The 72,089-nt window shown below is 44.7% G+C and overlaps 2 protein-coding genes across 3 annotated transcripts; one reads left to right on the forward strand and one right to left on the reverse strand.

The window, feature by feature from the left end:
• Positions 1 to 2,762: 2,762 nt before the first annotated feature.
• On the reverse strand, positions 2,763 to 37,602 carry mrps11 (mitochondrial ribosomal protein S11). Of its 2 annotated transcripts, XR_008726134.1 has the most exons (7): positions 37,467 to 37,602; positions 31,843 to 31,971; positions 28,686 to 28,784; positions 23,957 to 24,086; positions 15,960 to 16,025; positions 3,059 to 3,397; positions 2,763 to 2,881 (listed from the first exon to the last, which is right to left on the reverse strand). XR_008726134.1 is itself a non-coding variant. In XM_055661547.1 (6 exons), the coding sequence occupies exons 1-6, from the start codon at positions 37,574 to 37,576 to the stop codon at positions 3,290 to 3,292; spliced, it is 642 nt and encodes a 213-aa protein (XP_055517522.1). In that variant the 5' UTR covers positions 37,577 to 37,602; the 3' UTR covers positions 2,763 to 3,289. The 2 variants fall into 2 exon arrangements, 1 of the variants encoding a protein (XP_055517522.1); XM_055661547.1 differs by having other exon boundaries at positions 2,763 to 3,397.
• A 448-nt stretch (positions 37,603 to 38,050) lies between these two features.
• Positions 38,051 to 54,543, forward strand: mrpl46 (mitochondrial ribosomal protein L46). The gene is made up of 4 exons (XM_055661546.1): positions 38,051 to 38,350; positions 51,454 to 51,652; positions 53,690 to 53,863; positions 54,227 to 54,543. Exons 1-4 carry the CDS (start codon positions 38,066 to 38,068, stop codon positions 54,487 to 54,489), a joined length of 921 nt encoding a protein of 306 aa, XP_055517521.1. The 5' UTR covers positions 38,051 to 38,065; the 3' UTR covers positions 54,490 to 54,543.
• Positions 54,544 to 72,089: the final 17,546 nt, after the last annotated feature.

Consider the following 72,089-nt stretch of genomic DNA (forward strand, 5'->3'; position numbering starts at 1 on the left):
ATCGATGACCCCATGGACGTCCCTGGCCAGGACCGGCCCCAAAAGCAGTGGACAACCCTCAACTGCTTGAGGACGGGCGTCGGGCGCTATGGAGTAGCGATGAAGAGGTGGGGCCTCGTGGACAGTGAGCGCCTCCTGCGAGTGTGGGGACCCAACACAGACAGTGGAGCACATGGTCACCAGTTGCCCCAAACACCGGCCACCGAATGGTGAACGAGGTCTGATTGACCTGGACGATGACACGTTGGCCTGCCTCGCCTGAACGGAGCTGCAGGTCGAAAAGACACATGACAGAAGAAGAAGAAGAGAATGCAACTTTCTGGTCACATGTACCTCGATACAGTCAAATGCTTTGTGTTGCATGCAGCCCGGTAAAATCATGTAGCAGACCTCACCTAGGCAGTACACAAGTGTCGCCGTGCTCTGGTGATGACAAAGTTAGCAAAGTTCACCGAACAGTCCCATCTACCGCTTCCTGCCGCACGTTGCAGCAGGCGGAGCTCCCTTTGTTCTCAGCGTCCTTCCTCAGCTCTCCCTCACTCTCCGATGGCCCACCTCGCTCACTGACGGTCCCCACGCTATCCGATGGAAAACTTTGCAAGATTTGCTGCTATACAAAATCACGAGAGGAATAGATCAGGGAGACGCAGTCTCTTGCCCAGAGTTGGGGAATTGAGAACCAGAGGACATAGGTTTAAGGTGCGGGGGGGAAAGATTTAATAGGAACCTGGGGGGGTTACTGTTTCACACAAAGGGTGGTGGGTGTATTGAACGAGCTGCCGGAGGAGGTAGTTGAGGCAGGTACTATCGCAACTTTTATGAAACAATAAGACAGGTGCCTGGATAGGATAGGTTTAGAGGGATATGGACCATATAGGCTGATGGGACCAGTGCAGATGGGACATGATAGCCGGTGTGGGCAAGTTGGGCCAAACAGCCTGTTTCCACACTGTGAGACTCCATGACAAGGAACTGCAGATGCTGGAACCTTGAGAAAAACACAAAGTGCTGGAGGAACCCAGCAGGTCAGGCAGCATCTCTGGAAGATATGAATAGACGCTTCACACCTTCTTCAGACTGATTGTAGTGGGGGGAGGGGAGTTAGAAAAGAGAGGTGGTAGCAGAACAGGGTCGTGTAAGGGCTGGTTCATCATGTTTTCCGCTTGCCTCTCACATAACCCTGTGTGCCTTGCACCAATTCCAGAAGCATGTTCAAATATATTTGACTGCTGATTTTCCCATTTCCCACTTACTCGGGCCACTGCCAAGATTCGGAGGACTGACAGATGATTACTCAAATCATTCGTTACAGGAACACTGCAGGCAATAATGTAATTCTCTGGAGGGCCTACTAAAAAGATAGTTTTGATTAAACTGCTATTCTAGTCAAGTGTTCAGCATCTAAACCAAGTGGATATTTCTGGGATGTTATTAAAGCAATGGTTCGGATTCATTATCGTTCCCCACTGATACAGTCCCAGTAGGGTGCCGTCCTTAGTCCTTGTGCATCTCAATTAATGCGTGGCCAAGGTATGCAGCGTGGCAGCTGTGACTCCCTGCCATCAATACTCATGCAAGGTTACAAGTATGGAGCCTGCCTTTGTCTTCATTTCTAATATCATCCCGGCTAATCTGCAACTGAACAAGACGTGGAAAGTGGAGGAAGTCTTCATTAATATCGTTAATGTATTCATGAAGGTTGTGGGTCTCCTGTCACTGGGGTAGAATTAGTTGTTGCAGCCAGCAGCCCCCACCCTGCTGAGTGGGAAATCGAGCTTTAATTAATATTAACAGGATTTGATGAACAATAATCCATTCATACAACAACCCAAGTATCAGTGTAAATGCTTCAGCTCCGAGCTGAATTAGCTCATCATACGACTCAAACTGCACTGGGAACACGGCGAACATTAAAAGATTAGACCGGGAAACACGTCCAGGGTGGAGAGGAGACAAAACTTTCATCCTTTCTATTTTATCCTCTGCAGTTACAACACAAAATGCTGGAGTAACTCAGCGGGATAGGGCAGCATCTGCGGAGAAAAGGAACGGGTGACGTTTCGGGTTGAGATCCTTCTTCAGACCGGGAGTCAGGGGAGAGGGAGATGTAGAGGGGTGAGGTGTGAAAACATACATCAATAGGGATGGTGATCATGGATTTGTAGATTGGTTCATTGTTAGTTGTGGGGAAGGTGACAACGAGGCATACAATCAATAATATTTAATCAGGAGGACAATTAAACTAGTCGGAGAACTAGGGTGGGGAGAGCAAGGGTTACTTGAAGTTAGAGAAGTCATTTTGGATTGTAAGCTGCCCAACCGAAATATGAGGTGCTGTTCCCCCAATTTGCATTGTGCCTCACTCTGACAATGGAGGAGGCCCAGGGCAGAAAGGTCAGTGTGGGAATGGGAGGGGGAGTTAAAGTGTTTGTAGTTTTGCAAACCGTTGCAGTTACCAACTACACAACTTCAAAAATGCAGTGATGTTCAGAGTTTTAAGGAATAGGTGACGTCTCGGGCGAGACCCTTCTTCACACCAAGAAGAGGTCTCGATTTGAAAAGTGACCTCTCCCTTTTTTCCATAAATGCTGCCTGACCCGCTGAGTTACTTCAGCTTTTTGTGTCTGTCTTCGGTTTAAACCAGCACCTGCAGTTCCTCCTGACCCATTCAGAGTTTTAAGGTTTGGAATGAAAAAATAAACCATTACCACGAAAAAGTAATGGCTGCTTTTGAATGCAAAAAAAGTTGACATACAAGTTGGTATATTTTCACAATTTATTTGATGACACCTCTTACAATTGTCTGTGCTGTTGAGGAGTCTCAGTGCTTTGAAAATCAACACATTGTCCATCAGAAAATAGACACAAAAAGCTGGAGTAACTCAGCTTTTTAGACAACGTCTCAGGAGAAATTAATAGGTGAGGTTTCTGGTCGAGACCCTTCTTCAGATTGAGGGTTCGGGTTAGATTGAAGAAGGGTCTCGACCTGAAACGTCACCTATTCCTTTTCTTCAGATGCTGTCTGACCCGCTGAGTTACTCCAGCTTTTTGTGTTTACCTTCGGTTTAAAGCAGCATCCGCAGTTCCTTCCTACACATTGTCCATCAGACTCTACACACTGAATTAGAAGGTATGTTCTCATCATTTACCCACACAGTCTGATTTGGCTGTAACTTCCACTCGCTTCCCAGATACGCCTATCGTAATTAGAGTGCAAACATTTCAGCACAGCTCATGTTGCAGTGTGTTGGATACTGGCCATTCGGCATTCGGTGCACAGGACAAGGCTTCACATCCTGCGTGCTTTGCGCGGCCGGCAGCCATTGTGGGGGATTGGAGTGTTGTCCGTGATCGAAACCACCTGAAGGCCACCCATGCTTAGTCCTTTTATGGCAGACTGCAATGGAAAAACAACAGCTCATTGTTAATGTTCATACTCTTAAATGCACTTCAAGACCATTGAACAAGACAGTGGCGCAGCGGTAGAGTTGCTGCCTTACAGCGCCAGAGACCCGGGTTCCATCCAGCCTACGGGCGCTGTCTGTATGTTCTCCCTGTCACCTGCGTGAGTTTTCTCCGAGTGCTCTGGTTTCCTCTCACACTACAAAGACGTACATGTTTTTAGGTTCATTGGCTTGGTATAATTGGAAATTGTCCCTGGTGTGTCCGGGGATTGCTGATTGGTGCGGACTCGGTGGGCCAAAGGGCCTGTTTCCGCACTGTATCTCAATACCAAACAAAACTAAATTCATTTTGGACGGTGATAAAGACACTAATTGGACTTCGTCCTGTGGAGATGGGAAGTGAAAGAAACACCTGGAGTCATGTACATAGTGCGATCAGTGACCTCTTCCAGTAAATGCTTACAATTACACAATTAGTTTTGAAGCTCACCATAACTGGACATTTTACTTCTTGTCAGGGCTTGCTGGTGCATCTTCACATAAGATGAGGTACTCGAGGTCAACTGCTAACTGGAACTTAGAAAGGTACAGCACAGGAATGTCTGTGCCCAACATGATGTCAAGCTAAATTAATCTTGTCTGTCTGCACATGATCTATATCCCTCCATTCTATAATCTAAAATCCTCTTAAACTCCACTATGTATCTGGCTCCACCCCCACCCTGGCAGCGTGTTCCAAGCACCCAAAACCCAAGCCTTTAAACTTTGCCCCTCTTAACGCAAAGCTATGCCCTCTTGTCCCTGACATTTCCACTCTGACCATCCACTGATCTATGTCTGTCATCATTCTATGACCCCTCAGACACCGACAGTCGCCTCCACATCCTTCCTGTAATGGGGTGACGAGAACTGCACACAATACTCCACATGTGGCCAAACCAAAGTCTTATTGATCGACATTCACGGCTTTCTGACTCTTGTACTCAATGCCCTGACCAATGAAGGCATGTAGTCCATATACCTTCTTTACCAGTCTATCTACCTGAATCTACACTATCCACACCTGCCTGCGTTTAGCCCATATCCCTCTGAATCTTTCCTCTCCATGTACCTGTCCAATTGTCTTTTAAATGTTGTTATAGTGCCTGCCTCAACTACCTCCCCAGGCAGTTCACTCCATGCACTCAACACACTGTGCAAAAACGTTGCCAATCAGGTACAGGGGTACTTGTCCATGTTGACCAAGATACTCCATTTGATTTTGAATTTGAATTTGATTCCTTTATTGTCATTCAGACCTTTCGGTCTGAACGAAATTACGTTGCCTGCAGTCATACACAGTAACAATAAATAACAAAACATACAATAAACACAAATTAACATCCACCACAGTGAGTTCACCAAGCACATCCTCACTGTGATGGAGGCAAAAGTCTTAGTCTCTGTCTCTTCCCTCCTTGTTCTCCCTCTGCGCTGAGGCGATCGATCCAGGCCGAAGATGCCGCTCTCCAGTCCAGCGGACCTCCGTGGTGATGTCGCCGCTGCCGAAAGCCGGAACGCCGTCTCAGCTCCGAGTCAGCCCGCCACAGCCTCAGCTCCGAGTCCCGCTGCCCCAGCTCCGAGTCCTGCAGCCTCAGCTCCGGGCCGCTGCATCACAGCTCCGTGTCCTGCAGTCTCAGCACCGGGCCGCTGCCAAAAGCTGGAACGCCGCATCAGCGAGTCGGGCCACCGCTGCCTCGGCCCCGAAGATGGCCAGCCTCGCGTTGGTAAGTCCTGGCTGGCTCTGCCTCTGGAGCCTGGAGGTCGGTCGCAGGTTGGAGACCGCCAACTCCGCCATTAGGCCTCGGCACAGACGGAGGCAGGGAAGCGACACGAAAAAGTCGCGAGAACAGCGCCGCCACTTACCGAACCCATTTACGTTCGTCCCTCTCTCGCCTTAAACGTGTGCACTCTGGTAATGGATTTCTCTACTCGGAGAAAAAAACTCTGCATTCACTCTATCTATTCCCCTTGTGATTTTATACACCTCTATAAGGTCACCCCTCAGTCTCCTGCGTTCCAAGGATAAAGTGCTCTGATAGGTGTCTACAACTCAAGTCCTGCCAACGTCCTCATAAATCTTCTCTGCACTCTTTCCAGTTTCACAATAGCCTTCCTAGAGCAAGGAGACTAAAACTGAACACAATACTCCAAATGCGGACTCGCTAACGTACAAACTCCGCACTGACAGCACCCGTGGTTAGGATCAACCCCGGGTCTCTGGTGCTGTGAGGCAGCAGCTCTGCCCGCTGTACTGCCTGGTTCCTTGTTTCTATAGTCAATACCCTGACTGATGATGGCCATGTATGGAGGTTAAGTGAGCAGATGCATCATTGAATCATACCCAGGTTAGAAACCATGCTTCACAAAATTCTTGATCATGGGCCTGTATAAATGGGCCATGAATATCCCATCCACTTGTTCTCAAGTGGCATCTTTAGTGGTTTCCTCCTCGACTTTCCCCGCAGCTATCATTGGGCCTGATGCATCGGATTCTCTTCGGAAAAGATGGGCATTATAGATGCAAAGATTTATCAGTCACGAGGGATTCAATAGTGACAGAACAAGCAGCAGGAACATGAAGAATGCAACCTTACATCACATGTATAATGTCATGCGATGGGTGGTAAGGGTCTTTGATGATGGAGATGGCTCTGCTGATACATCTCTTCCTGTATATGTCCAGCAGGAAGGGGAGTGGAGCACCAATAATCCTGCTTGCGGTCTTCACTATCCTGTCTAGTTGGTGCTGATGTGGAAAGGGTCAGCAGCATGAAGTTCCTAGGACTACATCTGTCTGATGACCTGACGTCCACGGCCAACACCACAGCTCTGGTCAAGAGAGCCCAGCAGCGACTTCACCCTCTCCGAAGACTACGTAAAGCAGGCCTCCCCACTACACACCTACGGACCTTTTATAGGGGGACTGTCGAGAGCACACTGACCTACGGCATCACTTCCTGGTTCGGGAGCTGCAAGGCGTACGAACGGCACCAACTAGACAGGATAGTGAAGACCGCAAGCAGGATTATTGGTGCTCCACTCCCCTTCCTGCTGGACATATACAGGAAGAGATGTATCAGCAGAGCCATCTCCATCATCAAAGACCCTTACCACCCATCGCCTTACATTTTTTCCATCCTCCCATCTGGGAAGAGGTACAGGAGCATTAGCTGCAAAACCAGCAGGATGCTCCTCAGCTTCTTCCCACAGGCTATAAGACTGTTAAATGGACTTTGCCCCCTGCCAAGTATCGCGCACAAACCCCCACACTGCAGCAGAGCCACTGTTGTGCCGCTGCCGGTCGGAACGGCTGTTGAATGTTTAGTAGAGTGTTAAATTTGTTCATGATACATGTATTTTTTTTATTTTTTTTATTTCTATTTATTTTTCATGCACACTGAATGGACACTGGTTGAGCAACGTTTTTTTGTTTCCTCTGGGTATGCGAATACTCAGGAAATGACAATAAAGATATACAATACAATATACAATACAATAATATATACACACACACGGCATGGTGGCGTAGCGGTAAAGGTATCACAGCGACAGAGACCCGGGTTAGATTCTGACTACGGGTGCTGCCTGTACTGAGTTTGTACGTTCTCCCCATGACCGCACAGGTTTTCACCGAGATCTTTGGTTTCCTCCCACACTCCAAAGACGTACAGGTTTGAAGGTTAATTGGCTTGGTATAAATGTAAAATTGTCACTAGTCTGTGTAGGATAGTGTTAGTGTGCGGGATCGCTGGTCGGTACGGACCCGGTGGGCCGAAGGGCCTGTTTATGTACTGAATCTCTAAAACTAAAAACTAAAACAGACTCATGCCTACCTATCTTTTCCTTCTCGCCCCCAATGGAAATGCAGAGACAAGCTACTGAAATAAAGGGCCCTGGTTGCTCATTTATCAGTGCTGCAAGTATCCTTAATTTTATCATCTGTCAATTGGTTTCAGTGCATTCAAGAAACATGATACAGAGCTAAACGCACAGGGAATTTGAAAACACAAGAAGAAAAAGATTACAAAGGAAATTGGGATCAGGGTAAAAGGGCAGGTACATGGATAGTAAAGGTTTAGATGGACCAAATGCGGTCAGGTGGGACGAACTTAAATGGAGTATCTTGGTCAACATGGGCAAGTTGGGCCGAAGGGCCTGTTTTAGTGCTGTATGACTCTCTGACTAAAAGCGCAAGTTTAGTTTAGTTTATTGTAACGTGTACCGAGGTACAGTGAAAAGCCTTTGTTGCGTGCTATCCAGTCAGCAGAAAGACAACACATGATAACAACCGAGCCATTTACAGTGTTAATGTACACGATGAGGGAATAACGTTTAGTGCAAGGTAAAGCCAGCAAAGTCCGATCAAGGATAGTCCGAGGGTCACCAATGAGGTAGATAGTGGTTCAGCACAGCATATGCAGAAATATGGTAAATATGCAACAATACAGGCAACTTGCTAAATATCCTCTCACTGTAACAAAATTACCACAACTACAAATGTACAGATTGTGCTGTCTCCCATATATTAGCCTTTCAAACAAGTTTGAAAATAATAAGCACTTAGGGATTAAGGCCAAGAGGGAGAAACTATCAGCCTGGAGATAATTGAGTGAATGGACTAATGCCATCAGTAGATGCAGCATCAGGTCTGGTTTACTAAATAAGCATTCCTTAAGTTAATTTGCTAAGAACTAATCTCTGAGCAGACTGGGATATTATAATAAATAATGTTTGCATGCGGTGTTCTGAGAAGTCGTCTCTGGGGTTGTAAAACCTCAATATGTTTCCCCCCCAAGGTGCAGGGGGGACAGAGGAAGTCAGCTTGATGAGGCAAATGTATTTTCAGTTTCATATTTTCTTAATCTTTCACACCACACACAATATGTTAATGTATTTCAGATCACATTAACATAACTTGTAAAGTATAATGCAGTTAAATTGGTTAATCGCAAGATGGATTACACACGTTCACAGTCCAATTAGTATATTTTATTTGTATTATTTCCAGTGAAATGCTACTCCAATTTAGTTTAGAGATACAGCGCAGAAACAGGTCGTTTGGCCCACCGAGTCCGCCAGCGATCCCGCACACTAGCACTATCCTGCACACACTGGGGACAATTTACAATTTTACTAAGCCAATTAACCTACAAACCTGTACGTCTTTAGAGTGTGGGAGGAAAACGGAGCACCCAGAGAAAACCCACGCAGGTCATGAGGATAAGATACAAACTACATACATACAAGCATCTGTTGTCAGGATCGAACCTGGGTCTCTGGTGCTGTAAGGCGGCAACTCTAACGTTGTGCCACCCAATTGTATTATAGTGAATAGAAACGCGACCACACCACACTAAACTAATACTTGGCCTGGGTAATACTCTTATTTCACAGTTGCTTTTTTTGCATGGAGACACATCTTGTTGCGTAGAATGGTACAACACAGCAACAGGCCCTTTGGCCCACAATGTCTGTGCCGCACATGATGCTAAGTTACACGAATCTCCTCTGCCTGCACATGATCCAGATCCCTATAACCATATAACAATTACAGCACGGAAACAGGCCATCTCGGCCCTACAAGTCCGTGCCGAACAACGTTTTTTCCCTTAGTCCCTCTATTCCCTGAATATACATGAGCCTATCTAAAAACCTCTTCATCATGACAATTATATAATTTGCTATTGAGGGAGTGCAGCGTAGGTTTACAAGGTTAATTCATGGAATGGCAGGACTGTCATTTGCTGAGAGAATGGAGCAGCTGGGCATGTACACTCTGGAGTTTAGAAGGATGAGAGGGCATCTCATTGAAACATATAAGATTGTTAAGGGTTTGGACAAGCTAGAGGCAGGAAACATGTTCCCGATGTTGGGGGAGTCCAGAACCAGGGGCCACAGTTTAAGAATGAGGGAATGGCCATTTAGACTGGAGACGAAAAAACACTTTTTCTCAGAGGGTGGTGAGTGTGGAATTCTCTGCCTCAGAGGGCGGTGGAGGCGGGTTCTCTGGATGCTTTCAAGAGAGAACTAGATGGGGCTCTTAAAAATAGCGCATGGGGATATGGGAAGAAGGCAGGAACGGGGTACTGGTTGGGGATGATCAGCCATGATCACATTGAATGGCGGTGCTGGCTCGAAGGGCCGAATGGCCTACTCCTGCACCTATTGTCTATTATATTCCTCCACCACCACCCCTGGCAGCACATTCCAGCAACCAACACGCTGTATTAAAAGATTTGCCCTGCACTTCTCCTTTAAAGCTTTCCCTCTCACCTTAAAGCTATGCTTTCTGGTCTTTGACATTTCCACCATGGGAAAAAGATTCTGACTGTCTACCATATCTACGTCTGACATAACGTTATATACCTCTACATAACCTCCATCGTTTCAGAGAAAACAATCCATGTTTGTCCAACCTCTCCTTATAAGATAGAACCCTCCAATCCAGACTGTATTACAGGAAGAGCAGCTCTGGGCTTCCATCTACCTGACTGCAGACACTTGGCCTATCTTGACCATGCACTAAACATGATTCCCTTTATCTTGTATCTGTACACTGTGGGTGACTTGATTGCAATCATTTATAGTCTTTCCGCTGATTGGTTAGCACACAACAAAAGCAGTTCACTATACACTCACTTGGTACATGCAGGGCTGCCAACATTGGGTGAGAGTTGGCAGTGAGAAACTGCGAGAGACCAAGCCCGAGGGATGCACCGAGCCGCAGCCTGAAGGGCCTGTCCCACTTAGGCGATCTTTTGGGCGACTACAAGCGACACTGGCAGCCATTTTTGCTGTCGGAGGTTGTCGTGAGGAGTCGTATGTGAATGCTAGTAAAACTAGTCCCTGACAGTCGCCTAAAGAGTCGCCTCAGTGGCACAGGCCCATTAGTGTGTGGGACTAGCGTAGATCAGGGGAGCCGCGACCAGCTGCGTCACTCGTTGTCCAGCCCACTCTCCAAGCCACTGATAGACACAAAAAGCCAGAGTAACAGCCAATTTCCTCTCTGTGTCTGTGGACCGACCCCAAGCACCAGTGGCCCATTGATCTGCGGCGCTGCTCTATACGTGATCAGCTTTGTGAAAATCAGAGCCAGATGTCACCGTGTCCCAGCACTCAGCACCACACAGCCCTGCTAGCCGGAGATGGTTCAGTTTAAAGATACAGCGTGGAAACATGCCCTTTGGCCCACCGAGTCCGCACCGACCAGCGATCCCTGCACATTAACACTATCCTACACACACTAGGGACAATTTGCACTTATACCAAGCCAATTAACCAGACCTTCAGTCTGAAGAAGGGTCTCGACCCGAAACGTCACGCATTCCTTCCCTCCAGAGATGCTACCTGATCCGCTGAGTTACTCCAGCATTTTGTGTCTATCGGTTTAAACAAGCATCTGCAGTTCCTTCCTACACGTGTACCTGTCCGAATGCCATTTAAATGTCATTGTGGGAATTTCAAGTGTAGAATGAAGATAAGAGTGTTTAGTTGTTGCGTGTAGCGACATCAGAACAATGACATTCTCAGTTGCTGTACCTTAACAGGCCGGTTAAAGCAACAACACACAGATACATGTAAATAGATTGATTTAGTTTACTATTGCCACCTGTAGCGAGGTACAGGGAAAAGCTTCGTTGCGTGCTATCTGGTAAATGCAAGCAAGCCGCTCACAATGTACAGATAAAGGAGAACGGGCGCAACCATATAACAATTACAGCACGGAAACAGGCCATCTCGACCCTTCTAGTCCGTGCCGAACACGTATTCTCCCCTAGTCCCATATACCTGCGCTCAGACCATAACCCTCCATTCCTTTCTCGTCCATATAACTATCCAATTTATTTTTAAATGATAAAAACGAACCTGCCCCCACCACCTTCACTGGAAGCTCATTCCACACAGCCACCACTTTCTGAGTAAAGAAGTTCCCCCTCATGTTACCCCTAAACTTCTGTCCCTTAATTCTCAAGTCATGTCCCCTTGTTTGCATCTTCCCTCCTCTCAGTGGGAAAAGCTTATCCACGTCAACTCTGTCTATCCCTCTCATCATTTTAAAAACCTCTATCAAGTCCCCCCTTAACCTTCTGCGCTCCAAAGAATAAAGCCCTAACTTGTTCAACCTATCTCTGTAACTTAGTTGCTGAAACCCAGGCACCATTCTAGTAAATCTCCTCTGTACTCTCTCTATTTTGTTGACATCCTTCCTATAATTAGGCGACCAAAATTGTACCCCATACTCCAGAATTGGCCTCACCAATGCCTTGTACAATTTTAACATTACATCCCAACTTCTATACTCAATGCTCTGATTTATAAAGGCCAGCACACCAAAAGCTTTCTTTGCCACCCTATCTACATGAGATTCCACTTTCAGGGAACTGTGCAGTTATTCCCAGATCCCTCTGTTCACCTGCATTCTTCAATTCCCTACCATTTACCATGTACGTCCTATTTTGATTTGTCCTGCCAAGATGTAGCACCTCACACTTATCAGCATTAAACTCCATTTGCCATCTTTCAGTCCACTCTTCCAACTGGCATAAATCTCTCTGTAGACTTTGAAAATCTACTTCATTATCCACAACCCCTCCTATCTTAGTATCATCTGCATACTTACTAATCCAATTTACCACACCATCATCCAGATCATTGATGTAACATATATAATCAATAATACAATGGATTAATAATCAGTAATATTGGGTAATCATCCCGGCATATCAGCGGAGGCCCAAGTATTATCATTACAATTAATGCCCCACAGCGCCGGAGACCCGGGTTCGATCCTGGTCACGGATGCTGTCTGTGTGGAGTTTGCACGTTCTCCCTGTGAGTGTGGGTTTCCTCCGGGTGCTCCGGTTTCCTCCCACATCCCAAAGACGTGCGGGTTGTAGGCCCTCTGTAAATTGCCCCCTAGTGTGTAGGGAGTGGATGAAAAAGTGGGATAACAGAACCAGTGCGAACGGGTGATCGATGGTCAGCACGGACTCGAGGGGCCGAATGTCCTGTTTCCATGCTGTGTCTTTGAACTAATAATATTGAACAAATCAAGACTTACCTATCGGATTTGAACATGAACAATATTATCCCAAGGTTGCAGAGTATTTGAATGACATTTACTGCATAATCCCTGAGGTTATTATTAGTAAAGTGAAGGGCAAAGTTCATCTCTACCAGCTTCATTTTCCGGTTAATTTGTCGTTTATATTTACCATCTTGCCTTTGCTTATTTGTTCCCGCGATACAAAAAGCCAAGACTTACATTTAAAGAAGAACAAAATATCAATTTAAAGACCGATATCAACAAATTTCCCCGATTGAGTAGGAAAATCGATTTCTTTAACATCCCCTCTCTCTCCATCCCTCCCCCACTCGAGTGGTACTAGCTTCTAAGTCATCTTGTTGGGTCTCATTGTGTGAGAAGGAACTGCAGATGCTGGTTTAAATGCGAAGAGTTTAAACTAAATGCTGGAGTAACTCAGCGGGACAGGCAGCATCTCTGGAGAGAAGGAATGGGTGCTGTTTCGGGTCGAGACCCTTCTAAAGGTTTCGTGTCGAGATCCTTAGAAGGATCACGACCAGAAATGTCACCCATTCCTTCTCTCCAGAGACGCTGCCTGGTCCATGCCGATCACCTGGGCGAATTCGGCACAGAGACTCTAAAGACAGTGGCGCAACGCTTCCGACGCCCCGGGTCTCTTGCACCATGGCCGGAGCTGCAGCGAGCGACTCGCCAGCCCGGCAAACACTCGCCAACCCCAGCTCCCCGTCCGCATCCGCCCCCCGCCGCTGCTTCTGCTTCCATCGCTCCCTCAGCCCCGGCTCTCCAAACCCGTGGCCCATGCACTTGATATGAGTTTTTAAATTCTCGTTGATCACAGAATTTCTCACGACAGAGCGTGAGAAATTTGTGATCGGCGTGAGAGCGTGAGAATTTGTCGAAATGTCTGAGTCCCACGCTCCAAAGCGTGAGAGTTGGCAGCTCTGGTACATGTGACAATAAACAAAACTAAACTGGTCTAACTATTCTGGCAACGTTTCGGGTCGAAACCCTTCTTCAGTCTGAAGAAGGGTTTCGACTTCGATTTTCCAGCATCTGCAGTTCCTTCTTAAACATACTCCAAATGCGTTGTTTACCTAGAGCCGACATCCCTGTGGTCATTTAGTGATTCTGGAAATAAAGCAAACCAAATTAAGTCTAACTCTGGTTGTGGTAATATTTTGTCCGCAAGTTTTTTCAGTGTGCAGGAGCAGCAGTAAGATTACTGCACTAGAATTCAGAAAACTCAACTAAAGGTAAATGAATAAAAATACAGCTGGTTCACCAATGCCCTTATGGGGAGTGAATCTGAGGTTTAACTTGTCTGAGGACTTATCCCAACATAGATGGTTCTAAACTCTCAACTGGCCAACCAGATTATTTATTTCTGCTCCATCATCCTTTCTCATAGTTTCTTGGAACCTACATTATTGAAAGCCCAATAATAGCAGCCGGTGCCACAGTGGTGTCATCAGTCCTGATCTACTATCTACTTCATTGGTGACCTTCGAACTATCCTTGATCGGACTTTACTTTCCACTAAACGTTATCCCCTTATCATACATCTGGACACTGCAAATGGCTCAATTGTAATTACGTTTCGTCTTGCCGCTGGCTGGTTAGCCCGCAACAAAAGCTTTCCTCTGTACTTCGGTACATGTGATGATAAACTGAAACAAAGTTTAACATAAATAGACAGAAGAAACTGCAATCTCTGGAATCTTACATAGAGCACAAAGTGTTGGAGTAATTTAGCGGGTCAGGCAGCATCCCTGGAGGACATGGATAGGTTACATTTTGGGACCCTACTTCAGACTGCACCTTACTTTAGAAATATTTCACATAAAGCCACTTAAAGAGCTAGTAGCAACAGGGGGTTTAAAGTAGAAAGGCGACGGGAAATTCCAGTATCTGTGTCCTGGATGTTGAGGACTCGATGATGATAGTAAATGAAATCCAGCGTGTGCAAGAGGCCAGAATTGTACAGTGTTTTGGGAAACCAAATGTCAAAAAAAGTCTTTATTCATGGCTTGGTAAAATTGTAAATGGTAAATTGTCCCAAGTGTGTAGGATAGTGTTGAGTGTGTGCGGGGAATCGCAGGTCGGCATGGACTCAGTGGGCTGAAGGGGCTGTTTCCGCACTGTATCTCGTAACTAAACTAAAATTGTCGAAGGTTAATTGGTTTACATTGGTGAGAGTAAGTTACTGAATGCCTTAGGCAAAACTTCTCTGCTGAACAAAAGAAATCATGCACTTTGTTAAATCCATTTTTCTCCAACCCACCCTAGTTGAAAACAAACCCAACACAGTATTAAATATATTACATACATAGCGAACCGTGTAAAGAATTATGCATTATGTGGCTGCTTTATCCGTTTATGGTCAGCTCTGACATGTCCACTGATGTTTTCCCCATTCTTTATCAACTGTCACTGAGACTACAGAATCAGTCCTAGTGTTCAGCATTCTTCCGAGTTAATAAAAATGGATATTAAAACAATAAACATTCATTCAAGAAGATATTATTCAATTAACACACAACTGATTGTTGAGCAAATACGCGTGGATATGTCAAAAATGTGTTTGATAAATGAATAGAAGACACAAGTGCTTGAATAACTCAGTAGGTCAGGCAACATCAATGAAGAGCATGGATAGGTAATGTATTGGATCGGGACCCTCTTCAGACTGATTGTAGGGAGGGAAGAAAGCTGGGAGGGGGGGGGGGGGGGAGGATGGGGGGAGGACAAAGCCTCTGCATTTGATCATTTCTATCACTTTGGAACTGCTTCTAGAGATACAAAGGGATCGATAAACACAAAGGAATACAGGATGTTCCCAGATAATGAGCAGATTGCATTTTTACAGACGGCCATGTTGATTTTGTCTGTAAATTAGGGAAACACAAAAATCACTTGATATGGTAACCAAACCTCCAGAGCATTGTAGTGAGTGGCATCTAAAGCACACATGACTAACGAGAAAGAACAATTAATAAAAGTGGAGAGTGAGAGGAAACTGAGTTCTACCTTTGGTAGGAACAAACATATAGGTGGTGGAGAGGTAAAGTTGCAGCCTTACAGTGCCAGAGACCTGGGTTTGATACTGACTATGGGTGCTGTCCGTATGGACTGAATGTACATCCCCACTGTGACCACGTGGGTTTTCTCCGATTTCCTCCCACACTCCAAAGGCGAACAGGTTTGTAGTTTAATTGGCTTGGTAAAATTGTAAATTGTCCCCAGTGCGTGTTGGATAGTATTAGTGTGCAGCGATCGCTGGTTGGCATGGACTCGGTGGGCCAAAGGGACTGTTTCCATGCTGTATCTCTAAACTAAACTAATACGTTGGACTTTTGTATTTAGTAATATCACGGGAGATCGTTCATGTGTAGTGTGAGTGTTCGTTACCCTGGGAATAGCCTGTAACATAAGCCACTACAGCAGTGTGAAATCGATGTATAACTCACCATTCTGCCAGGTCCCAATCCCTTCACCATCACCCGGACAAAGGTTATTCCCCGATTTATTGCCTTCTGTCCACAAAACAAAAACATGCAAAATGTTATTTTAGATTTTATTTCTTTTGAAAGCAATAGTGTTTGTTCCCTTTTGTCTCCGCACTTCCTCACCATTGGTGCTATCTTTTTAAATCTTCTGATGCTATCAGTAATTATTCCACATTTGTTTTTGAAACGTTTTCCCTTTGATTTTGCCTCTTACAGTACTATTATTACTGCGTCTTCACTGCCTTGAAAACCCCACTACCGAGCTGCCATGGTAGTGTTCACAGGAGAATACGTCTTTGCAGTGTAAGCAGACTGACCCCATTGTTTCTGACGTTAACTAATTATATAAATGGAAACTTTCCAGTGTAACGATCATCTCTGACAAGGAGCTTTTGCATCATGGAAAAATTGACACCTTTGGAGGCTGCCATTCAAACCACAGTTCCCACGCCAGAAGGGAACTAGGATGCAACTTCTAAAAGGCCTACTTGAAGAAATGAGCAAGAACACAACCGTTCAGTCAGGAAAAAAAAAAAATCTTTTAATCTGAAAGAAAACCTGTGAGCAGAATATAAACTTGTAGCAAAGAGGTAGCTTCAGTGATTGTGGAGGCATTAGTGGTGATCTTTCAAGAATCACTAGGGTCAGGAATGGTCCCAGAGGACTGGAAGATTGTAAATGTTACCCCACTGTACAAGAAGGGAGCGGGGCAAAAGAGGGGGAACTATAGGCCGGTTAGCCTGACTTCAGTGGTTGGTAAGATTTTACAGTCCAATATTAAGGATGAGGTTTCCAAGTACTTAAAGCACATGATAAAATAGGCCAAAGTCAGCAAGGTTTTGTGACTAACTACTCAGCTAATAAATACAAAATGTAAGTAGTTATAGGTCATAATTTAATGAGTGCACCTTACTCATTTCTCATACAAAACTACTTCCTTAATTTTCCTCCCAAGCCAAGAAAACGTTGGTCCTTGGACCTCCCCATTATAAATGATGTATGTTTCTGTCTGGATCTCAGTGGTGAATGAGCCTGTATCAGACTGGTGAACACTCAGGGGACATTCACTGCAGTATTAATATAAGCATAAAACACAAATCTTTAAAGTCTTCCCCTTTCATGGGAGAAATTGATCAATCATTTTTGTTTCTAAGCACAAATGTTGGAGTAAATCAGCGGGCCAGGCAGCATTTCTAGGGTACATGAATATCTGACTTTTCGGGTTGAGACGCTTATACAGAATGAATGTAGTGGAGGGGGGGGAGGAGAGAAAGCTAGAAAAGAGGTGGGGGTAGGACAACGCCCGGCAAGTGATAGGTGGATACAGGCAAGGAGGATTTGATCGGCAGATGGGTGGAAAACTATGTCAGATAAGGAGAGGAGTGAAATGTGCAGAGGAAGGGATATACGTGGGAGAAGATGGGGGAGGGGAATAGAAAGGAATAAAGGACAGGACAGTGGGAGAAATGGTTGCATGTCTGGGTGGGGCACAGGGAAGGGGTGGGAAGGGCAGGAGAGGCGCGGGGGTGTGGGTTGCTACCTAATGCTTGGGCTATACCGCTGGACTATTAGCTGCCCAAGCTGAACATCGCAATAATGAACAAAATTATTGTACCATGACATTTAACACAGATGTGAAATCTGCAAAAGCACGTGCAGCTGCATGTGAATCAATATACCTAGGTAGACACAAAATGCTGGAGTAACTCAGCGGGCCAGGCAGCATCTCAGGAGAGAAGGAATGGGTGACGTTTCCGGTCGAGACCCTTCTTCTTTTCTTGACCCGAAACATCAACCATTCCTTCTCTCCTGAGATGCTGCCTGTCCCGCTGAGTTACTCCAGCATTTTGGGCCAATCTTCAATTTAAACCACCATCTGCCGTTCTTTCCTCCACAATCAATATCCCTACTTTGTCTAACATTCTTTTCTTCACTACGACTTCAGGTTTTTGGGGCAATAGCACCACCTATTGAAGCTGTTCTCTAACGTGCAAGATTGTCATGATGCTATTTCAAATTTCATGAACAATGCACAACAGCATTGCTTTCAATGTCTGTGTCCTTGCAAAACGATGTCTCTATTTAAGTGAGAACCAGCAGGGGCACATCCAGGATCCACTGTTCTACGCACAAAAAAAACAAAGTGCTGGAAGAACTCAACGGGTCAAATAGCATTTGTAGAGGAATGGACAGATGATATTTTAGGTCAGGGTAGAGGGGAGATATTTGGTGAAAAAAAAAGATGAGGGGAAAGGGCGAGGCAAGAGCTCAAAAATGATATGTGGATATGTAGTAAGGAACTGCAGATGCTTGATTACACCAAACATAGACACAAAATGCGGGAGTAACTCAGCGGCAGGCAGCCTCTCTGGCGAGAAGGAATGGGAGACTTCAGAACTGCGTGGGAAGGAATTGCAGATGCACCAAAGTCTGAAGAGAAGGTCTGAAGAAGGGTCTCAACCCGAAACAACAACTATTCCCTTTCTTCAGAGATGCTGCCTGACCCACTGAGTGACTGCAGCATTTTGTGTCTGTCTAAGTGATAGGCTGATCCAGGTAAGGAGAGGTTGGTTGTTGGGTTGGGGGAGAGAAGGCTTGGTTCTCCACTCTTCCACCTTCCGCAGGTTAGTGGCACTTCATAATTATGTTACAATCACCAACAGCAACTTTAAAATTGTTTTTTTTAAGCCGGATCGGCCAAGTTTATGAGTAAAATAGATTACAATGAGGTGAGGAAAAATGGACTGATTCTTATAAACTGAGTATAAGCAACGTTAAATTGCTGGAATATTACATTTGTGTAATCCCTGCAACAAATATTAAACGTGTGAGTGGAAAATGTGCAGCTGAGGATTAGCATGCAGTTGCAAGGATGATATGATTTCAGGAAAACAATTAAATAACAGGATATAGAAGCAAGGTTTTTCAGCTGGTCATCCTGGTACAATGAAGCCAATTGTTATTTTGAAGTAATCATCATGAACTTACCACAAATATGACTGCGGGTTGAAACAAAACCCATTTTTAAAAGGTGTTCTAATTAAATTAATTGTTTTGAGAGATGTTTAGAATTATATTTCAAGTTGCAGTGTAATCGGATGGTTAAGATAACTGCAAAATATCACATTACAGTGGAGTTTAATTCCTTCCCATCTGTCCATTTTCTACTTTTTATTTCTGGTTGTTTGGAATTGGGTTCAGATTTCCTTGCTGCTCCTCAACACAGATACATTCTGTAGGGTTAAGCTTGGAATAATTACTCAAAGTAGCCTCAACCTTGCAACGAGTTAGGGCTTTAGTTTAGATACAGCGTGGAAACAGGCCCTTCAGCCCACCGAATCCGCGCCAACAAGCGACAATCCTACACACTATCCTACACACTAGCGACAATTTACAATGTTTACCAAGTCAATAAACTTGCAAACCTGCACGTCTTTGGAGTGTGGGAGGAAACCGGAGCACCTGGCGAAAACCCACGCAGTCATGGGGTGAAGGTAACACTTTCTACGGAGAGTCACGATCAAACCCGGGTCTCTGGCGCTGAAAGGCAGCAACTGTACCGCTGCGCCACCGTGCCAGAATTGTGAGGTGCATATTCTAGGCATCAGTGCAAATTAAGCCACCTTACGTTTTAAAGAACCAGGCAAGCAAATACACTTCCCATCTCAACAGAAGTGCAAAGAACATCAGTCAAGGCTGACAAGGGTGGAGAATCTGACAGAAAAGGAATGGAGTGAAAGGAAAACTAATACAGGGCTAGAAAACAGAACCTTAGATACTAAATGGAGAGATAAGCCATCTGAACTGGCTTGATTGGTGGTGAATGAACAAGTGTTTTTCGCTATTGTAATTTTCGGACAGTTTCTCCAAAGAACAGCTGTGCATACAATGTTCAGGACCTGGGTCTAGGTGTGTCTTTGGACTGTGCGAGGAAACTGAAGATCTCAGAGAAAACCCACACGGTCACGGGGAGAATGTACAGACAGCACCCCTAGTCAGGATCGAACCCTGGTCTCCAGCGCTGCAAGGCAGCAACTCTACTGCTGCACCACCGTGCCTCCCTAGGTAAGGTAGACTGTCAGAACCTTTTATCCAGAATGGAAAAAAATAAATACTATAGGATATAGCTTTAAGGTGAGAGGGGCAAAGTTTAAAGGAGATGTGCAGGGCAGTTTTTCTTTAAAATAGTGGATGGTGGGTGCCAGGAACAAGCTGCCAGTTGGTGGTTGAAGCTGATAGGTGGCATGGATTATATGGTTGGTCCTAGCATCATGTTTGGCACAAACATTGTGAGCCAAAGTACGTGTTCTTGGTCTGGCATAGTAGTGGCACAGCCATGTTGTCCGTGTCAAGTTTGCATGGTTTACCTGTGACTGAGTGGGTTATCTCCAGGTGCTCCAGCTTTCTCCCACACCCCAAAGTTTTGTAGGGTTAATTGGATTCTGTAAATTGCCCTGAGTGTGTAGGGAGTGGATGCGGAAGTGGGATAACACAGAATTAGTGTGGGCCGAATGGCCAGTTTCCCTGCTGTATCTGGCAATCAATTCAATCCAATCAAAAGCATGTTAACAGATTGACTAGAGGGAAATTTTGCAGCCTTCTTTAAATGCAACAAAAGTTTAAAACAAATTAAAAAAAAACATCTCCCAAAGTCAATAATATTCCTCCAATAGAATTTTGATTATTGCTAATGACACAGTTTGAAATGGACCTATTTTAACTTACTTAATGAATGAATGTTTGTTCTCTGGGACAAAGCTAAAAAGACGCATGCTTCTGTTCCCACTATCTTTTGTTTATTCTGCAATAGCATTGCATTGTTCAACATCACCATGTCGAGAAAATCGAACCAAGTGATCTTTACGCTAAGACTCAAAATGCTGATGTAACACATCGACTGAATAGACAATAGGTGCAGGAGTCGGCCATTCGGCCCTTCAAGCCAACACCGCCATTCAATGTGATCATGGCTGATCATCCACAATCAGTACCCCGTTCCTGCCTTCTCCCCATATCCCAAGACTTTGCTATCTTCAAGAGCCCTATCTAGCTGTCTCTTGCAAGTATCCAGAGAACCGGCCTCCATCGCTCTCTGAGGCAGAGAATTCCACAGATTACCAACTCTTTGTGTGAAAAAGTGTTTCCTCATCTCCGTTCTAAATTGCTCACCTCTTATTCTTAAACTGTGCCCCCTGGTTCTGGACTCCCCCAACATTGGGAACATGTTTCCTGCCTCTAGCGTGTCCAAACCTTTAATGGCAGCATTAGTGGAGAACATGGACAGGTGACATGGGTAGGGACCCTTGTTCAGACCGATTGCAGGGGTAGGGGGAAAGAATGCTCGAAGAGTGTAGGGGCAGGACAAAGGAAAGCAGGTCAAAGGCAAAGGGGTTTACAAAGGCCAGGGATGAACGCGCGCAAGGTGTGAGGCAAGAGAGTTGCGATTGTGAAGCTAGAAGATTGATGAGTTGCAAATTGTTTAGTGGGACCGGAGGGGAGCGATAGGTGCAAAGTTATCCAGGGTTCTGGGGAGGAAAGGGGGGGGGTTTGTAGATGTTACCTAATGTTTCAGAATTCAATGTTCATAGCATTTGGTTGTTTGCTATCCAAGCAGAATATGAGGTGATTTTCCTCCAGTTTGGGTGTGACCTCATCCTGGCAATGGTAGAGGACCAGGACAGGAAGCTTAGTACGGGAAGGGGAGGTAAAATGATTAGCAACCGGGAGTTCCCGTAAGGGTGGGCAGAGTAAAACTGTTGCCGAATCTACACTTGGTCTCGCCGATGTACAGGAGGCCACATTAAGAACAGTGGATGCAGTCTACCTTTGGCCTACCCTCACCGGTAGTCACCTATGACCCGCCATGCTTTGTTCTTCCCCGCCACTCTTCTAGCTTTGTTTCCCACCCCCATGCCTGCAATCAGCCTGAAGATGGGTCCTGACCCGAAACATCACCTATCCATATTCTCCAGGAATATTTAGTTTAGTTTATTATCACGTGTATCGAAGTACAGTGAAAAGCTTTTTGTTGTGTGCCAGTCAGCGGAAAGACCAAACATGATTTCAATCGAGCCGTCTACAGTGTACAGATATAAGTCAAAGAGAATAATATTTAGTGCAGGATAAAAGTCCAGTAAAATCCAATTAAAGATGGTCAGAGGGTCTCCAAAGAGGTAGATGGTTGCTCAGCACCATCAAGATGCTGCTTGACCCGCTGAGTTACTCCAGCGTTTTGTGTCTTTCCTTGGTAAAGCAGCACCTGCAGTTCCTAGTTTCTATATCCCGATCTTCGTATGTTTGCACTTGGGCTACCCAAAGTTTTATACTGCCTACCCCTCATCCTAATATCTGCAGTTCAGCTCCATATTCTCAAAAAAATTGCTTAGATTATTGTATTAACATCAGCTCCATCAAACAGGACCCAGAAAACAGATTTGGTCTATCATGCTTTGAAAACAAATATGATAAATTGTGCAGCTCTCAGGTTTTCTGCTTCTTAAACACAGAAGTGAAAACATTAGCAATGTTTCTAATCAATAGTTTATTATTTCCCTCTGGACAAAACCAATGCTGCAAATGTATAATGCATGGATATGCTGGCAGATACCACTAATTATTGTTGAGATCCAACCTACCATCAATCAGGAAACTGAATGGGGATCATTGTTTGTCAGTCTGAAGAGGATACTGTGTAGAATATTTACAGAATCTCGCTGGGGAAAGGGCAAATGTTATTGAAGAATTTACATGTACATTAATTCTTAGATTGGAGCCACGACTAGCATCGAGTGCTTCCCAGTGAGGCAGAGAATGTGTTCAATCCACAGTAAACATTCCCTCGACAACATTCAATCAAGAACTCCCAGGATACAGCAACTATCTCTCCTACAATGACAATGAAGCAGAACCAGAAATAAAAAATCATACAGCAATCTGTGTGTCACTTGCACCACATTTTGAGATAGTTTAGTTCAGTTTAGTGATACAGCATGGAAAGAGGCCCTTCAGTCCACCGAATTTGATGCCATTCATCGTTAGCACTAGTTGTATGTTATTCCATTTTATCATAGACTTCCTACACACTGGAGGAATTTTTATTTTTTTTTAACAGAGGCAAATTAACCTATTAACCAGCAAATCTTCCGGTTTAGGTGCCACATTATTGTCAAGTGTACAGTGGAAAGTTTTATTTTGCATGAGATCCAAACAGATTGGATAATACCATAGATAAATACAATCAAGTCAATAGTACAATAGACAGAGTAAAGGGGAAGAGTGGAGAATATAGTTCTCAGCATTGTAGTGCATCAGTTCCATTGACAAAGTCCAACGTCCGCAATTGGGAAGAGGTGAATCAGACTTCCCAAAGCTGTTCCTTTGGAATGTGGGAGGAAACCGGAGCACCAGGAGGAAATCCACGCGGTCACAGGGCTGCCACCGGGTGGAAATCCACACAGTCCTCTTTGTGGCCTTTCTAAATTTGCAATCAGGATTTTTGATTAGTACAGGTGCCAGGGGTTATGGGGAGAAGGCAGAAGAATGGGGTTGAGAGGGAAAGATAGATCAGCCATGATTGAATGATGGAGTAGACTTGATGGGTTGAATTGCCTAATTCTGCTCCTATTTCTTATGATCTTTTCCTATTCCTTTCCAATTACTAACAAACTGACGCTGCCAAAACTAATTTAACGTTGAACCCATACAAGCAGCAGAATGCAAATCTGTCATATCTGTTTTATTGATAGGAGTCTTCAGCTAATAGGACCATATTTTAAATTACAGTGTAATCATGTCTCTGAAGACAGTTTAGTGAATCTTGGACTTAAGGACTAGCGGATCTGATAAAAAATGTCAAAAGCACAGCTTCTCAGATGCAGCAATGCTAGATTGCAACCATTAATTGTAAAAATGGGTTAAATATGTACGTGGGGGGGTGGGGGGAGGAAGCATTGGTTTACCGCTGCGGCTGAAATGGCGGCTGTCTGAGCTGCAATCGGGGTTCCTTTCTTCGTATTCTTAAACCCTTCGGTACCGCATGAAGTCCGCACCATGCTCAGCCCGTCGTGATTGGTGACCTGAATGTGTGTGCTGAGAAAAATGCAATAGCGTGTAAGAAATGGAAAAAGGTGAGAAAACAATCAAAGGAAAATGTTTAACCATTGTAGTTACGACAAATTTATTTTAAATGGTATGAAGCAAAGATCTTATAGCGAAGCAAGATGGGTTACTCTCACGCAAACGTGTAGTACGCTCATGGGCGGATTCATGGGTGATTATATGACTCATTTTAGCAACCAGCCCCCGCCATCTTGTTCCGCCATCTTGCTTCCGGCCAAAGATTGGATCCGCAGCGGGGAGAGGGAGTGCACGACCCGGGGCAGCGGGAGAGGGAGTGTGGGGTCTGGGGCAGCGGGAGAGGGAGTGTGGGGTCCGGGGCAGCGGGAGAGGGAGTGTGGGGTCTGGGGCAGCGGGAGAGGGAGTGTGGGGTCCGGGGCAGCGGGAGAGGGAGTGTGGGGTCTGGGGCGGCGGGAGAGGGAGGTGCACGACCCGGGGGGCAGCTGGAGAGGGAGTGTGGGGTCTGGGGCAGCGGGAGAGGGAGTGTGGGGTCCTGGGGGGCAGTGTGGGGTCCGGGGGGAGCGGGAGAGGGAGTGTGGGGTCTGGGGCAGCGGGAGAGGGAGTGTGGGGTCCGGGGCAGCGGGAGAGGAGGGTGTCCGGGGCAGCGGGGGGTGGGGGGCAGCGGGAGAGGGAGTGGGTGGGGTCCTGGGGCAGCGGGAGAGGGGTTACGGGGGCAGCGGGAGGGTGTGGGGCAGGGGGGAGAGGGACAGGGAGTGTGGGGTGTGGGGCAGCGGGGGGGGGGGGGGGTGGCGGGGGGGGGGGGGGGGGGGGGGGGGGAGACATTGTATTGAGGGCGCAGGCGAGGGAGTGCCGGGGGGGGGGATAAGGCTTAGTGTGTGTGAAGTTGCGGGGAGGTTTACAATGTTTATTATTTACAATGTTTCTTATTTAATGTCCCTTGTCTAGTCTGAAATAAAGTTCATTATTGGTTCAGAAGAAATATAATTGTGTGTGTTATATGATTATATACATTTATATAATTTTCATGTATGTGTGTTTATAAACATTTTATTCTTTAACAAGAATTAACAGAATTATGAACTAACAGAATGATGAATCTAACCCTATATCACACACAAAAACTTCCCCCGCAATGTCAATTACCCTGCGAGTCGGGTCGGTTCCGGTTACTACAAAATCAACTAAAACACTGCTTGTGAACCATTTAAAAAGAAATGATTTAAAAAACATTAAAAAAGACAATTACCAGAGTCAAATTTTATTCTTGACAAGAAGTATGAACTGACAGAATTATGAATCTAACCCACACAAACTGTTGCCCCGCAACATTGACTACACTGCGAGTCGGGTCAGGTAGGCCCAGGTTACTAAAATGGGTGGGGAAAAATGCCCAGGATCCCCTCCATAGCGTACTACACGTCAGCCCATTGCATTTAGCAGGAGTAGCCTATCTTGCTCCGCTATAAGATCTTTGGTATGAAGGAAGTTAAGTGCTGATGCCAAATATAGCTGAGTTCACAAGGACTGAGATCGTTCCTCTCTGTCCGGGACACTTCCTCATTGAGGAGTTTCTACTATTTGCTGCAAGTCTCACACCAGGATCTCCTTGGATAAGATCTCTAGCTGGTATCAAACTAGGGATAGTTCAGTGCTGCAAATATTTTAGTTGAGTTTAGAGATACAGCATGGAAACAGGCCCTTCAGGCGAACGAGTCCCCGCCATTCATCGATCAACCTTTCACACTAGTTCCATATTATCCACTTTCTTATTCACACTCGAGGCAATTTTACAGAGGCCAATTACACGTCTTTGGGATGTGGGAGAAAACCAGAGCACCCAGAAGACATCCAAACGGTCACAGGGTGAATGTGCAAATTCAAACACTCAATACCTGCGGTGAGGATCGGACCCGGGTCTGCGGCGCTGTGTGGCAGCAGCTCTACAAGTAGCGCCACTGTGCCACCCTAAATATTACTGGCAGATCTGCTTACTGAGGTGATGTGACTATCAGTTCAGCCAGCAAAGGTAATCTCCAACCTAGGAATATTGGTTGGGAGAGAGGGCACAGAACGTGGAGAGGAAACTTTTAATGAGGCGCCAATTCTAAAAGCCAGTTAATGGAAGCGAACAAGAATAGATGAGTGTGAGGGTATCAGAAGCAGATAGACTATAGAAGTTAATAATACTGAACTAGCGGTAGAAGGAGAAGTGGAAGCGCAGAGAAAGTGGGATTAAGGAGAATGTGTAATTCTGATATGTATTGCAATCTGCATTGACTGCCTCATGATTAATTATTGATTAGATGTTGTTGTTCATTCTAGTATAGCTGTATTACTGTTGTTTAATTACATTTGTGCAGCTTTTGACATTTTAAAAGTTCTATTTAAATGGAAGTTGCTGTTTTTGAGGCACAATAGATATTTACTCCACTTAGAGAAAGAGTCATACAGCATGGAAACAGGCCCTTTGGCCCAACTTGCCCACACCAACCAAGATGTGGTCCCATCTACTGTAGTCCCACCTGCCTGTGTTTCGCCCATACCGTTTCCAACCCTTTCCTATCCTTGTACCCGTCTAAATGTCTTTCAAATGTCATGATAGGACATTCCTCAATTACCTCCTCTGGCAACTTGTTCTATATACCCACGTGTGAAAACGTTGCCCCCAAGTTCCCTTCAAATCTTTCCCCTCTCTCCTTAAATCTGGTTTTTGATTCCCCAACTCTGGGTAAAAGGCTCAGTGCATTTACCCTACCCATTCCCCACATGGTCATATACACCTCTATAAATCACCCCTCATCCTCCTGCACTCTAAGTCTTAGCCTGCCCAACCTCTCCCTATAGTTCAGGCCCTCAAATCCTGGCAACATCCTCGTAAATCTTCTCTGCACCTTTTCCAACTTAATAACACCTTTTCTATAACAGGGTGACCAAAACTGAACAAAAGTGATCTCACCAATGTCTTGTACAACTGTAACATAATACTCCGACTGATGGCCAATGTTCCGAATGTGCTAAAAGCCTTCTTGACCACCTCCATCTACCTTTGACACCACTTTCAAGAAACTATGTACCTGCACTTCTAAATCCCTCACCTCTACAACACTCCTCAGAGTCCTGCCATTCACCAGGAAGTCCTACCCTGGTTTGACTTCCCAAAATGCAGCGTCTCGCACTCATCTGTATTAAATTCCATCAACTATTCCTCAGTCTACTTGCCCAACTGATCAAAATCCTGCTTCAATTTTTCATAACCATCTTCACTATCTACGATGCCAATTACTTTTGTGTCATCCCCAAACTTACTAATCATTCTCATCCAAATGGTTGATATAAACTACAAACAACAATGGCCCCAGCATCGATCCGTGAGACACACCACGAGTCGCAGGCCTCCATTCCAAAATCCAACCTTCCACTATCACCTGCTGTGTCCTTCCATGAAGGCAATTCTCTATCCAGTCAGCTAGCTCTCTGTGGGTCCAAAACAATCTAACCTTCCAGAGCAGCCTGCCATGCAGAATCTTATCATCGGGAACATCGGGCCTCCGTAGAGGCAATTGCGGTGGCCTCAATAGGCCTGACTTTGGGGTGAACTTGGGGTTGGGGACTGGACATTGTGCCTTCCCCCACAGTGGGGGAAGGCACATTGTTGGGGGGATTATTTTTTTGTCTGTATGGTAATCCTGTTAGTCTTTGTCCAAGATGGCTGCCGTGAAGGGAGAGTGGACGCTGGCACGCTTTAGCTGCCGCTGTTCTCTCTTCACATTGTGTTTTTGATTTTTTGTTTTTGGACTGAATTCTGTTTTTAATTTGTGTTTCTGTGATGTCTTTATTATTCATTTTATTCTGATTATATGTTTATATTCCTGTTAATCTATGTAAGGTGTCCTTGAGATGTCTGAAAGGCGCCCTATAAATACAATTTATTATTATTATTATTATCAAATGCTTATAGACAACCTCACTTTAAAGGTTTATGTGTATCACTGATATTTTACTGCCAGTTCTATTCCTTTCACCAGCCTGACACATCAAACTTCACTCCTGAGGACATGTGCTTTGCCAATGACCCTGAGTCTTGCCAAAGTGGGCATTTGTTTCCCACATGGGCAACAAGCGCCCTGAAGATTTGATAATGATGCCCACTAAAGACAAGCACAATACTATTCTCAGTAATACGCACACATTTTGAAACAAGAATCAATGGGAAGCAACAGCAATCCCAGCTACTGATCTTTTCTTTCTTAACTCAGAGCAACAATGCTTTTTAATAATGTTACAAGTTTAGAAAGTTCTCCATTATTCATAAATTATCAACTGTACATGTGTACAATCATGCAACGTGTGTGTGTGTGAGGGTGTGTGCGTGTGTGTGTGAGGGTGTGCGTGTGTGTGTGAGGGTGTGTGTGTGCATGTGTGAGGGTGTGTGTGTGTGAGGGTGTGCCTGTGTGTGTGCGCGTGTGTGTGTGTGTGCGCGTGTCTGAACTTTATTAGCTTGTTTATTATATTGTTTATGGAATACTATGTTACATATTCTGTTGTGCTGCTGCAAGTAAGAATGTCATAATTCTATCTGGGACATATGACAATAAAACACTCTTGACTTACTTATTATAAGTGGCCTTAACATGCACTATATGTAGATCTTGATACTTCTTGCCCTCCCAGCGTAAAGAGCTCTCCTGTCCTGGCATTGGAGGTAGAATACTATAAATGACACAAAAATATTAATTTTACAACATAACTAATACACAAGTAAAACTACCTGAAACGTTAAATCATCTTCCCTTTACATCTGTAAATGGACACAGGCCATTTGGCTCTTTATATTCCTGCCCAATGTTAAAACGCACTACGATTGCACATTTGACACCGAACTGACTTCTGCATTCATCATTCGCCCTTATATCAAGTTACAGGTTTAGTGTAGTTTATTATTGCCACGTGTACCTAGTTACAGTGAAAAGCTTTTTGTTACATAAAAGTCATAGAGATCAGCGATTGTAGTTGGACTGAAAGTTGGACATTGAAAATGTTTGAAACTGCCATTACACAGTTACTGTATTAAAGTTATCACTTCACACATTCCAATCAGCTATGATCTTATAATTACATTAGGGGTGTGAACAACCATAGATGCTTTTGATAGACACAAAATGCTGGAGTAACTCAGCGGGACAAGCAGTCTGAAGAAAGATCTTGACCCGAAAAGTCACCCTTTCCTTCTATTCAGAGATGCTGCCTGTCCCGCTGAATTACTCCAGCATTTTGTGTCAATATTCGGTTTAAACCAGCATTTGCAGTTCCTTCCTACACATAGATGCATTTGGTTGGCTGTGAGTTAACCGAAGAGTTGGAGGCACTTGGCCTGAATTATTTATTTGTGCACTGACTGTCAGTCAAACAATTGAAATATATGGTTAAATTAATGTTTAGTTTTGTCAGAATATGAATTGTTGGTTGAACGGGTATATTTTTGCTGCCTTAAGATCTGCCTCACACAAGTTAGTGTGGGATGTGGTGGACAGTGAAAAGAGTTGTCTGAGGTTACACAGGATTTAGATCACCTGGGAAAGTGGGCAAGGACATGGCAAATGGAATTTAACTCAGCCCAGTGCAACGTGATACATTGTGTGATGGTAAACCTGAATAGGACGTACAGTAAATGGCAAGGCCCAGAGCAGTGTTGAAGAACACAGAGATTTAGGGGTACTAGTACATAGTTCCCTAATGGTGGTGACACTATTGACAAAACAGTGATGGTGTAGGGCATGCTTGGCTTCATCAGATGGGGGATGACGCAATAGTTGGGATGTCATGTAACAGTTGTACAGGACAACACCTGGAGTATTGTATGCAGCACTGTGGTCACCAGACTACAAAAGTGATATGAATTGAGTTAGAAAGGATGCAGGAAAGGTTAACAAGGATGTTGCCAGGACATTCTATCCTTGCCCCGCCCCCTCCCCTGACATCAGTCTGAAGAAGGGTCTCGACCCGAAACGTTACCCATTCCTTCTCCCCATAGATGCTGCCTCAACCGCTGCGTTACTCCAGCTTTTTGCGTTGATTTTTACCAGCATCTGCAGTTCTTTCTTACACATGTTGGCAGGACTGGCTGATTGAGTTATGAGGAGGGATAAGCTGCGACTGGTTTCCCTGGAGTGAAGGTGCGTGAGGGGTGACTTGTTGGAGTTTATAAAATCATGAAGAGCATAAATAAGATGGTTGGTCCGTTCCCCCTCTCCCTCCCGAGTAGAATCTAAATTGAGAAGGCGTAGGTCTCGTGGGGAATGATGCAAAGGGACCCGAGGAGCAAGGTTTGTCACACAGTGGGTGGTGGGTAGATGGAACAAGCTTCCAGAAGTTGTAGAGGCGGATATAAATACATTTAAAAACATAGAAAATAGGTGCAGGAGGAGGCCATTCGGTCCTTGGAGCCAGCACCGCCATTCATTGTGATGATGGCTGATCGTCCCCAATCAATAACCCGTCCCTGCCTCCTCCCCATATCCTTGATTCTACTAGCCCCTAGAGCTCTATCTAACGGTTGAGCAAGAAAGGTTGAACAAGTTAGGGCTTTATTCTTTGGAGCGCAGAAGGTTAAGGGGGGGACTTTAAAATGATGAGAGGGATAGAAAGAGTTGATGTTGATAAGCTTTTCCCACTGAGAGTAGGGAAGATTCAAACAAGGGGACATGACTTGAGAATTTAGGGACAGAAGTTTAGGGGTAACATGAGGGGGAACTTCTTTACTCAGAGAGTGGTGGCTGTGTGGAATGAGCTTCCAGTGAAGGTGGTGGAGGCAGGTTCGTTTTTATCATTTAAAAATAAATTGGATAGTTATATGGACGGGAAAGGAATGGAGGGTTATGGTCTGAATGTAGGTGTATGGGACTAGGGGAGAATACGTGTTCGGCACGGACTAGAAGGGTCGAGCCGGCCTGTTTCCGTGCTGTAATTGTTATATGGTTAATTCTCTCTTAAATCCATCCAGTGATTTGGCATCCACTGCCCTCTGTGGCAGGGAATTCCACAAATTCACAACTCTCTGGGTGAAAACGTTTTTTCTCACCTCAGTCTTAAATGGCCTCCCCTTTATTCTAAGACTGTGGCCCCTGGTTCTGGACTCGCCCACCATTGGGAGCATTTTACCTGCATCTAGCTTGTCCAGTCCTTTAATAATTTTATATGTTTCTAAAAAATCCCCCCTCATCCTTCTAAATTCCAGTGAATACAAGCCTAGTCTTTTCAATCTTTCCTCATATGACAGTCCTGCCATCCCAGGGATCAATCCCGTGAACCTACGCTGCACTGCCTCAATCACAAGGATGTCCTTCCTCAAATTAGGAGACCAATTCTGTACACAAAACTGTAAACATTTGGATAGGTTCCTAGATAGGAGTGGTTTAGAGGAATATAGGAAAATGGGAAGGCTCCTTGGTCAACATGGAAGAGTTGGGCCAAAAGGCCTATTTCGGTGTGGTATAATTCTATGATTCTAAAATCAATCTCTAAACCTTGTGAGCCACTTTGACTGCCATTGTATAAAATGGGGGATGGCTCCATAGGAAAGATCGAATCATTTTGTTAGTGGTCTTCATCAAGATCCTGTTAAAAAAGAGCCGTTTTGTTAATATTGCAAGTGTCACAATTTCTTCATCGCCTCTAATGAAATTGCACTATCTGGATTAAAATTAGGCAATTGGTTACACTCAACAGATCACTGCCTTAAAATGGTGGAGCTGGTAAAGAAAGGATTTACCTGAAATCCTCCGACTGCTTGGACTGTGCCGGTTCTGTAGAGGGTCTCTCTTTTTCTGTTGGTTCCTGGTGTTTCTGTAAACCTGTCTGTATTAATCGGCACTGGGACTCCATTGAACTGACATGAGAACTGGGAGCAGAAAATATGAACAGGTTAGCACAAACATAAATAAAACTCCACACATGAGAGATAAAAATGGAACTGAATTTCCATTAATATTTGTAACATGCGGGTGAACCGTGAGCATCTATCTGCAGCACACCTTATCACACTCATGAATACCAGATTTCACAGCCTCTGAAAATCAGATGTTTATGCTTATTTTCTTTTATACAGACTGAAAATTGCATTATTTTCGGAGATGTTGTTTTTTTGAATAAGGCATTTTTCCTGAAGCACCACGTAACAGGTTTAGGCAGGTGATAAAAATCTCATTACAAGAGTACAGGTCTCCATGGCCTGGAAAACATTTTTGCTCAGCAGTGATGAAAAAGACCAGTCAAACCAAGAGCAATAACCCACTGATGCTGAATATCTGAAGTAGCAAAATGGTGCAAATGCGCAGGTCAGGCCACATACAAGGTGAAAGAAATGAAAACAAAAATTGCCAAAACCACTCAACGGGTCATGCAGCATCTACAGAGAGCAAACGAGTTCATAATTTAGGTTGGAAGACCCTTCACCAGAGCTGGGAAAGTAAATCGAAAATGCTGGAGTAACTCAGCGGGACAGGCAGCATCTCTGGAGAGAAGGAATGGGTGACGTTTCGGGTCAAGACCCTTCTTCAGACGTTGGATGCAATCTGTAGAGAAAACAGGGCGAGGGATGAATTAAGTCAGTTGTAGGGGTCCTCCAGTCAAGTGAGTTAATGGGGACAATGCACGGATGATAGTAGAAAGACCAGGGACCTCCACAACATGTCCTCATGCAATCATGGTCCCATCCTATAACAGACACTTAACCTGTTTATCTAGCCACTCCTTTATCATTCAGCAACCTAAAACTAATTTGTTTTTCTATTACCCTGCACCAATGGAGGGATTAAACCTGAATGTTTCCAGCACTTTTAGTTTTTATTCTCATTTCCAGCATCTGAAGTTTTTTGATTTTCATTTGCTTGGAAGAGATGAGGCAGTGAAGTTCAACCTTGAATAGGCAATAGACAATAAGTGCAGGAGTAGGCCATTCGGCACTTCGAGCCAACCGCCATTCAATGTGATCATTGCTGATCATCCCTAATCAGTACCCCGTTCCTGCCTTCTCCCCATATCCCCTGACTCACCTATCTTTAAGAGCCCCATCTAGCTCTCTCTAGAAAGTATCCAGAGAACCGGCCTCCACCCCCCTCTGAGGCAGAGAATTCCACAGACTCACAACTCTCTATGTGAAAAAGTGTTTCCTTGTCTCCGTTCTAAACGGCTTACCCCTTATTCTTAAACTGTGGCCCGATTCTGGACTCCCCCAACATCAGGAACATGTTTCCTGCCTCCAGCATGTCCAAACCCTTAATAATCTTATATGTTTCAATAAGATGCCCTCTCATCCTTCTAAACTCCAGAGTATACAAGCCCAGCCGCACCATTCGAAATGAAGAAATGATCTCTGGTGGGATTTCTCTCTCTTTTGCTTTTGCCACTCTTGGTGCTGTTTCCCTTGATGCCTTGTGGTAAGATTCTGACCAAAACTCCGTTTTACAACCATACCCGTTTCCTTGGTGAATGTCTCTCCCACTAATTCCAAATCATCCCACAATAGGTCAACTCAAATTCCACCCCTCACAATTGGGACATATTTTGAACATGGACACAATTTGGAGAACACAGGTATATTCAAGCTATCCAGAAAAGCAAATCCCAATAGCCACAGCCTACTCTCCGCCACTCTCTACAGCAACTTCATTTCAAAACTACGTGATTCCTTTTAACTTTATTCTTTGCCACATTTGGCGCTGGAACAGGCAACTTTCTTTTCTTTCTTGCATCAAAGATCGCAAACTCTATTGAGTCCTGTATTCCTCCTGACCTCTCTCCCTCTTCATTTTCCTCTAACCCAATTTCTAGTTCTGGTTCCACTTTGTGCTGTGTTTTCACCATCTCTTCTGATCTTCCCCTCTCTCAGTCTGAAGGATCAGTCCTCAACAGAGGCCTCAGTTTAACAAATTTTGTGCCCATTCAAACGTAGAATTTTTTTCCCATCGTCTCTGTGACCATTTCTTTGTCCAGGAGTTTTTATTCCAGACTTTCTCCCCTCTTTATAATTTCTGGTTGAATTTGACTTCTCCATCCAACCTCATATCCTCTCTAAATCTATTCTCTGTTGAACAACTTGATCCTTCCACTGCTGTCACTTATTCTAATCAACCTTATTCTCAAATTACAGCACTCCACACATTAAAAACTAATCCTGATATCATCAAATTATGCAACCAACCCACCTAGACATATCCTCATACTATCATCCCACCACAAAATATCAGGCCATTTTCTCACAGAGTCATAGACCTCCTCCTCAGGAGGACTGTCCTCCACAGCCTCCAATTTTGCAACAACCCCATCCTGCACAGCTCACATTAACACTGCCCCAGATTGACAATGATTATCTGAGCAAATGCATTATTTCACCCCGTTCTCTCCCCGCCCACTTATTTCTTCCTTACATTACTCCATCTTCTGATACCCTCCAACATTTTGACAGTTTTCTATTTCATTTTCCCAATCAACTCACTGTTACCATGGATACACAATCCCACTGCACCTCCGTCACACACCAGAGTTTGATGGCCATTCGCTTCTTCCTTGAACAGCCACCCAACCATTTCTCAATTAACAATTTTTCATTAAGTCCAGCCAGACATAGTGATGGGACTTTGCATGTGGCCAAACTTCATCTATTTATTTGTGGGACATTCAGAATCTCAGGGCCTCAACCTTTTTTCCAGTACATCAACAATTGCAGCGGTACTGCTTCCTGCGCCTCTGAAATGTCTTCTTTTCTCCCAAATTGCCACTTCCCCTCTACAATACTGAACAGAACCCTTGACTGCACCTTATGTATTTCCCTTACCACTGCTCTCAGTGTCTTTCCATCTGGAAAGAGCAAGAATAGAATTGCTCTGGTCCGCATCTTCAATCCCACTGGTCTCCATATTCATCAGATCATCCACCAGCTTCAATAATATAACATTACAGGACACATCTACCCCTCCCCTTTCTTTCATCACTCCCTATTCTGCTTTTCTGTCCCCAACTCATTGTCATGGCATTTTCCCATGTAACTGCAGGAGAAGCAAACACCGATCCTTTCATAGACACAAAATGATGGAATAACCCAGTGGGCCAGACAGTATCTCAGGTAAAATGGATGTGATTTTTTGGGTCGGGACCCATCTTCAGACCCAAAACGTCACCTATCCGTCTTCTCCAGAGATGCTGCCTGACCCGCTGGGTTACTCCAGCATGTGCCTATCTTTGGTATAAACCTGCATCAGCAGTTCCTTTTAATTACCTATCATTTTATATCTTCAGGTTCAAGAATAGCTTCTTCCTAACAACCATCAAGCTTTGAATACTGCACAACACTAACCTCAACTATGAACTTCTATGGATTGCTTTTGGTTGCATTGACTATGGGTTTTATTGCATTAATATTGTAGTTATGAATTTGTTGATCTTTTTTGTTTATTATATCTTATCTGTGTGTATTGCGTTTACGGGCCTGTTATGTTGCTTGAGAAGTAATTCATGGTTCTGTAATTGGTACATGTGACAATTGAGCATCTTGCCTCCAGTGACCCAAAGCAGACACAGCATCAATTCAGTTGCACTTCCTCCAATCTATATTCATTGTTCACAATGCAGTCAACTCTACACTGGAAAAATAAAATGCAGGAAAAGTGACTGCTTTGCGGAGTGTTCTTGCATCGTTCGCAGAGACCTTGAGCTTCTTTTCCCACATGTGCCGTTCAACCTGCTGAGTAGAGCATAGAACAGTACAGCACAAGAACAGGCCCTTCGGCCCACGTTGTCTGTACTGAACATGATACCAAGACCATCACTTATCTAGTTTAGTTTAGAGATACAGCGCAGAAACAGGCCCTTCGAAACAGGCCAGACTGAGTCTGACCCGACCCGAAACGTCACCCATTCCTTCTCTCCAGAGATGCTGCCTGTCCAGCAGAGTTTAGTTTATAGGTATAGCGAGGAAACAAGCCCTTCGGCCCACTGAGTTCTTGCCGACCAGCGATCCCCACACATTAACACTATCTACACACACTAGGAACAAATTATAATCATACCAAAACCAATTAACCTACAAAACTGTAAGTTTGGAGTGTGAGAGGAAACCGGAGATCCCAGAAAAAAACCCACGCAGGCCACGGGGAGAACGTACAAACTCTGTACAGACAGCACCCATAGTCAGGATTGGATCCAGGTCTCCGGCGCTGCAAGGCGGCAACTCTACTGCCGTGCCACCATACCCAACTACCCATGACCCGTATCCCTGCATATCTATGAGCCTATTTAAAAGACTTTTAAATGCCGTCATATCTGCTTCAAACACCATCTCTAGCAGTGTGTTCTAGGCACTTCTCACCCTGCGTAAAAAAACTTGCCCATGCATTTCCTTTAAACTTTGCCCTTCTCAAAGCTATGACCTATAGTATTTGAATTTTCAATATTGGGAAAAAGGTTCTGACTGTCCACCTTATCATTGGCTCTCATAATGTTATTTACTTTTATCAGATCTCCCCGCAACTTCCAGTGTTCCTGAGAAAATAATAAATGTCTGTCCAACCTCTCCCTGTAACTAATACTTCGATCTCCTTCCACACTCCAAAGACATACAAGTTTGTAGGTTAATTGGCTTTGGAAATTGTCCCTAGTGTGCAGGATAGTGCAAGTCGGCGTGGGCCTGTTTCTGCGCTGTATCTATAAACTAAAGAGTGGGCACAGAAAGCTGGAGTAACCCAGCGGGTCAGACAGCATCTTTGGAGAAAGGGACTAGGTGACGGTTTGAGACCCTTCTTCAGACTGAGTCTCGCCCCAAAATGTCACCTATTCCCTTCTCTCCAGAGATGCTGCCTGACCCACTGAGTTACTCCAGCTTTATGTGTCTATCTTTGGTTTAAACCAGCATCTGCAGTTCTTTCCTACCTAACCTAAAGGGTGGTCAGTACATGGAACGAGCTGCCAGAGAAGGTCATTAAAGGCAAGTACTATAACAGCATTTAAAATACTTCTATCCAGAGATGCTGCCTGACCTGGTGAATTACTCCAACGTTTTGTGTATAACCTCAATGTAAACCAGCATCTGCAGTTCCTTCCTACATATTTAGACAGGTACGTGGATAGGACTGGTTTAGAGGGATGTGGACAGGTAAGACTATAATCTTTGGGTAGATGGGTCAGCATGGGCAGTCTAAAGAAGGGTCTCGACCCGAAACGTCACCTATTCCTTTTTCTCCAGAGTTGCTGCCTGACCCACTGAGTTACTCCAGCTTTGGTCAGCACGGGCGAGGTGGGCCGAAGGGCCTGTTGTTTCCTCGCTGTGTGACCCCGCACACGTCGCTGCCTGGAGTCTAACCCGTCTCCCCCTCGCATGCCCCACCAGGCGCTGGCACTCACCGGCCGGCCGCGCTCGGGGAGAGGCCGAGGCTGAGGCTGAGGCTGAAGCCGCGGCCCCAGAGCAGCAGCAGCCGCCGCCGGACCGTCACCGTCACCGCCACCGCCTGCATCGTCCACACACAGATGCTGCCCGACCCGACCCGACCCGCTGTCCCCACCCCATCCACCCACCCGCCGCGCAGGGGGGCGAGGCGGCCCAGATGGACAACGTCCTCACAAATCCCCACCCATTCACCCACAAGAATAAGGAAGTATATTTCATACATCCGTCTGCAATATTCTGTTCATGTTCCTTCTCTATAATTTAGTAGATTTTAACGAATTTGTCTTAAAATTACTCTCTCCTCCCCCCCCCGGCAACACTTGGTCGCGCTTAGACTGCTCCAACTCAGCGGGAGTGGGAGGGGAGCATGGTTTTAATCAGGAATATGAGAGGATTGGTGTGATCTGAGGGTTGGCAACCGCTATTACGCTGGATGTTATTTTATTCTAAGGGTTAGGACGCGGAGTGGTGCTGGTTGGGGGCTGTTGTAGGGTTTTGTGGGTTGCACACTCTCCCCTAGCTCCCCCCCGCCCCACAGGCGAGTGGTATCGCCAACATGGCGGCAGCTCTGCGCCGGTTGCCCGCGCTCGGAGTGTCCGTGGCCGGAGGCCCCGCGGCCCGGGGAGTGTCCGTGTCCGTGTCCGTGTCCGCCGGCCGGGGAGTGTCCGCAGGCCCCGCGGCCCGGGCTTTACTCCAGCCCGAGGGCAGCCGTGGCCCGGGGCCGGCGGTGGCGGCGGTGAGCGGCTGGCAGCTGTGCGGCGCCGTGTGTCTGCAGCGAGCGGCCGTGGTGTCGCGGGAACGCAACGGCATGGAGAGCGCGTTCACGCGGCTGCTGGAGCAGGTGGGAGCGGGGGCGCGCCTGCTGCATCACTGGGTGTGGGTGGTGGGGGTCACACTGATGCCATCCATCAGAACAAAACTCCATAGACACAAAATGTTGGCGTAACTCAATGGGACTCTCCGTCTGCAGAAGGGTCACCCATTCCTTCTGTCCAGAGATGCTGATGCCTGGGTTGCTGAGTTACTCCAGCATTTTGTGTCCATCTTCGGTTTAAACCAGCCTCTGCAGTTCCTTCCTACACAGAACAAAACAACAAAACTACTCGTTCGTTTCACTCGTTATCACCCTCTCCTCAGCCGACAATAGATCATTGTGGGCTCCACATTTCCTTGACCATCTTTGCTGGCTTTGATATGTCCTCCAACATACCTTTCATTCATTTGTTCAGTATACTATTTTATACGTTTAGTTTCCCTCTCCCCAGACTGTGTCAGAAGAAGGGTTTTGACCTGAAATATCGCCTACTCCTTTTTCCAGATTAGTTTAGTTTAAACTACCGAGTACTGTCACGTGTACTGACCTACAGTGAAAAGCAGATAGTACAGAGGTGCAGATGCTGCCTGACCTGCTGAGTTACTCCAGATTTTTGTGGGTCTACAGTTTAAATTACTAACAAGTTCTTCAAAGGTCAGCATTGGTTTCTCACCACTGACTATACTCAAAGATGTGGGGGTGAGCTACCTCTTGAACTGCTACGGTCCTTCATACTCCCAAGGCCATTATTCCCATGGCCATTGGGGATGGATTTCCAAGATACCAACCCAAAGACCTTGGCATGACAATAGGTTTTCATGTCGGGGTGGTGTGGCTTGGAGAGGAACCATAGTACATTCCCACGTCCCTGTCTCTCTTCTCATTTTTGGTATGAGAGAGTTTTGGAATATTCTGGGTCGGTAGTAGTCGTAGAGCTATACAACATGGGAACTGGCCATTCTGTCCAGCTATATTCTGTATATACGTATATATATGTATTTATAGCATGCAGCTATTATTCTGCACTATTTATTTTGTCTCGCAATATCCGGTGTACTCATGTGTGGTATGATTGCCTTGAAAGCATTCAAAACATTTTTTTTATTGTATCTCCGTACATATGACAACAGTAAATCTATATATGCTAACCAAGTTGTATTTTGTGTATGTAAACACAAAGAAACTGCAGGTGGTGGTTTACAAAAAAACACACAAAGTGCTGGAGTAACTCAACAGGGTCAGGTAGCATCCCTGAAAAACATGAATAGGTGACGTTTTGAGTTGAGACCCTTATTCACCTATCGATGTTAGAAAATAGGCAATAGGGTGATTTCACCAAATGTCAAATGAGCGTAGATCCCCCCTCACGTGACCGAAAATTTTAACTGGAGGACATATGTCACATCGGTACATGTTAGTGAATGGGGAAACACGCACTTTCCCACCCGTTAAAAACATGGAAAACTGCCGATTTTTGAGCTGAAATTTTCTGTGCTAGTCGGGGTGACCGTGAAGCACAGCGACCTAAATTTTCAGGCAAAAAAAAAGATAGAAAGTAAGGTAATTACAAGAGGGAACTGAAGGTAGAAAGCAGCGGAAGTGAACAGCTGACATTTGCCGTGGAGATTTTAAGATCCAAAATATCGGGAATTAACGCGTTTGCTCGCTGAATTTCATCAAAAGTAAGGCATTATTAACTTACTTTTGATGAAATTCAGCGAGCAAACGCGTTAATTCCCGATATTTTGGATCTTAAAATCTCCACGGCAAATGTCTGCTAAGCACCCGCTGCTTTCTACCTTCAGTTCCCTCTTGTAATTACCTTGCTTTCTATCTTTTTTTTTGGGTCGCTGTGCTTCACGGTCACCCCGACTAGCACAGAAAATTTCAGCTCAAAAATCGTCCGTTTTCCATGTTTTTAACGGGTGGGAAAGTGCGTGTTTCCCCATTCACTAACATGTACCGATCTGACATATGTCCTCCAGTTAAAATTTTCGGTCACGTGAGGGGGGATCTACACTCATTTGACCTTTGGTGAAATCACCCTATAGGGGGGTTGCACGTAAGGTCACTGGGTCATAGGGCGACGCACGGAGCCGCTCAATCCATTTGGAGGACATCCGTAACTTCCGGTATATGTTATTAATGCTAGAAACGCGTACTTTCCTACCTGTTAAAAAACGCCAAAATGTTGAATCTTTGCGCTGAAAAAAATTGTGGAAGTTGGGGTAAGTGTGAGAGACATGTCCCTAACTTTAGAATTCCAAAAGTGAAGTGAAATGAAGGTAAAGAGAAGCGAAAGCTGAAGGGACAACAGCAGCTAAAGTGCTTGGTAAACATTGGCTGTGCAGATATCGGAATTGAAAATATTGGGAATTATTGCGTTTGCTCACTGCATTTCATCAACAGTAAGGCATTATTTGTGTTTTTTTCTTGATTCCTTTGGTATCTAAAAAGTCTCAGAAGTGATAAATCTGGCTGTAAATTTTTCTTAAGATGCGTTTTCATTTTGTATGTAAAAACCCACTTGAGAAAAATGGGCGATTAAAAAAAATTTACAGCCAGATTTATCACATCTGAAAATTTTTAGATTCCAAAGGGACCAAGAAAAAACACAAATAATGCCTTAGTTGATGAAATGCAGTGAGCAAACGGCCAATGTTCGCTAAGCACTCTGTCTGTTGTTGTCCATTCAGCTCTCGCTTCTATCTACCGTTATTTCTCCGCACTTCTGGAATTGTGAAGTATTCCCAAAGCGTGTGAGACATTATCCTGATTTCCATAATTATTTACAGCGCAAAAATTGACAATTTCAGCGGGTTTTAACGGGCCCGCTACGCTGGAAACAAGAGTAAGACATCAAAGACAGCTCCCATCCTGCGTTTGGACTGTTCGACCTGCTGCCCTCTGGAAGGCGCTATAGGTGCATCAAATCCAGGACAAATACTCAGAAATAGTTGCTTTCCGAGAATTATAACTACTGTTAATTCTAATTCACACATGCACTGACTTCACTGCCCAACACCACGGACTTCCAACTGTATATATGTATATATGTATGTAGCGCTGCAGAAATTGTGCACCTACCCCCCCCCCCCCCCCCCCCCCCCCCCCCCCCCCCCCCCCCCCCCCCCCCCCCCCCCCCCCCCCCCCTTCCCCCCCCCTTCTCCCTTCTGTTTTTTTGTTTTTCTGTCTCTTGTTTTTTGTGCTAAATTGTATGTATGCACCGAGTACGAGCAGCTTTCAGTTTCACTGTACATGTATAGTGACAATAAATGGCATATCATATCATAAGTGCTTACCTGCAGTACATCGCGTGTACTCCACTTGGAGTAGCGTAGCAACAGTACGGGTCATGGGTCGTGACCTGACTGCCGTGAAACCTCCCTATAGGTGCGGGAGTAGGCAATTTGGCCCTTCAAGCCAGCACTGCCATTCAATGCGATCGTGTCTGATCATCCACAAACAGTACTCCGTTCCTGCCTTCTCCCCATATCCCCTAACTCCACTATCTTTAAGAGCCCCATCTAGCTCTTGACAGTATCTTGAGAACCGGCCTCCACCACTCTCGGAGCAGAGAATTCCACAGACTCACAACTCTCTGCGTGAGAAAGTGTTTTCCTCATCTTCGCTCTAAATGGCTTACCCTTTATTCTTAAACTGTGGCCCCTTGTTCTGGACTCCCTTCAACACCGGAAACATGTTTCCTGCCTCTAGCGTGTCCAAACCCTTACTAATCATATAAACCCACTGACTCCCATGGCTATCTGGACTACACTTCTTCCCACCCTGCTTCCTGTAAGGAATCCATCCCCTACTCCCAATTCCTCCGCCTACACCGCATCTGCTCCCAGGACGAGGCGTTCCACACCAGGGCATCTGAAATGTCCTCATTCTTCAGGGAACAGGTGTTCCCCTCCCCCACCATAGATGAGGCTCGCACCAGGGTCTCTTCCATACCCCGTAACACTGCTCTCTCTCCCCATCCCCCCACTCGCAACAAGGGCAGAGTCCCCCTAGTCCTCACCTTTCACCCCACTAGCCGTCACATACAACAAGTAATCCTCCGTCAGTTTCGCCAGCTCCAACGTGACCCCATCACTCGTCACATCTTCCCTTCTCCCCCCATGTCTGCTTTCCGCAAAGACTGCTCCCTCCGTAACTCCTTGTCAATTCTTCCCTTCCCTCCTGTACGACCCCCTGCCTGGGCACTTTCCCTTGCAACCGCAGGAGATGCTACATTTGTCGCTTTACTTCCCCCCTTGACTCCATTCAAGAACCCAAGCAGTCGTTCCAGGTGCGACAGAGGTTCACCTGCATCTCCTCCAACCTCATCTATTGCATCCGCTGCTCTAGATGTCAGCTGATCTACATCGGTGAGACCAAGCTTAGGCTTGGCGATCGTTTCGCCGAACACCCGCTCGGTCTGCATTAACCAACCTGACGTCCCGGTGGCTCAGCACTTCAACTCCACCTCCCATTCCGTATCCGACCTCTCTGTCCTGGGTCTCCTCCATGGCCAGAGCGAGCACCACCGGAAATTGGAGGAACAGCACCTCGTATTCCGCTTGGGGAGTCTGCATCCTGGTGGCATGAACATTGAATTCTCCCAATTTTGTTAGCCCTTGCTGTCTCCTCCCCTTCCTATCTCTCCCTCAGCCCTCGGGCTCCTACTCCTTTTTCCTTTGTCCTCCCCGCCCCCACCCCCCATCAGTCTGACAAAGGGTTTCGGCCCGAAACGTTGCCTATTTCCTTTGCTCCATAGATGCTGCTATTAATCTTATGTTTCAATAAGATCCCCTCTCATCCTAAATTCCAGGAGTATACAAGCCCAGCTGCTCCATTCTCTCAGCATATGACAGTCCCGCCATCTTGGGAATTAACCATGTGAACCTACGCTGCATTCCCTCAATAGCAAGAATGTCCTTCCTCAAATTTGGAAATCAAAACTGCACACAATACTACAGGTGTGGTCTCACTGGGTCCCTGTACAACTGCAGGAGGACTTCTTTGCTCCTATACTCAAATCCTCTTGTTATGAAGGCCAACATGCCATTCGCTTTCTTCACAGCCTGCTGTGCCTGCATGCTTACTTTCATCGACTGCTGAACAAGGACCCCCAGATCCCATTGTACTTCCCCTTTTCCCAACTTCACACCATTTAGATAATTATCTACCTAATTTTGCCCATTAATCTCCTACATGGGACCTTATCAAAAGTTTTCTGTAAGTCCATGTACACTCCATCCACTGGCTCTCCCTTGTCCATTTTCCTAGTTACATCCTCAAAAAGTTCCAGAAGATTAGTCAAGCATGATTTCCACTTTGTAAATCCATGCTGACTTGGACCGATCCTGTTACTGCTATCCAAATGTGCGGCTATTTCATCTGTTATGATTGGCTCCAGCATCTTCCGCACCACCGACTTCAGGCTAACTAGTCTATAATTCCCTGTTTTCTCTCTCCCGCCTTTCTTAACAAGTGGGATAACATTAGCTACCCTCCAATCCACAGGAACTGATCCTGAATCTATAGAACATTGGAAAATGATCACTGATGCGTCCACGATTTCTAGAGCCACTTCCTTAAGTACCCTGGGATGCAGACCATCAGGCCCTGGGGATTTATCAGCCTTCAGTCCCATCAGTCTACCCAACACCATTTCCCGCCTAATGTGGATTTCCTTCAATTCCTCCGTCACCCCAGATCCTCTGGCCACTAGTATATCAGGAAGAGTGTGTGTATCCTTAGTGGACGGATCCAAAGTATCTGTTCAACTCATCTGCCATTTCGTTGTTCTCCATAATAAATTCACCTTTTTTGGTCTTCATGGGTCCAACTTTGGTCTTAACTAATTTTTTCCTCTTCACATACCTAAAGAAGCTTTTACTATCCTTCTTTATGTTATTGGCTAGCTTACCTTTGTACCTCATCTTTTCTCCCAGTATTGCCTTTTTAGTTATCTTCTGTTGCTCTTTAAACATTACCCAATCCTCTGGCTTCCCGCTCATCTTTGCTATGTTCTACTTCTCTTTTATTTTTATACTGTCCCTGACTTTCCTTGTCGGCCACGGTCGCCCCTTACTCCTGTTGGAAACTCAGTGGGTCAAGAAATGCTACTTGACCCACTGAGTTACTCCAACACTTTGTTGTCATTTGTGGATTTTGTAGATGGTACACATTGCTTTTGTAGTGTGCTGTTGATTCAGGGTGTTTGATGGCATTAGAACCAATTTTGCAGCTTTGACTTGAATACAGTCCTACAGCATAGAAGCAGACTCTTTGGTCTATCTATCTACACTAATCCCATTTTCATTAATTGATGGCTGATCTTCTCTGCCGTAGCGTTTCATATGCATTTCTAATACTTGAGCTACTTGAGATTTTTTGGAGCTGCATTTGCGCTGGAAAATAGAGCAATTCATATGTTCTTGTTCTGTGCTTTAAGGAATGATGACTAGGTGGGGCAGTACATGTTCATTAGTTTGATTCCTGGGATGTATGGGTTGTCCTTCGAGTACGAATTCGAGCAAAATGGCCAGACTCTTTGAAGTATAGAAAAATGAGAGATATTTTCATTGGTAAAAGAGGTAAGGTTTTAAACATATAACAGCACAGTTCACAATGAAATGCCAGACATTGTGTCAAGTTAAACTGATCTCATCTGCTTGTACATGATAGCCAAAGTAGGAGAATCAAGAATTAGATTTAATAGGAACCTGAGGGGCAACTTTTTCCACACAGAGGGTGGGAGATATATGGAACAAATTGCTGGAGGAAGCAGATACGATATAACAATATTTACAAGACATGTGGACAGGTCCCTGAATGGGGAAGATCCAAATAGATATGGGACAAATCTGGGCAGGTGGAACTAGTGTAGTGTAGAATCTTAGTTGGCATGGGCAAGTTAGGCTGAATTACCTGTTTCCGTGCTGTATGACTCTTATGAATCTGGCCCCCTCCGTCAGAGTGGGGAGGTGCTGCCCCAGGCCTCGAGTCCAGTCTGTCCCCTCTCACATCCACTACCACTTGCTGGCCGGCTTGGCAATGTATTCTAGGCCTCCATCACTCTTTGTGTAAAAATCTTTGAAGTCATACAATGTGGAACGGGCCCTTCAGCCCATTTTGCCCACACCAACTAACATTAGCCCCACCAGTCTGCAATTGGCCATGTGCTTCTAAATCTATCCTAGACATGCGCCTGCCCAAATGGCTGTTAAACTTTGTGAAAGTACCTGCTTCAACTATCTCCTTTGGCAGCTCATTCCATATGCCCATCATTCATTGTGAAATCTCAATTAAACTGTCCTCTCACTTTATAGCTATGTCCTCGTGTGTTAGACATTTCCATTCTGGGGGAAAAAAGTTCTGACTGACTACCCTAGATAGTCCTTTTGAGGGAATTATCTTGCATAAATGTTGTGCGGATGTTTCCATTAGGCGAGGAGCAGGGGGTTGAATTGGTGGGTCAGTGATTTCAGATATTAGGATACATCTCTTAGAAGGCTGTAAATCTTTGGAAGTTTGAACTTGGAGAGATATGATGTTAAGTAATTGATCTTTGAGATCATAAGAGAATAAAGTTGGGATCAAAAATTAGATAAGTACTGATCTCTTTGATTAGCAAGACTTCCAAGTTGTATGGCATATTTCTGCTTCTTACGTTTTGTGTTCTTGTTAGAATCAGTAAATGAAGGAAGTTTTCAGGGCATTTAATTGGAATTTGAATTTAGTTTGTTTGAGTTTAGTTTCTTATATGTACCGACTGAGGTACAGGGAAAAGCTTTTGTTGCATGTTAACCAGTTAGCGGTAAATCAATCCATGATTACAATCGAGCCATTCACTGTGTACAGATAGATGATAAAGGGAATAACGTGAATAATGTTTAGTGCAAGGTAAAGTCCGATCAAAGATGGTCCCAAGAGTGTAGATAGCTCAAGGAAAGAGGTAGGAAGGAATTAGAGTTTGGGTCTTGGTAATTGAAGATATAGCTGCTAACTTTATTATACTTAAATTTATGGGTCAGTAAAGGACCAAATTAGAATACGACAGTGAATTATACAGTAGGGTTAGATTTTAGTGAAGCCTTGGATTTATTTGTTTTGAAGCATGTCATTTATTTAGATTGCCTTTGATGAAATTTGTCACCTGCCCTGAAGCATTCAGTGGCCATGTGCATATACTCTTTTATATTCTGTGGGTATATGTCCTAAGGAAACTATGGTGGATCTGAAAGAAAACTGTCACTTGCTTAAAAGATTTCAGCAAGTATGAGCAGATGCCTGAGGGAGAAAATGTATCTTTTGTCAACACTGAAAATTGTTTTAAGCAAGTACAAGTAGAATAAAGGGGAAGACAAAGGAAAAATACAAAAGGTCTGTGGTAGAATGTACAGCAGATGAAGTTGAGTGATTGAAGAGATAACGGTGCAGCAAATAAGGTAAAGATGGTAAATGAAGGCATCAAGTGTTTATTGCCATTGGTACAAGTATAGTGAGGTACAGGTACAATGAAAATCTTGCCTCCAGCAGCATTGCAAGCACATAGACTCAGACAAAACAAACACATTTGTAAACAAATTATACAAGACAGTGAAGAGAAAAAGACTGCAACAATACACAGTAGAAAACAGGTCCATTGTAGTGCAAGAGGTGGTCTGTTGTGTTCTGTTGCCAAGTAGGATCATGGTTGTGCAGGTTAGTTCAAGAATCTGACTTCCGACACATTTTGTCTGCTCCACAACTCTCAAGGTATGCCTACTTTGATGATGTTCTCCTCTCTCTGACGGAAGTTCTGTGAGACCAACTCTCACTGCTGCCGCTCTGTGATTCCTACTGCTCTACGACCATGTTTTAACCCAGACTTGTTACCCCTCTGCCCCCTCCACAATGAGTTCCCAGCCCAGCATGACATGGAACTTTTCTCCTTCGCCTCTGCATCCGTCTCATTATCACCTCTTCCCCAACTACCAATAGGCCATTATGGGCTTTACCCTTCCTTGGTCATCTGTTGCTGGCAAACAAATCTAATTTGTTCTGGCCTTTTCCCACCTCCAGTTCCGTCCACTCTACTTTCAGTCTGAAGAAGGGTCCTGACCCAAAACGTCACCCATCCATTTTCTCCAGAGATGCTGCCTGACCCGCAGAGTTACAGCAGCACTTTGTGTCTATCTTCAATGTAAACCAACGTGTGCCGTTCCTTCCTACACAGTTATATGAAAGTATGTGAACTTCATACCTGTACCAGCTCAATGGTAGCTCTGAGAAGAGGGCATGGCTCAGATGGTGGTGACCCTTGATGGTAAATGGCATCATCTTGCGGCAACGCCTCATGTATAGGCTTTCCGATGCTGAAGTTCAGTTCTATTACTTATACAATGATAATCCCTTGCTCTGTTTTCGCAGACAATCAGCAATAACGGAGACCATTCCCCCCCCCCCGCCCCTCCTGACGGCGAAGGTTGGTTGGTCCGTCTACTATAACCACAATCCATTAAAAATAGATCCGTTAAAACAAATGTTTACTGTAGTTGAGGCATGTACCATAACAACATTTATAAGAAAGGGTGGCATAGTGGCACAGCAGTAGAGTTGTGGCCTTACAGCGCCAGAGACCCGGGTTAGATCCTGACTATGAGTACTGTCTGTATGAAGTATGTACATTCTCCTTGAGACCACCGGGATTTTCTCGGGGTGCTCCGCTTTCCTCCCACATTCCAAAGATGTGCAGGTTTGCTGGTTAATTGGCTTCTGTGAGTTGTCCCTAGAGTATGGGTGATCGGTCAGAGCGGACGTGGGTAGCCAAATGGCCTGATTCACTCTGCATCGCTAATAGAATCTAAAGTTGGACAGGTACATGGATAGGAAAGGTTTAGAGGGATATGGGTCAAATGGGCAGGTTGGGCCTAAGTGCCTGGTTCCAGGCTATATGATGACTCTGTTGGATCTAATAGAAATGGCTTTTGAATTGAGTAGCATAAAGTGAGAAAAGAGTGGGAATATAGGAACAAATGCTGCAGTTATTCTCTATCTTAACCTGATACATTTATCAGTTGATCTGGTATTCCCGCAACTATCTGATTATCTAAAACTGCTAATCTTATCTTATAATCACTGATGTTAATAGAGCCAATGGCCTGTTTCCTTTAGCAGCATTACTTTTTTGCATATCTTTCATTCATTGTTCTTTATCTCTCCACATCACTGTCTGTACCTCTCGTTTCCCTTATCCTTAACCAGTCAGAAGAAACGTCCCATTTCTTCGCTCCAGCGATGCTGCCTGAGTTACTCCAGCTTTTTGCGTCTACCTTATTTTGCAAAGATTGGTGCATTTTCTACACTGCAACAATGGAGCAGTTACTTTGGATGTTTTCATTTTTTGGAAAGACCCGAGGTTAAGTAATAAGCAATATAAATGCAAGATCTTTTCTTTTATGCATATCTTTCAATCTAATACTATATCATGTAAAACATTTTGACAGGATGGTCTCTTTTCATAACCCTGGTTGTGAAATGAATATTTAAAACAATATTTAATTAATAATCAAGCTGCAGGGTAGTCTTATTGTGAGATCCAAATTCCTGCCTTCTTTCCGGTAATGTGTAAATAATGTAAGATATAAATAATAACAGTCACAAAAAACATTTACAAAGAGTATAAATCCCCACTGGGTACTGTTACTATATAATGGTATACTTTATCCTGTGGTGAAAAATATTCATGAGGCCTAGAGTCACTGGCATGTAGTGAAGTGATCAAAGCATAACCAATGGAATATAAAGGTTTACTGATTGGCCATGGCCCAAGATTATCAAACATCTAAAATTAAATTTTACAGTGTATGCTACCAGGCCACTGTATGTGATGCATCCCGACCTGTATTGAAGAAATAAAGAACCAGCAAAAAAAACATGAAATGCTGGAAGAACTTAGCTGGTCAGACAGCACCCCTGTAGAACATGCGGTGGCACAGTGGTGCAGCGATAGAGTTGCTGCCATACAGCGCCAGAGACCTGGGTTACATCCTGACCACGGGGGTGCTGTCTGTATGTTCTCCCCATGACCTGCGTTGGTTTTTTCAGGGTGCTCCGGCTTCCTCCCACACTCCAAAGGCATCCAGGTTAGTAGGTTAATTGGTTTTGTAAAATTGTAAGTTGTTCCTAGTATGTGTCAGATAGTGTTAGTATGCAGGGATTGCCGGTTGGCCGAAAGGCCGGTTTCCACACTGTATCTCTAAACTAATCATGGATAGGTGATGATGATTCAGGTCAAGATCTAAGGTTACCTATCCAGTCTGAAGAAGGGTTCCAACCTGAAACATCCCCTATCTATGTTCTCCAAAGATGCTGCCTGACCCACTAAGTTACACCAACACTTTGTCCCTGTCTGTATTAGTTATTTGATGATCTCTTAAATAGAAATCCAGACGCTGTTATTGACATCTGCAACTTCAGTCCGAGAGGAGTAAAAAAATAAATTGGTGGTACTTGTGTATCCTGTAATCTCTGAAATGTGCATGTCTATAAAAATATCAAATTATGCTAAGATAGGTTGCAGTCAAACAGCTTGCAAATCAATAATCAATGTGGTACACATATGATGAGTGGGCATGGGGAGGGCAACTGGTATGTGTGACACCACCCAGCATGTCACTTTAATCAGAGTAGATTCATTAATTGATAATAACTGATGACAGTGGCTGGAAATATGAAAACCTTGCAGATTGTATCTCAAGATTAAAGCTGCATGAGGTGAACATAGAACGGTACAGCACAGGAACCCACAATGTCTGTGCCAAACGTGACGCCAAGACAAACTCGTATCTGCCTGCACATAATCCATATCCCTCCATTCCCTGCACTGGCATGTGCCCATCCAGAAGCAAAGATCCTATAACGGAGCAAGATCGATCACTCCTGCTAAATGCAATGGGCTGACGTATAGTACGCAACAGAATGGAACGTGGGCCTTTTTTTCATCCATTTCCGTGACCCGACTCGCAGTGTAATTAACATTGCGGGGGAACAGTTTGTGTTAATAAATTAAAATTCTGAAAATGAAGAGAAGATTTTTACCAAATAACTTTTATTTTTGCGAGGATGTTTCCGTAACCGGCTTCCGTCTCTGCACTAGTTATCTTTGTTCCGCTACGGGGCCGAAAATTACCCATGTATCTGCCCATGACCGTACTACGTCTTTTTCGTCTAGTGATCTATCTTGCTTGCTATAGGATCTTTGTAAAGAAGTGTCTTAAATACCACGATTGTATCTCATCTCCACCACCAATCCTGACAGCGCGTTCCAGGTACTTACTACCCACATTGTTTAAAAAGCCAATCTGTCTTGCACATCTCCTTTAAACTTTGCCCCATCTCACCTTAAAGATGTGCCCTCTAATATATTAGATATTTGAGTCTGGCTGAAATCTTTTAAATGAGGCAATTGGCAGCTTTGGATATAGCAATCTTTCTTGAAAAGATACTGCACACTAACGCATCATTTGCACCTTGAATCAGTCTAATTTTCTCCGTTTTATTTTGCTTGCTGTGAAATTCTAGATCTGAAGGCTGCACTTAAAATGCCTTCGGGTCGGTGAATGGTAGAATTTTGGGGAAGTTTAGTTCAGAGATACAGAGTGGAAACAGGCTGCTCAGCCCACTGAGTCCACGCCGACCAGTGATCCCCATACACCAACACTATCCTACACACTGGGGACAATTTACTGAAGCCAATTAAGCTACAAACCTGCACATCTTTGGAGTGTGGCAGGAAACTGGAGCAGCCGGAGTAAACCCACACAGTCACAGGGAGAATGTGCACACCCCATACACACAGCACCCGAGGTCAGGATGTGAGGCAGCAACTCTACCACTGCGCCACCGTGCCGCTGAAGTTGATTGATAAGTGAGGAGAATAAAATGGGATTTGTGTTGATCTAATGTAAATGGGTGCTTGATGACTTGTGCAGGGAATAGAGGGATATGGATAATGTCAATGGATGCTTGATGGTCAATATAGATTTGCTGGGCTGGGGATCTTGTTTCTGAGTGTATGACTCTGATGCTAAGGTGCATTCAATTCATTTCCAGCTTCCTAAAATGCAATTGATCTTGCTCACATTTTACAGATGGAACTGGAGAAAAGTCTCTATGCTGATCATGAGCTACGAGTATTTGAAGACGAAGAAAGAATTCGTCGGAGGCAGGCAAATAATTATGATTCTGATGAAGAGGAGGATGCTGGCCAAGACATTGTGACCAGCCAAGATCTGGAGGATGTGTGGGAACAGAAACTCAGGCAGTTCAAACCTGCTGCTAGAGTGCAAGGTCTGTGTCTTTTCCTGATTTGTATTGTTTAAAAAACATTTAAAACACACCACAAAGATTGGGCAGGGCAATCAAGACTTTATTTAAGAGCATCAAATACAGCAAAGATTCATCTGCTCCTTATATACATAATCTCCCTTTAATGTGTTGTTTTCTGTTGCAGGCACTCAAGCGTTTTTTCCTTCTTCAGAATGCTCATAATAATTACAAAATCATGCACCTCCGAAAGACACAGACCAACAAACACAGCCCAATCCCACCCTATTTGTTCTTTCACAGTACCTTAACTGTTATAGAGTTATAATGTGGTCTCTGTAGCTGTGCTGTTTAGACACTGTATGATATACTATTCAAAACTTTCCATATAAACATATGAAATAGAAGCAGATGCGGGCTATTTAACCCAGAGTACCTGCTCCACCATTTCACACGATCATGGCTGAATTATTTTTAACTTCAGTGCCCTTTCTTACACAAACCCTTCCTTAATACAAGGTCTGCCAGGGTACTTATGACCTGACTTGCTGTGCACAAATTTTCCAATACATTTTAAAAACATTTTTTTAGCTAAATAATAATAAAAGGTTTCTTCGTATTCATTTGTGACTGGATAGGGTATATAACCCACTAATTTAATTATGTGTGATTTTCACTGAAATGAAAGGATAATGGCAAGTGTATGTAGAGTGATATATAGGTAGCTGTAGAAAATTGATGTTTCAGTGAAGGTTGCTTTCGGACAGTTTTCAGTAACAAAATCCTTATGTAGCTCATGGACTGCTTGTATCTATAAATCTATTGATCTCTGAGTTCAATGGTGACTGAGCCCCTCTGCCCCAACTATCCTGGATAGAAATTTCAAGACATTTGGTACCATCTTGGTCAAGAAATTTATTTTAATCTTTGTCCTAAGGAGCCAATCCCGTATTATTGAATTTGACCCCTGGATCTTGACCATACTCCGAATGTATTCAAGCCAATGTTTTATAAAGCTGCAACATGACTTCCTGATTCTCACAGTAAAGGCTCCAGCTAATACCATATGTCTTCTTTACCACTCTATCCACTTGTGTTGCTACTTTCAGGGAGCTATGGACTTGGACCCCAAGATCTCTCTGTAAATCAATACTGTTATAGGTTCTACCATTAAATGCATAATTCCCTTTGTCTTTGACCTGCCAACGTGCAACAACTCACACCTGCTCGGATTAAATTGTTAGCTTTCCTAACTATTTATTCTAGTGGTGCACAGCCTATTTCAGACCATTTACTCAGATAGCCTGAGGCCTCTACATATGAAATATTTTACCATTAAGCTAATTAGCTTTTTAAAAACGATTTATTTGCCAAAACAGACATTTTTACATTTTCCCCATTTTATATTTGCTCGGTCTTAGTCCACCTATATAAATTATATCCCTTTGTAACCATCATATCTTATTTGCAACTGATTTTCCTAAATATTTGCACAGAACTGAAACTTTATACCATTGTAGCTGCCAATTACCTGCCTGCTCACATGGTCTCCCTCTGACTCTGCCCTTCTCTTTCCCAGTTTTTCTATCTTCATCTCAGAATAGATGAGTGACCAATATCCATTACTACAGACGGGGACAGTGTGATGCAATTACACCTTCACTGTCGGCCCATAATGTTTGTGCCGAACATGATGCCAAGTTAAACTGATCTCATCTTCCGGTACATGATCCATAATCCCTCTATTCCCTGTACCTCTACGTGCCTATCTATAAAAGCCTCTGAAATGCCACCACCTCCACCACTGGCAAAGTGTTCCAGGCCTCCACCACTCTGTGTAAAATAAAAACTTGCTCCTCACATCTTCATTGAACTTTCTGTGTTTAAGAATCTCAGGTTCCTGAATAGTAGCAGAACTATTAATGATTTGTTTGGAATTATTTGATGCAAATAGTTCTTCGATTGGGAAGAATGCAATCAGTGGTGCTGAATCATTTCTTGAAACGTGTTGGTGTCCAAGCAGGTTAGTTTTTAAAATGTATATTTCCACACGTATCTTAGAAGCTGACAAGCGGAATGATAGATCAACACTGAACAGGCGACTGGATGAAAAACTGCTGTTGTTAGTAAAAGAAAAAGTGGGGGATGAAGAGATCTGGTTGCTGCCACAGAGTTACTGGACGCCAGGGGAAACCATGAGGCAGACTGCAGAACGTACCTTGTCGACGCTGGCTGGTAAGAGCGTCTTTGGTAGCTTTTGACGTTGTTAGAATTGTAGCATGATAAAGGATGGGGAAATGACCATCAAGTCTATTGTGCTGTGCCAGTCTTTGCCTGACAGACGTCATATTTTTTCTCTTTTGATATCTATGAACAGAACAATTGAATCTGGTTTCACTGTTCTTTCAAACATTTCATTTCACATCGTGCCAATTTGCAGTTTGGAATAAAACTTCTTGTACTGTCTCTGGTTCATTTGACAATAAATATTGTGTCCTTGCATATTTAAGCTTCTCTTCAGTAAAGGGTGTTGTTTTTTTGAATTTCACTGAATATGTTTTTTTCTCTCTCCAATCCACTCCTCCCACTATTTTCTAGGAAATGAATTGCAAGCTGTTTTTATGGGCAATGCTCCAACTGGTGTCTATAAATACAAGTATCCCAGGGCGATACAAACTTCCAGTAATGTCGGAGCCAAAGTGTTTTTCTTTAAAGCCTTGCTGATAAACGGAGATCTTGAGACAAGAAAGAAAAAGGACCATGTGTGGGTAACCAAGAGTGAACTGAAGGACTACCTCAAACCAAACTACTTGAAACAAGTTAATCGCTTCATCTTTGATAGCTCGACAATATATGTATAGAAAAGTTATTTTATTAAAATTAGAATTATTATCAACATTAAATTATAAATCAAATCTGCTTGTTACCATTTTCTCATACGTTGGGGATTTCTTAAGTCTTTAGCTTAGTTTCGTCACTTTCAGAAATCTAACTGGGTATATTGCAGTCCATTTTATTTAATCCAGTCCATTGATCAAATCCAGTCCATTTTATTTTGTTTATATGTTGATTAGGGCAATTACAGGTACAAAGCTCAGCATTTTTTAATTCAGTCCATTTATCAAATCCAGTTTAATTATCAAATCTAGCCCATTTTCAATTAAAAAAAATATATAATCATCACTGGTTAAAACCAGCATTTACAGTCAATCCCCAATTATCCATGTCCTTGCAGCCATTTCAAAGTCAACCACATTGCTGTTCTTCTGGAGTTATGTACCAAGTAACTGTACCTGGGCCAGGTAAAGAAGGCAGAGTAGCATTAGTGAACCAGGTGAGAATTAATTTACGTGTCATTCTTATTAATGGCTGTTCTAGATTATTAACAATTTAGTTCCATAGCTGTCATAGTGGGATTTGTGTTCTAGTCTCTGAACTGGCGGTCTGGTCATTGTGTGCGGTAGAAATCAGTGCAAGAAAACAATTGGTTTTGACTATAATATCCAAGGAAAAACAAAACTATTGAGCCACTTGAAAGTTTGTTACAGACTCTCAAATTGTATATCAGTAAGGAACAGATATTTGTGGGAATAAAAGGATAAATTTGGAATGGAAGAATCTAAAAGCGAAGGCATTGTTCGGTTTCAGCAGTTCATCCCCCATCTCGCACTATCAGTGAGAACTGTTCCATAATCAACCATTATATGTTACCAGCTAGTAAAATCAGACGCCTTCAGACCAGTGACAAATGGAAGCTAATTTTAAGCCAGCCATTATTAAACTACTCTATTTGTTAAAATATGTTCTCCAGAGATGTTGCCTGACCTGCTGAGTTACTCCAACAATTTGTATCCTTTTGTGTCTTTGTGTAAACCAGCATCTTTATAACCTGCATTTGTTAAATGTTTGTCTGCACAATTTCTGAGCTTGTCGGTGATAATGAAATTTGCACTTACATTGCTTTTAGCTTGGAAGATGCAAATTAGATTATCTAGATCTCACCCTACTGAAATGTACTTGCTCTTGAGTGAGCAGAATCTAATGCAATACTTCATTGGATTGTATTGCAAGTCGCTTGGGTCATGTTCTTCCTCTCTGCTTTGGTGGAAGATTCACCCAACAACCCATTTATGCCATGTGGTAATATTATTTAAGTATGAAATCATTGCGCATATGTGATTACAAGTCTCACAAACATTTCCCTGTCACATTTTGGTCCTTGATGTTATGTTACACAATTACAAAGTCTAAATAGCCTAGGGTACACCAAATGGTGGACATGCCTGCACACTAACACCGTCCTACACACACTAGGGACAAGTTTACAATTTTACCAAGCCAATTAACCTACAAACCTGTACACCTTTGGAGTGTGGGAGTAAACTGGAGCACTCAGAGAAAATCCACGCAGGTCACGGGGAAAACGTACGAATTCCGTATAGACAGCACCCGTAGTCAGGATCGAACCTGGGTCCCTGGTGCTGTAAGGCGTGAACTCTACCATTATGTCACAATTTATCCAATTGCTGCTATCCAAACAGATCAGATATACCATGCAATCAGTTCAAATTCAAGTACACTAGATAGAGGAGAAGATACAGAGTGCAGAATATATTGCTCAGCATTATAGCGCATTTAGTGTTACACTCATGCAACACAGAAACAGGATCTTTGGCCCAATTTACATATGTCCACCAAGATGCCCGATCTACACTAGTCCCACCTGCCCGCTTTTATAGAGCCATAGTTCCATGGACAAAGTCCAATGTCCTCAATGCGGTAGAGGAGAATCAGACAGTACCCTAACTGATGGAAGGACTGTTCAGAAGCCCAATGACGGGATGAAGCTGTTCCTGAGTCTATATATCTGGTCAAGTCAAGTCAAGTCAAGTCAATTTTATTTCTATAGCACATTTAAAAACAACTCTCGTTGACCAAAGTACTATACGTTGGTGCAGGTACTAAAGTGCTACAAACAGTGGTACATAGATTAACAATACATACATAGATGCGTACATACAGCGCTCCCTCAGAGGACCTCAAGAAAGGCTTGTGAGTAGAAATAAATTTTAAGTCTCGACTTAAAAGAGTCGATGGAGGGGGCAGTTCTGATGGTAAGAACGATGCTGTTCCATAGTCTAGGGGCTGCAACCGCAAAGCGCGGTCGCCCCTGAGCTTATGCCTAGACCGCTGGATGGTCAGTAACCCCGTCGGCTGATCTGAGGGACCTGGAGGTGGTATGGTGGGTAAGCAGATTTTTGATGTAGGTGGGGGAAAGCCCCTTTGTATACATGAAGAAGGAGCTTGAAATTGATCCGGAACCGCACAGGGAGCAAGTGGAGAGAGGCCAGGATCAGGGTGATGTGGTCCCTTTTTCGGGTGCCCGTCAGGAGTCTTGCTGCGGCGTTTTGGACCAATTGCAGGTGGGACAGGGATGATTGGCTGATGCCAGTGTAAAGGGAGTTGCAGTAATCAAGGCGGGATTTCCAATGATTTCAATGTTAGAATTATTTGCTTTTTCCAGAATGTTAGTAAAATTTTGATATTAAAAATCCGCCGTCAAACAGCACTTGTTAGTATCTTTTTGTGATAGTTTGAAAGTTCAAAAACCTGGATTACTGGACCTGAATCTCATTCACAATGGGCAGACAAAGATTTTCTATAAGGGAAAGGTGAACTTAAACTTAAGGGCCTGTCCCACGAGCATGCGAGTGCATGCGGCAAGCACGACCAAACCAGAAGCGGGGGGCCGCGCGGAGGTCGAGTGACATTAAGTTTGAGTGAAGTCCGTGGGAATTTTGCGTGTGATGTACGGCGTCGAGGCGGCTGCGGGCCGGCAGGCCGTTGCCGCATGGAATTTTTTAACATGGTCAGTTTTTCGGAGCCCCGCGCGATGTCGGGACCAGCTCCGCACAACTTCGATCGCCGGAGCCGTTGGAGTGGGACCGGCCCCGCGAGGTCGCGCTTGCCGCTTGTAGTCGCATGCTCGTGGGACAGGCCCTTTAGGTCGCGCTTGCCGCATGGAGTCGCATGCTCGTGGGACAGGCCCTTAAGCCAATGACAGTCAGACAAAATCTTGCATTTTTGATTCCAATTCTTTTTTTAAATCACTTAATAAGGGAACTGATTTAGTATTAAATAAAAGTTAAATGGATGGTTTAAGTGAAGAAAGGAGTAGGGCCCTTAAATGTATTCGCCATTAAATAAGGTCATAGCTGATCTGACTGTACCACAACTCCATATCCCCTCTACCTATAGTGATCTTTCATCCTCCTGCACTTGAGAATCCATGTACAGCTCTCTCTAAGACATTCAAAGACGATGCTTCCAATACTTTTTGAGGCAAAGCATTCCAGATATTCGTTATGCGAAAACAATTTTTCTTTTTAAATGAGTGACGCTTAAACTGAGATTCCAGTTCTTGGATCTTCTCGCTCTAATTCCACATTTGAAAGGCACATGGAAGTGGAAAACACACCTCCAGATTCAGGGACAATTTCTCCCCAGCTGTGATCAGGCAACTGAACCAGCCTGTCACCAACTAGACAGCAGTCCTGAACTATTATCCACATTGTTGGAGACCCTTGGATTATCTTTGATCGGACTTTATTGGCGTTGTCTTGCACTAAACATTATTCACGTTATTCCCTTTATCGTGCATCTGCACTCTGTGGCTGGCTCGATTGTAACCATGTATTGTCTTTCTGCTGACTGGTTAGAATGCAACAAAAGCTTTTTACTGTACATGTGACAATGAATTCAGCTCACGTACAGGCAGATGAGATCAGTTAAACTTGGCATCACTGTCTGCATAAACATCCTGTGTCAAAGGGGCCATTCCTGTGCTGAACTCTTCTATGTTCATGTCAAGCTCCTTCAGAATATTAAGTTTCAAAAGGTCATCTCTTTTATTCGTAACTCCAGTGGCTACAAGCTTAGGCCACCCAATCTTTCTCATAAGACAAATTATGTGTTCTGGTTACACGAGACTGCAGATACTGTAAACTCAAGCAAAAAACAGTGTGCTGGAGGATATCATCACGTGGAGGCAGTATCTGTGGAGGGAAAAGGATAAATCCCAACCTAAATCTATAGATCTAGTTTATTTAGTGATACAGCGCAGAAACAGGCCCGTCGGCCCATTGAGTCCACAACGACCAGCGATCCCTGCACATTAACACTATCCTACACACACGAGAGACAATTTACACTGAGTCCAAGCCAATTAACCTACAAACCTGTGTTCAAGAAGGAACTGCAAATGCTGGAAGATCGAAGGTACACAAAAATGCTGGAGAAACTCAGCGGGTGCAGCAGCATCTATGGAGCGAAGGAAATAGGCGACGTTTCGGGCCGAAGCCCTTCTTCAGACCTACAAACCTGTACGTCTTTGGAATGTTGGAGGAAACTGAAGATCTCAGAGAAAATCTACGCGGTCACGGGGAGAACGTACAAACTCCGCACAGACAGCACCTGTAGTCAGGATCGAACCCGGGTCTCCGGCGCTGCAAGCGCTGTAAGGCAGCAACCGCTGCGCTACCATGCCGCCCTTAGGATTGATACAATATACTAATTGATACTTAAATAGACAAAGCATAGCCCCAAGATAGACACAAAAAGCTGGAGCAACTCAGCGGGCAGGCAGCATCTCTGGAGAAAAGGAATAGGTGACGTTTCGGGTCAAGACCCTTCTTCAGACTCAGTCCCAATGCACGTAAATGGGATTTACGGGCACGTAAATCAGTTTTTATGGGATTATAACATTAAGTTACTATTCCATTACTGTGCCTGAAGTACCTCCTCATCATTTGGCTGCAGAGAACATAAACCACTCTACCCGGTCTCAACCTCTGATATCCAGAATATGAAGGTATCGTCAACTTAAAACCTCCCAGGCCTAGGGACGCAGAGATATGGGTTGTTAACATTGTACTACGCCACTTCACCGATGGGCATCAGCAACATCCCTGTCCATGGTCATACTCACGTACTAGTGATTACGCCATGGCACTGAGTACAGCGCTATGGGTCCAGTCATTGCAACACTGGATAGGATGATCATATCTGCGGGCTATAATAACATGTTTTGTTTATGATTAATCAAGCAGATTAGACAGGGACACAAGACCAAACTAGATGTTGCATATCCCATGGACCTTGGGTTGCGTGTGATCACGCATTTACACCAGTATGTCAAGGTTCCTAAGAGCCTTATAGACTGACAGCAATATTGTTAGTTACATAAAACCTCGTTAGAAGGAATCACTACGAACCTTCTCCAGATGGTTATATGGGTCTGGCATATACAGGAGTGTACATTGACATTGAGTCTCACTCCACCAGGACCGCTATACCTCAGCAACAGGGATGGACCACATCCTAGTGGTTGCAGGATGGTCAAACTATTGATCTGTCCAAATATTCAGAATAAACCTATTGCAGATCAGGGGTATTTGCCAACTCTATGTTAGGTATGGTTCATACTTCCTCCAGGTTGAGGGAGGTTACTATTGCCACTATTGTTCATTAATAGCATCAACATGTCTATATCTATGTCATGTCTGAATGCATTCTTAATGTTCACTCATCATTGGCCTACTGATGCAGTGTATGACGCCTGGACTCGTTTCCACGGCATGAAATCACAGAGCTTTAAAATCTTCACGTAGTCACTCACGTGACTCCGAAGTAAAATAGTAAGATTAAACGAGAACTTACCAGTTTGAAGTTTGATCTTTATTTTATGAGGAGTTACGTTGAGGGATTACATGCCCTCCACGCCCACCCTCGATCATAAAGTTCAACTGGTATTATGTTTCTTTAATCTTACTATGTTCAGTTCATTTACTGTTGTCTGTGATTTCACACTGCTGCCTTGAAGATTGACATGCATGCGTACTGGCGGGGTCTTCACGTAATCCCTCAACGTTACTCCTCATAAAATAAAGATCAAACTTGAAACTGGTAGGTTCTCGTTTAATCTTACTATTAATGTTCAGAGTTTTGCCCGAGCCGAGCCTGTGGGGAAGTAGCTATTCCTGAACCTGATTGTTGCAGTCTTCAGGCTCCTGTACCTTCTACCTGAAGGTAGCGGGGAGATGAGTGTGTGGCCAGGATGGTGTGGGTCCTTGATGATACTGCCAGCCTTTTTGAGGCAGTGACTGCGATAGATCCCCTCATTGAGGGGATTTCCGTGCTGTAATTGTTATATGTTATATTGAAAGGGAGGTCAGAGCCGATGATGGACTGGGCAGTGTTTACTACTTTTTGTAGTCTTTTCCGCTCCAGTGTGCTCAAGTCGCCGAACCAAGCCACGATGCAACCGGTCAGCATGCTCTCTACTGTGCACCTGTAGAAGTTAGAGAGAGCCCTCCTTGACAAACCGACTCTCCGTAATCTTCTCAGGAAGTAGAGGCGCTGATGTGCTTTCTTAATAATTGCATCAGTGTTCTCAGACCTTGAAAGATATTCAGTGATAAACACGCCCAGGAATTTGAAGCTCTTGATCCTTTCCACCATCGACACGTTGATATAAACGGGACTGTGGGTCCCCATCCTACCCCTTCGAAAGTTCACAATCAGTTCCTTGGTTTTGCTGGTGTTGAGGGCCAGGTTATTGTGCTGGCACCAAAAGGTCAGTCGCTCGATCTCTCTTCTATACTCTGACTCTTCCCCATCAGTGATACGTCCCACAACAGTGGTGTCGTCAGCGTACTTGATGATGGAGTTCGCACTATGACCCGCTATGCAGTCATGGGTATGGAGTGAGTACAGCAGGGGGCTGAGCACGCAGCCTTGAGGTGCTCCCGTGCTGATTGTTATTGAGCCGAATATCTGATTGTGTAGCATATTGCTAGTGTGCGCGCTGGTTGGTGCGGACTTGGTGGGCCTCAGGGCCTGTTTCCACGCTGTATCTCTAACTCTAACTAAACTAAACACAAAGGCACAACAATGACAACCATTTATGTGAAGAGAGGGCTCAGAGGCTAAATAATGGGCCTTCTCTGCCTCCCTAAGACTGCCAATTTTCCTGTTTTCCTATTTTGATTCCTCTTTACTTGGAAGCTATCCCATTATACCAAGAACCTCTCCCCAATGTCGAGAACCTAGTGACTCTGGCACCCCTTTGTAATTGCTCATGTTATAATGTACAAAACTACAGGTGTTTCCCTCACAAACATCTCATTTACTTTAGTTTATTACTTTAGAGATGCAGCGTGGAAACAAGCCCTTCGGCCCACCGAGTCCGCGTCGACTAGTGATCACCCCATCATCGTAGGCCCCCCCCTCCGTCATGACTGACCATGGGTGATGCATCCTAGCTGTTGGCTGCTTGCTCCAAACCTCGGCTAGATCAGCGTTGCTTGTGGCTGAAGAGACCAATGTGGGAGTGACAGTCTCTGTGGCAAAGGTCACATCTGTGTGTGGTCTCCGGTTTGTTGAAGTTGCTGCGCTCCTTTCTGCGTGCCCGCTTGTCTGCCGCTGCGTTCAACAGTTTCTCTTCCCCCGTTTTGAGATGTTGGTTCAGGGTACCTCTCCACCACGTGCGGTCAGCTGCACGGCTCTCCCAGGACTCCACATCGATGTCGAGCGCCTTCATATCTCTCTTGCAGAGATTGTTGTAACGTAGCTGGGGGCGGCCGATGGTTCTCCTTCCAGATGTCAGCTCTCCATAGAGGATGTCTTTTGGAATACGGCCATCCTCCATGCGGTGGACATGGCCCAGCCACCGCAGTCTGCGCTGCCTGAGTAGCGTGTACATACTGGGAATATGCCCACAATACGGCGGATGCTTCTAAGGTGGAAGGTGTTTAGTCTCTCCTGCCTGGCAAACGTAGTCCATCCATACGTCATCACTATCCGACGACACTAGGGACAATTTACAATTCTTACCGAAGCCAATAAGCCTACAAACCTGCACATCTTTGGAATGTGGGAGGAAACCAAAGCACCCACATGGTCACGGGGAGAACGTAGAAACTCCGTGCAGTCAACAGCCGTAGTCAGGATCGAACCCGGGCCTCTGGTGCTGTAAGGCAGCAACTCTACCACTGCACAAGCATGCCATCCCTTGTATGAACATCCACATGTATTATTATACCATAATTAATTTGAACAATGCTTATCTTGCATTAAATACCTCTTATGATTGTTTACAATTTCAATGTAATATTTTTAATCTGTCTCAAATCGTGACACTATCTATAGTAAAAGGAATACCCTGTTACTTAGTCGCAGTGACTCATAGTCTGGTCTGGTCGCAGTGACTCGTAGACAGTTATCGAATCATAGAGAGATATAGCATGGAAACAGGACCTTCAGCCCATTGGATCCATGTTGACCATCAACCCCCTGCTTGAACTATTCCGAAAGGAATCTTTTTTAATCCTCCTGACATTCATATTAAGTTTCCTCGGATTTGACTGGTGGTGGGGACTGCAAATCACAGTTGCCAAGTACCAACCAGTACACAGATTCATACAGGGTGGAAACAGCCCTTCAGATCTACTTGTCCGTGCCAAGCAAGATGCCCCAACTTCCAAATAGTCCCACCTGCCCAAATCCCATTTGTTCCATATGCCACTGAACCCTTCCTATCCATATACCTGTTCAAATTTATTTTAAATTCTGTTATAGTACCTGCCTCAACTACCTCCTCTGGCAACTCGTTCCATATACCCCGTGTGAAAAAGTTGCGCCTCAGGTTCCGAGCAAATCTTCCCCACCCTCCCACCTCCACCCATCACCATAAACATTTGTCCTCTGGTTCTTGATTCCTCTACCCTGGGAAAAATACTCTGAATTCACCCGATCTACCCCCCTCACGATTTTATACACTTTAGAATCTGGGAGGAATAGGAAAGGTTTTGAGGGATATGGGCCAAAGTGGGAAAATGTGGCATCTTGGTCAGCATGGATGAGTTGGGCCGAAGGGCCTGTTTTGTGGTGTGTGACTCTAGGGGTCTAACATGGAGGTAATTGGCATGGAGACTACGAGGTTTTATTACCTCAGGATATTTACGCAATGCCTAACACTATTTTACCAGTTGGCCACATAGAGAAACAATCAAAGAAGGCACTTGTAGCCTTCAAATTGCTACTTGGTGTATGTATTCTGCCCAGACTTTCTCTGTGCCTGCAGCTATGGGATGGCAGGACATCATTTTGCAACCTGTGCAAAATGTAAGTAGAGATCTGGAGCAGTCACGTAGACTTTTTAATCCTTTGCTCTGATTTTCTTAGACTTAACAGTTTTGTGCCCTCGATATGTCAACAGCCAGCAGCTTCCCTTTTGTTCTCTTGAAATAAATAAATTGAACAATTGTGTGTATCTGGCGTGCATGAATGTAAAGATGGCACATAATCTGCAGCAGAATTCTGGAAGGATTTGCTTACTCAAGGGCCTGTCCCATTTGGGTGTTATTTGCGCGTCATTTATGCGACATCATTTATGCGTCACGATGCACGACGCGCACGTGGTGACGCGCACGTGATGCGCGTATGGGTTGCATTACGCGCTCATGGCATGTATTACGCGCGCATGGTGCGTGGTGACGTAGGCAGTGACGTACGGTCGCGCGCAGCGCCCCAGGATTTTGGGATGCACAAAATCTTCGCACGCCACCTGCATGACGCACAAATGACGCCCAAGTGGGACAGGCCGTTTAGAGAGCAGATATAATGTGCAACTTGCTGCCACAGGAAGTAATGTTTAGTATTTGACCCAAAACGTCACCCAGTCGAAGGGTCTTGACCCAAAATGTCACCCATTCCTTCTCTCCAGAGATGCTGGCTGTCCCACTGAGTTTTGTGTCTATCTTCAGTTTGGTTTAGTTTCTGGTCACTGGAAAAGCTGTTGTTGTTGTTGCATGCTAACCAGACAGCAGAAAGACAATACACGATGGCACTCAAGTCGTCCACAGTGTACAGATACACGATAAAGGCAATAATGTTTAGTGCAAAATAAAGTCTAGTAAAGTCCGATTGTAGATAGTCTGGGGGTCTCCAGTGTGGTAAATAGTAGGAGCATTCTCTAATTGGTGATAAGATGGTTCAGTTGCCTGCTGTTGGAGTAGAGATTGTAATACATGATTGCAGATCTAATTCTGTGACTAGCATACAGAGTCGCCTGGCTTGGATGCCATCTTGTATCATGGAGGTGAGGAGATACATTTAGAGATCAGGTTGAACCCGGGTCTCTGGCGCTGTGAGACAGCAGCTCTACCAGCTGTGCCGTCCTTAATGAGGGATAAAGTAATCGCTGGAATTCGGGGGAGGGAGTGCCCCTCACGCTGCCTCGGCAAGGCCAGCAGCATAATCAAGGACGGGTCACACCCTGGACTCCCTCTTCTTCCCTCTCCCATCAGGCAAAAGGCATAACACCACCAGATCAAGCAACTGAATCACCCGACCCACAACTGGAGAGCAGTGCAAAACTACTATCCACCTCATTGGTGACCCTCAGACTATCCTTGATCAGACTTAGGTAGACACAAAATGCTGGAGTAACTCAGTGGAACAGGCAGAATCTCTGGAGAAAAGGAATGGGTGACGTTTCGGGGTGGAGACCCTTCTTCAGTCTCGACCCGAAATGTCACCCATTCCTTCTCTCAAGTGATGCTGCCTGTCCCGCGGAGTTACTCCAGCATTTTGTGTCTACCTTCGATTTAAACCAGCATCTGCAGTTCTCTCCTACACACTTGATCAGACTTAGCTGGCTCTACCTTGCACTAAACATTATTCCCACTGTAAATGGCACGATTGCAATCATGTATTGTCTTTTTGCTGTGGATAGCACGCAACAAAAGCTTTTCACTGTTACTTCGGCACTCGTGACAATAAACTAAACTGAGCTTGTGGCCTCCCACGTTGCAAAATGTGCAACGTACATCGGAAACACCACTGAGTGTTCTGCCTGCCCACCCCCTGCCTCTGACAGCCTTCAATGGCACCCTGCCTCCTTGCGTACTGATTTTTAAAATGCCCTCTCTTCCTCAGAGCGCTCAGCCAATGAAGGCGAGCGAGGTTAGAAACCTCATCACAAGCAGTTCTGACAGACTGGCTGAAAATGAGACAATTGGAGGCATGGTTATTGACATTGAAGATGTCAGTTTGTGGTCCAGAAGCAAACTCTTTGCTGGTAATTGCTATTAAGGTTAGTGCACAAAAGAGCTAGGAAATTAAATTGTCAGTCCTTTCGGTATAACGTTCATCTGTCTCATTTAATGGAACTGTTTGCAGTAGTGGCTATGAATGTTACAGTAGCTCGAGTTTCAGGACTTAGTCTTTTAATGATCTGTGATCCATTGGGTAGAGTAGCAAGTGATTAAATCATTGGACAATCAGGCAAAGTCCTGAACTATTGATCCAAGGATGTGAGTTCAAATCCCACCAGGTCAGCGGGGGAATTTAAATTCAATATTTAAATAAATCTGGAATTAAAAAGCAAGCAACCATGAAACTAGCAGATTGGAGTAAAACTCCATATGGTGCTCAAATTACAGTGAAGGTAAAATAATCTGTCATCTGCACTTAGTCTCGCCCTGACCTGAGTTTAGACTCATTAGAGCAGTTGATTCTTAACTGCCCTCTGGAATGACCTGTGTATGAGCCATCTATGAATGGACACTAAGTGACAGCCTCGCCATCAACATCCCCGGCCTGGGAACAAAGAATTCTGCAAATTAATGAACCACATGACCGACTTATTCCCAATGGTGACAGCTTTATCCGAGGAAGGTTGTGCTGGCTCTGGAGAGGGTCCAGAGGAGGTTTACAAGAATGATCCCTGGAATGAGCAGCTTAACCTATGATGAACGCACTAGGCCTGTACTGGCTGGAGCTTACAAGAATAAGGGGGGACCTCATTGAAACATACAGAATAGTGAAAGGCTTGGATAGAGTGGATGTGGAGTGGAGAGGATGTTTCCACTAGTGGGACAGTCTAGGACTAGAGGTCATAGCCTCAGAATTATGGGACGTTATTTCAGGAAAGAGATGAGGAGAAATTTCTTTAGTCAGAGGGTGGTGAATCTGTGGAATTCTTTGCCGTCAGTGTATATATTTAAGGCATGGATAGGTTCTTGATTAGTACAGGTGTCAGGGGTTATGGGGAGAAGGCAGGAAAATGGGGTTAGGAGGAAGAAATAGATTAGCCATGATTGAATGGTGGAGTAGACTTGATGGGCTGAATGGCCTAATTCTACTTTTATCACATGACCTTATGACCTTTATATCAAGGTTCATTTAGACACAGTCTCACCACTAGACTTTAGACTTTTACACGTACAGAGTAGAAACAGGCCTTTCAGCCCACCGGGTCCATGCCGACCAGCAATCACCACCTACACTACCCTACACACACTCTGGACAATTTTACAACTTACCAAAGTCAATTAATCTACAAACCTGTACATGTTTGGAGTGTCGGAACACCCGGAGAAAACTCACTCAGCTGGTGAGAGATTTAGTTTAGTTTAACCTAGAGATACAGCACGGAAACAGGCCCTTCAGCCCACCGTGTCCGTGCCGAGCAGCAATCACCCCGTACACTAGCATACACACCGGGGACAATTCACATATATAGCAAGCCAATTAACCTACACATCGGTATGTCTTTGGATTTGTGGGAGGAAACCAGAGCACCCGGAGTAAACCCACAAAGAAAAAGAAAAAGTCCACATGCTGGAAGTACTGGAGCACTCCCGATCCAGGTAAGCTCCGGGCTGCTGCAGGCCCACCACCTATCACTCTATCTACTTGTGTTGTCACTTACAGGGAGCTGTGGAATTGGATCCCAAAGTCCTTCTGTCCATCAAAGAAGACCAGGAGAGTTATTCATGTTCATAAGTGATAGGAGCTGAATTAGGCCATTTGGCCCATCAAATCTACTCCTCCATTCTATCATGGCTGATCTATCTCTCCTTCCTAAACCCATTCTTCTGTCTTCTTCCCATAACCCCTGACCCATGTACTGATCAAGAATCTATCTATCGCTGCCTTAAAAATATCCATTGACTTGGCCTCCACAGCCTACTGTGGCAATGTATTCCACAGATGCACCACCCTCTGACTAACAAAATTCCTCCTCATCTCCTCCTTAAAGAAACATCCTTTAATTCTGAGGCTATGACCTCCGGTCCTAGTAGAAACATCCTCTCCACATCCACTCTATCCAGTTATCCCAATGTCTGGGTCAATGGTTAATCTCACAACTGACACCAATCTAAAACATTATTGAGATGTCTGAAGAAGGGTCTAATCCAAGACGTCTGATCTAAGACGTCTGAAGAAGGGTCCAGCATTTTTGTCTGCCTCCAATATTAGACATGATCTCGCCCCCGTTTCTGAAACCTGGCTGTGCATAAATTGGCTGCTGTTTTTCCCACTTCATAACAGGAACTACACTTCAAAATACTCCATCGAGTGTAAAATGCCGCAGGACAGCCTGGGGTTAGAAAATATGGGCTATCATTCCACGTCTTTCATTTTTTCTTTTCAGCTTGTCATTTTGGTAAACCATTTCCCCTGTTATATTCTCTCGTGAGTCACAAGAACAGCAATCTTTACTCTCTGTGACTTGGTTGTGGTTTGTTAAAATGTATATATTTTTTCCCCCTGCATTATCCTTTCTTGTTCTCCACAGGGAAACATGATAGAAAATTGGAGCATGAATTAATCAAGCATATTTTCGTAAACTAAGGGTTTTCCAAAGCACTTCACTTCAAATTATTTTCAAGTGTAGTCACTTTTATGTTGCCAAATATAGGAAGCAATTTATGCTAACAAGATCTTACTAAGGACGCAAAACGATCACCATTGATAGTGGCGGATGGCAGAGGAGTGTTGTCCAGGATGAAGATCTGTGTCGGAAGGAACTGCAGATGCTGGTTTAAATCGAAGATAGACACAAAAATCTTGTTACTCCACTCAGCTGGACAGGCATGGGTGACGTTTCTGGTCGAGACTATTCTTCAGTCTGAAGAAGCTGAGTTATTCCAGCATTTTGTGTCAACTTCACCATCAAGATCTCGTTTGCTCTTCCTTCCAGATGCTATATAATCATTAGTTCATGAATTCTAGGAGCTGAATTAGGCCACTCGGCCCATCAAGTCTCCCACGCCATTCAATCATGGCTGATCTATCTTTCCCTCTCAACCCCATTCTCCTGCCTTCTCCCCATAAACGCTGACACCCATACAAACCAAGAATCTGTCAATATTTACCTTCATAATATCCATTAACTTAGCCTCCACAGCCTTCGGTGGCAATGAATTCTACAGATTCACCACCCGCCGACTGAGGAAATTCCTCCTTATCTCCTTTCTAAAGATACATCATTTTATTCTAAGGCTATGGCCTCTGGTCCTAGACTCTCCCGCTAGTGCAAACATCTTCTTCACATTCACTCTATCCAGGCCTTTCACCATTCGGCAATCATAATCATTCAAGTTCTTCTCTAAAGTCAGTTGAACTTCTCATTCAACAGGCTGTACCTCTTACAATTAAGCACTATTCCTTTATCTCTCTATTCAGGGTGGCACAGTGGTGCAGCTGGTAGAGTTGCTGCCTCACAGTGCCAGGGACCCCATTTGATTCTGACCTTGTGCTCTCTATGTGGAGATTGCATGTTATGTGACCAGGTGGGTTTCCTCTGGGTGTCCCACTTTCCTCCCACCTCCCACATCACCTCTGTAAATTGGTCCTAGCGTGTAGGGAGTGGATGTGACAGTGGGCTAACATGGAACTAGTGTGAACGAGTTGGCATCAACTCGGTGGGCTGAAGGGCCTGTTTCCATGCTGTATCTTTCCATCAATTTCCATCACTCATTCACCTGCGCCGAACCTGCCCTTGATTAACTGCTGTCTTCACAAATTGTTGACTCGGAGCTAAGAAGGGTCCCACTGAGTCAAGCTGATATTTAATGTTCTACAGACATCATCAGCCCATTGGTATTTCGCTCAGTTGACCCATCTTGGCCAGAAAAATGTCCCTGTCCAAGCTAATGTCCATTAAGAATGGTCTCGACCGGAAACATCAGCCATCCCTTCTCTCCAGAGATGCTGCCTGTCCCGCTGAGTTACTCCAGCTTTGGGGTGGAAGTCACCCAAGGGTTTCGGCCCGAAACGTTGCCTGTTTCCTTCGCTCCATAGATGCTGCTGCACCCGCTGAGTTTCTCCAGCACATTTGTCTACCTTATGTTAGGGAATAGCTGCCATAGTCAGAAGATATTAAGTATCACAGTCAGTGATGCAAAGAATAACCAGCCGACAAGCCACTTCCAAATGTCACTGAGGAGCAGTTAATAGTTTCAGTTAAGTTTCAGTTTTCAGGTTAGTTTCAGTTTTGTTTATTGTCACAATACAATACAATACAATACGGTTTATTTGTCACATTGCACAAAAAGTGCAAGTGAAATGAATTTGTCAGCAGCGGTACAATGATAAAGAGCACACACAAAAACACAATACAATTTTAACATAAACATCCACCACAGCATTCATCACTGTGGTGGAAGGCACACAATTTGGCCAGTCCTCCTCCATTTTCCCCCGTGGTCGGGACCTCAACCCTCCGCAGCAGTCGCTGCGGGCGTCCAGATGGTAAGGACAAGGTACAAGTCCAGGTAAGTCCAGAGTCGGCTCATCCCCACCGGAGACCGCGGCTTTTAGTTGGTATAGGCCGGCGGCCGAAGATTTCAAGTTCCCTCCACGTCGCAGCCATAAGCACCGCAGTCTGCAGGGCCGGCGGTCGAAGCTCCCCTCCAGGGGTGATGTTAAGTCCGTGTACCTCCACGTAAGCTCTTCACGTGTACCGAGGTCCAGTGAAGAGCTTGCGCTGTGTGCAAACCCTTCAGCAGAAAGACAGTACATGATTACAATCGAGCCATTTACAGTGCATAGATACATGATAAATGGAATGACGTTTAGTGCAAGGTAAAGCCAGCAATGTCCAATCAAGGATAGTCCGAGGGTCTCCAATGAGGTAGATAGTAGTTCAGGACTGCTAACTGGTTGTGGCAGAAGGGTTCAGTTGCCTGATAACTGCTGGGAAAAAAAACTGTCCCTGAATCTGGAGGTGTGCGTTTCCACACTCCTGTATCTCTTGCCCGATGGGAGAGGGGAGAAGAGAGAGTGGCCGGGGTGCGACTCGTCCTTGATTATGCTGCTGGCCTTGCCGAGGCAGCGTGAGGTGCAATGGAAGGGAGGTTGGTTTTTGTGACGGTCTGGGATGCGTCCACAATTCGCTGCAATTTCTTGCGGTCTTGGATGGAGCTGTTGTGAAATTATACAGAGAACTGCATCAAATAAACTGCTGTTTGTGAAGGGAAGAGGCACGACCTTACACTGGAGCATATTTAATGCATCGTGTTTGGGAACAAATAAGACAATGTCTTAATAGATATTTGCATAAAGATAATCTGTTAATGAAAGTAATTCAATTAACTGCAAAACAAAACAAAGCATTAGAACAGAGACATCTTGTGCTTTGTACCATCGTAATATAGACAAGGGTGAAAAGATGGGTGTGCAGGAAGGAAATGCTGGCTACCACGGAAGATAGACACAACATGCTGGACTAACTCAGAGGGTCAGCCAGCATTTCTGGTGAGAAGGAATAGGTGACGTTTCAGTTCGAAACCCTTCTTCAGACTGAGATCTATAATTCAGATCTATAATATCTAAAATATTGATTTACCATTTATACGATAGACTCTCGGGCAGCTCAGGGTGACACCATGCACTGACTAGAAAATAAAGAGTTAGCAAATGTTTACAAAAAATGAGCACAGTATTGCGTATTCTTTCCCAGTGCTATCGTGTTGTGTGGGAGTTATTATATTACAACAAATGAAAGCATATGCTACATAGAGTGACAAATACAAAATTCTAAACTGCGTGCCTATAGATACAATATGATGCAGGGAACATGCCGTTTAACCAGTCTAAACTGCGCAAGCAACAGCATATATTTGGGGCGGTACGGTGGCGCAGAGTAGTGTTGCTGCCTTAAGGGCTTGTCCCACGAGCATGCGACTGCATGCGGCAAGCGCGGCCAAACTGGAAGCGGGGGCCGCACGGAGGTCGAGTGAGTGACGTGAAGTTTGAGCGAAGTCCGCGCGTGACATACGGCGTCAAGACGTGCGTACGGCGTTGAGACGCTGCGGACGCCCGTCGAGCCGGTGCATACGGCGTCGAGGCAGCTGTGGGCCGCGCGGAATTTTTGAACACGGTCAGTTTCTGCTCGATGTCGGGACCAGCTCTGCACAACTCCATACGGCTCCAACGATCGAAGTGGGACCGGCCCCGCGAGGCCGTACGGCTCAAGCGACCACGTTAGGTCGCACTTGCCGCATGGAGTCGCATGCTCGTGGGACAGGCCCTTTACAGCGCCAGAGATGTGGGTATGATTCAGACTACGGGTGCTGCCTGAATGGAATTTGTATGTTCCTCCCGTGAC

This window comes from Leucoraja erinacea, chromosome 33 (assembly GCF_028641065.1).
Source record: "Leucoraja erinacea ecotype New England chromosome 33, Leri_hhj_1, whole genome shotgun sequence".
Taxonomy (NCBI): Eukaryota; Metazoa; Chordata; class Chondrichthyes; order Rajiformes; family Rajidae; genus Leucoraja; species Leucoraja erinaceus.

Bases quoted from the DNA above. Each gene is read 5' to 3' on its own strand.
- mrpl46 (XM_055661546.1), top strand. From the start codon at position 38,066: ATGGCGGCAGCTCTGCGCCGGTTGCCCGCGCTCGGAGTGTCCGTGGCC. The intron at 38,351-51,453 runs GTGGGAGCGGGG...CACATTTTACAG, and splicing joins TCACGCGGCTGCTGGAGCAG to ATGGAACTGGAGAAAAGTCT. The intron at 53,864-54,226 runs GTAAGAGCGTCT...ACTATTTTCTAG, and splicing joins TACCTTGTCGACGCTGGCTG to GAAATGAATTGCAAGCTGTT.
- mrps11 (XM_055661547.1), bottom strand. From the start codon at position 37,576: ATGCAGGCGGTGGCGGTGACGGTGACGGTCCGGCGGCGGCTGCTGCTG. The intron at 16,026-23,956 runs GTAAACCAATGC...TTTTGTGGACAG, and splicing joins CCGCCATTTCAGCCGCAGCG to AAGGCAATAAATCGGGGAAT. The intron at 3,398-15,959 runs GTGAGTTATACA...TTTCCATTGCAG, and splicing joins GATTGGGACCTGGCAGAATG to TCTGCCATAAAAGGACTAAG.